Genomic DNA, 71,042 nt, shown 5'->3' on the forward strand with positions numbered 1-71,042 from the left:
ACAAAAATTCTCTGCGTCAGTGGAAGACCAGAACGAAACATTCATTGCAGCACAATTCCTTCAAACCCCATGAAAGTTGGGGTCTTCAAGACAGCATAGGCCATATTTCAGAGGAAGAATTGAACCATTCCCTTCCTCCCTGCTTGTTGCAGGATGTATACCTGGCTGGAGGTGAGCCTAGTGGCAAAAGAACTAGTGTTCCTGCAGTGCAGAGAGGGAAGCAGAGATACAGGGAGGGAAGCAGACATATACTGATCAGTATTGTGTGCAGGAATCAGAAGGAAGGGAGGACTTTCCAGCTCCTGATATAACAGGCAGGTAGCAGAGGGAAGAACCAGAACATGTACAGTGCCACAAAATCAACCTACCCTGCTGAGAGTGACCAGCTGTTGTACAGTCAGCTGTGACCGTGGATTTGAAAGTACCTGTTTCATCTGGTAGGCATTGCAACATCCACAAAAATTAATCAAAGGTGGCCTTGTCAGACACCCTTCCAGACCTTGAAGAGAATTGTTGCCCTAACAAAGTGTTGTGGCCTCTCATTGAGCACCAACTTGTTGGAAACATGGCAGCCCAATGTCCAGTCTACTTGCCCTGTACTTTGCAGTGTGCTGGTAGTCAGGTAGGGTCACATGCCCTTGTCAGTGAGGCATGAGGAAAAGCTCACATGATTATTAGAGAGACAGTGTGACTGACCTATGCTCTTGTCTTGGGTCACAGCAAACATGGAGGACCTGGGTGGAGATGCAGCATTCACAGATGGGAGCAGCCTGCCCTGCTAGAAAGGCGGACCCTACCACATGGCATTAGAAAATATGTGCGCAAACATACACTGTTCTCTGAGACTTGAAATGTCAGGGTTTGTTTACTGCATCAAATAGTAGCCACTTTGACTGATGCAGCTACCATTCCTCTCATTAGCTTTATAGATATAATTATGAATTATATTTTACTATGTGATATATACATATATTACACATATACTTATATTTTCTGCAATAAATTTAAATACTAGACACTTGAAACCTCTCCCATCATGAAATTCCTCCCAAATATATCTCCCTTTCAGTGGTCACCACAAGCAACATATCAGTTTCTATTCTTTGCAAGGTGATTCTAAGTCTTTTTCCCACACAGAGATTGTATAAAATGATTTTATTGTACAATGTAACCTGTCACAAGACTTGGTTTACTAATAAGGTGAATGTGAGATCTTCTTATGACACCACCTAAAGATCTACACATTTCTGCAAAAAACAAAACAAAACAAAACAAAACAAAAAAATACAATCCTCTTCCAGAAAGCACAGAGCCTAAGGATGTCTCAGCAGTGTCTCAACTGATAACTGCTTACGGGTATGAGGCTTCAAATTTGATCCTGGTACCATCCTACATGCAAATCCCATTCCAGTGTCACAACACAAATGTGTATCCAGCACACTGCCACCAACTGTGTGCAAGAACTGCAACTCAACTATATGAATCCTGTGAGCATTATAATTCTGCAGCCTCCTTGAGACCACTGCAAGCAAATATGCAAGCAACCACAACTGAAAGTGCATGAGCACCAGAATCAAGTGTGGTGATTCCCTTATCAATGCAACAGCAAAGGGAAAAGGAAAAACAAATGACAATGTACAAATACTTGCGGTAGTCATTTACTCAAAGAAGCTCCACACATAGTCAATGAATCCCTGAAAGGGAATTGTTCACTTTGGAAATCAAGTCCAGATGATAGTGGGATGTCACCCATTATCACCTGTATCACCCATGTGATGGATACTCTCAAACAAAAACAGAATCTGGAAGACAGTACATGGGCTAGAGCACATGCACGCAACTCCACTATGATCCTTGGCACTGCATGCTACCTGGGTCCCACTGAGTGTAGCCCTGGAGGATCCCAAGCACAGAGAAGGTGATCTCCAGTACTGTATCCCTGGGCCCTAGCATTCAATTGCCCAGACTGGTTAATAGACAATCACTGGGAATGATTCCCAGAATCACTGACCCTGCCCTCCTTGGGAACCCACTTCCAACAAAAATACACAATATCATGCTGCTGAGGATGGAGAAATAGGAGCTAATGGACCGTAGCGGGAATGTAAATAGTAAACCTGCTGGGGAAATCATCATGGCAGTTCCTTAGCATATGAAAAACAGAATTACTACATTATCCAGAAATCTCATTTTGGAGCATATATCAAAAAACATGGAAGCTGGTTCACAGGACTTTCACCCCAGATTATCCATATAAGTTCAGACATGAACGCAATCTCAAAATCTATCAATAGATAAGATGTAGTTTCAACCTAGAATGACCTGGAGTTCCACTTACAAAGGAAGGACATTCTAACATATGCCTCATCATGGTTGAAGCTTGAAGATGTTATTCCAAGTGAAACAAGCATGCTACAAAAAAGACAAATGTTCCACATTTTCATTTGCCTGAGGTGTTCAGACACAGTCAAACTCACAGAGCCAAAATGTATAATGCTAAATGATAGGGATGGGAGAAGAACAAAAAATTAGTATTTAATGGGAATATGGTTTCAATTTTGTACGAAGAGAGTTATGAAGAAGGGTGGTGGTGATGACAACATAGTGGTAAGAAATTTACTTACCACTGAACTGAACAATACAAGCAGCAAGGACGGTGACATTTTTGTTTGGTGAATTTCACCTCAATTAAACCTATAGTTAATTTTACTTTTGTTTTCTGGGACACAACTGGCAGTGGGGTTTAGGGTGTCAAATACAATGCAAGGACCAAACTTGTGTCTGCCATGTACAAAGGAAGCCCCCTAACTCTGTACTATTACTTCACCCCCTTATATTTTATTAAAATGGTCTGTAGAACATATGACTATCTTGGACAGGCTCATCAGTGGCCTGAAAACAGCCACAGAGAAAATGAGTGAGCTTGAAGAAATGCCAATAGAAAATTCCAAAGGGAACTGCAGAGACAACAGAGTGGGAAACTATGGAGGAAAGTATTCAGGAACTGTAGGATAAGAGATGTAATGTGGGCTGGAAAGATAGCAAAGGGGAAAGGGGCTTATTCTGTATGCAGTCAAGCCTGGGCTGAATCTTCAGCACCACATATAGTACTCTAAGCACTGACATAAGTGTTCACTGGACACTGCACCAAGAATAAGCCTGAAGCACTTCCAGGTATGGGTGTCACTCCCCCACTGCCCTGTCCCCAAAAAAGGGTTTAGTGTGTATGTGGGCCACAGAGAAAAAAGAGTGAAAGAAACAGAACAACTATTTAAAATGCTACTGGAAGGGCTTAGAATTTTCCAAAATGTTTCATAGTCCTGGTACTCAGCAAGCACCAAGTTGGATTAATTATCAAATAAAGCAACAAAATTTATGTCTAGGGATTTTATGCTCAAGCTACAGAAAATCAAAGTGAAAGAACAGTTCTTGGCAGAAGCAGGAGGGAAGAAAACTAAAGAATGCCTTTCTTTTCACTGCTTCTGCAACTTGGGCAGCAGTTAGACTCGCTAAGGGTACCATGGGTCAGTAAAGACCGTTATCCAGCTAAATGACAACAAGTGGGTCTCTTGGAGTTGGAAAAACAGGGAAGGAGTCAGAGATAAACAGTTTAGACCATCCCATAAGGAGGTGGTGCCTTTCCATAGCACCACTGACTCCCATGAGTTGCTTTCAGGAGCACAGATATCCTAAGAGTAAGCAGAGAAGAGAGGCTAGTGACATGGGGGCTAGAGAACACACATCACAAAACTACTGGCAAACCCTTTTATCTATGGTAAAGAAGACTCTTACTTAGGCTTGGTCCCTCACTGCACCCATCCCACACTCTCATCTATGTCAGTCTTCATGTTGCTTTGTCAAGGAGCCCAGCTAATCAAGGACAAATTTCCTTGGAAATTCTGGAAAACAGCCCTTTGAAAAACAAAGTCACGTGATGAAACTGCTGTGAAGCTAATGGCAGGACTCAGAGTGGAGGGGCTGGGTTTGGGGAAAGGTAAGTCGGGCTGATGGGGGTTAGTCAGTGAAATGCTCTCTTTCAGTACAACACAATTATACTTAACCCTCAAACCATCACTAAAAGGGGCAGTATAAAAGGAGATCACACTTAGAAGCAGGAAGTCTGAAGTTCGGAAGAGCAGGGTCCAAACCATCCTCATGAACAAAAAATATCTGCCTTGAGAGAAGACACAAGAGAGACTGAGCCCCTAGTTCTGGGGAGGTAACTGAAAAAGGCAAACAGGTACTGTCACGGTGAGAACATCCTGGGCACAGACAAGTTCAGGAGAATCCACAAAAACTATAGGCACTACCCTTGTGAGTGGAGAGGGAGGAGACATGGGGAAGCAGAGCACCAGAGGAGACTTCATAGCATGGAGGAGGATGTTCATGGTCCTTTGGGGAGCACCTCCACCAAGCTGAAGCACAATTCTGCTATGGGGACAACCTGAGAAAGAGCAAGAAAGCAGGACTGTATATGGGCCCATAGGAGCAGATCCAAGCAAGCAGCAGGAATGGTCTGGAGAGACCAGGGCAGGAGGGAAGGGGGCAAAAAAGAGAAGGAGTCACTGAGATTAGGCTAAGGGAATTGCCAGGGACCACCATCTTCCAGGTGGTATTGTCACCCAGAGGCGCATCAGATGCAAACAGTCCTGGTGGTAGCCAATAGGAGCAAGCACAGAAGAGAGGCCAGCAGCAAAGCTGCCCAGGCCTCTCCCATCTACAGACATGGGGGTGGAGGTAGAATCATGGTTGCTCAACCCACCCAGTATATGCCCCCAGGAAACAATGCACGTGTCAACTGGTTAAAAACACCTTCTGGAAAGTCAAACCACATTTTTAATGCTTTCTGCAAAGAAAATTGAGCCCCTCCACCCCCCTAAACTTACATACTTGGCCAGGACTCCCTCTCCAGGCTGGCAGTAAGCCCCCCTTATGACATCATGTGTAACAAATAAAGGGGCAGATTATTTCAGCCACTAGTTCAGGCCTCTTGGTTCAGGCCACAGGCATTTTTCACTGGACACTACAGTAAGTAGTCAGTGAGTATAAGATGTTTCTGATCTAGATTAGGCCAATGGAGAATCAGGATAATGATAATACATACCAAGATGAGCTAGACTCATCCTGGGATGAAGATACAGAAACAGTCTATGAGATCAGTTCATCCCAAGATCTAAATGAGGAACCAGAGATCTGGGATGTGGAAGAGATTCCAGTGGTGAGTACACAATGCTTTGACAATGACCAGCGAGTAACAGGGGATATTTTATTTTATTATTTTTTTAAATTTCAGTATCTGCCTTAATTTTAGTATCTGTAGAAGAGGGATATTGATAGAAACTACCACCTAGGGTTATTGTGAATGAAGATTAAATGAATTAGTACATGAAAGGGGCCTGTAGTATCTTTTATACATTAAGACAACATATTTTAGCTACTGAAAAATGGGAAAAGCAAGATTTCATGATCAGTCATGTTGCTTACTTCACTACCATCAATATTTTAGGAAATTATATCTGGGAAACTGCTTAGGATGTTATATTTTAGCCTTTGCTCCTGTTAAATGCCTCTTTATTTTATAGTACATAGAATTAGGTGATGATATGATGTTAACTAGTGTTTTTTTAGCACTTGATGTTCTAGGCTCATCTTAGTAATATATATAAAATCTTATTTTTCTTAAAACAAGAAGGAGGTTTCATATTTGCATTTAGAAAAAACTGCAACTGCAGGAAGTGGAGCTGGGTTCATACCTAGGTTCATCTGCACTATTAATCATTATCTGGAATAGCCTTTATTATAGTATACTGGTTCTTCTCCAAGACAGAAGCCTGAGGCCAGTGTCAGGGATATTCTTAGGACCTATTGCTTCAGAAGAGTTGGACCATGGACAAGAACCAAAAGCTCCCTTGAAATTTACAGTTATTTATTTATTTTATTAATTTACAGTTATTTATTTATTTATTTATTATTAATTAGTGAATCACCGTGAGGGTACTGTTACAGATTTACATATTTTCGTGCTTGTGTTTCAATCATACATTCCTCCAGAAACCACCCTCCACCAGTGCCCATCTCCACCACTGATGATCCCTCTATCCCTCCCACCCCCCAATCCTATCCCCCCACACCTCTGTGGCATGGCACTCCCTTTTGTTCTCTCTCTCCTTTTGGGTGTTGTGGTATGCAATAGAGGTATTGAGTGGCCATCGTATTCAACCTGTAGTCTACTTTCAGCACGCATCTCCCATCCCGTGGGGGTCCTCCCACCAAACTTTCCTTGGTGTTCCCCTCTCTATCTGAGCTGCCTTTTACCCCCTAGCATGTGAGGCCGGCTTCCAGCCATGGAGCAAACCTCCTGGTCCTTATTTCTACTATTCTTCGGTGTTAGTCTCCTATTCTGTTTTTTTTTATATTACACAGATGAGTGCAATCTTTCTATGTCTGTCTCTATCTGACTCATTTCACTTAGAATGATAGTTTGCATGTTGATCCACTTATATGCAAAGTTCATGACTTCATCTTTTCTAACAGCTACATACTATTCCATTATGTAGATGTAGCAAAGTTTTTTCAGTCATCTGTTCTTGGGCACTCAGGTTTTTTTCCAGATTTTGGCTATTATAAACAGTGCTTCGATGAATATATGAGTGCAGATGTCATTTCTACTATACTTTTTGCCTCTCTGGGATATATTCCCAGAAGTGGTATTGCTGGGTCAAATGGGAGCTCAATTTCTAATTTTTTGAGAAGCTTCTATATTGTTTTCCAAAAGGACTGAATCAGTCTGCATTCCCACCACCAGTGTAGAAGGGTCCCTTTCTCCCCACATCCACACCAACACCGGTTGCTTTTTTTCTTTTGGATGTGTGCCAGTCTCTGTGGTGTGAGGTAGTATCTCATAGTTGTTTTGATCTGAATCTCCCTGATCCTTAGTGATGAAGAGAATTTTTTCATGTGCCTTTTGGCTATTTGTATTTCTTCTTTTAGAAAGTTTCTGTTAATTTCTTCGCCCAATTTTCTGATGGGGTTGGATGTTTTCTTCTTGTAGAGTTCAACCAGTGCCTTATATACCCTTGATATCAACCCCTTATCAGATGGGTATAGGGTGAATATCCTTTCCCATTCTGTAGATTGTCTTTGTATTCTGGTCACTGTATCCTTTGCAGTGCAGAAGCTTCTGAGTTTAATATAGTTTCATTTGTTTATCTCTGTTTTCACTTGTTTGATGAGTTGCATGTCATCTTTGAAGATACCTTTAGCTTCAATATCGTGGAGGGGTTTGCCTTATGGATTCTGGTCTGATATTGAGGTCTAAGCCCATTCTTTTTTTATATTTTTTTCCTTTTTTTGAAATTTTTTTTGAAATTTTTTTATTGAATCACCATGTGGAAAGTTACAAAGCTTTCAGGCTTAAGTCTCAGATACACAATTCTCAAACACCCATCCCTTCACCAGTGCACATATTCCACCACCAAGAACAACAGTAAACCTCCCCCCTACCCCCCTCCTCCCCAGCCCCCAACCCCCTGTGTAGTTTATAAATTTCCCTTTACTTTCTCTTTACTTTGATTACATTCAATATTTCAACAAAAAAAACTCACTATTATTGTTTGGAGTTTCCCCCCCTCAAAGTGAGACCTGCTGGAAAGGAAGCATTTGATAACTTGTTTTCCATTGCTGAGAATGAAGAGATATGAGGTCGTGTGGCTACAATAGCAGCCACGAGGTTTTGGATTTCTGTATTTTAATATTTTAGTAACTAAGTTCAGAGAAATTTTTGCCAGAAGTTGCATAATTGCTTGAGCGTACCTCTCTGCTACATTATATTCCACATATGAGTGCAATCTTTCTATGTCTGTCTCTTTCTTTCTGACTCATTACACTCAACATGATACTTTCCATGTTGATCCACTTATATGCAAATTTCATAACTTCAAGTTTTCTAACAGCTGCATAGCATTCCATTGTGTAGATGTACCAAAGTTTCAAAACAATTAGTCATCTGTTTGGGGGCATTCCGGTTTTCTCCAGGTTGTGGCTATTGTAAACAATGCTGCAATGAACTTGGAAATGCAAATGTCATTTCTACTATACCTTTTTGCCTCTCCGGGATATATTCCCAGGAGTGGTATTGCTGGGTCAAATGGGAGCTCAATTTCTAATTTTTTGAGAATCGTCCATATTGTTTTCCAAAAGGGCTGAACAAGTGGGCATTCCCACCAGCAGTGAAGAAGAATCCCTTTCTCCCCACATCCTTGCCAACACAGGTTGCCTTTGGTTTTTTGGATGTGGGCCAGTCTCTGTGGTGTGAGATGGTATCTTATTATTGTTTTGATCTGCATCTCCCTGATGATTAGTGATGTCGAGCATTTTCTCATGTGCCTCGTAGCCATTCAGATTTCTTCTTTGGGGAAGTTTCTGTTCATTTCATCAACCCATTTTTTGATTGGTTCACCAGTTGTCTTCTTGTGGAGTTCAACCAGTGCCTTGATATCAACCCTTTATCTGATGGGTATTGGATAAATATACTTTCCCATTCTGTAGGCTGTCGTTGTACTTTGGTCACTGTATCTTTTAAGGTGCAGAGGCTTCTTAGTTTAAAGTAGTCCCATTTATTTATATCTGTTTTCACTTGCTTGGCCAGTGGTGTGTCAGCTTTGAAGATACCGTTGTCTACAATGTCCTGGAGGGTTTTGCCGACCTTGTCTTCAGTATACCTTATGGATTCTGGTCTGATGTTGAGGTCTTTAATCCACTTTGATCTGACTTTTGTACATGGTGATAGGTGGAGATCTGAGTACATTTTTTGCATTTAGCTGTCCAGTTTCGCCAGCACAATTTGTTAAACATGCTTTCCTTGCTCCACTTCACATTTCTTGCTCCATTATCAAAGATTAGATGATCATATATTTGGGGTGCTGTGTCAGAATATTGAATCCTGTTCCATTGGTCTGTGGCTCTGCCTTTGTTCCAGTACCATGCTGTTTTAATTACTACTGCCTTGTAGTAGTGTTTGAAGTTGGGGAGGTTGATTCCTCTAATTTTCTTTTTCCCAAGAATTGATTTAGCTATTCGGGGGGGCTTATTGCTCCATATGAATTTCAGGAGTGCTTGCTCCATTTCTTTGAAGAATGTCAAGGGTATCTTTATGGGATCACATTGAATTTTTACAATGCTTTGGGAATATTGCCATTTTGATAACAGTAATTCTTCCAATCCATGAGCAGGGGATATCTTTCCATTTCCTCGTGCCCTCTTTTATTTCCTGAAGTAGAGTTTTGTAGTTTTCATTATACAAGTTCTTTATCTCCTTAGTTAAGTTGATTACGAGGTATTTGATCGTTTGAGGCACAATTGTGAACGGGATTTCTTTTATTATGTCGCTCTCTTCTTTCTCAGTATTTGTGTATAGGAAAGCCATGGACTTTTGGGTGTTTATTTTATATCCTGCAACTTTACTATACAAGTCTATTGTTTATAAGAGTTTCTTGGTAGAGATTTTAGTGTTCTCTAAGTATAGTATAATATCGTCTGCAAAGAGTGAGAGTTTGATTTCTTCCTTTCCTACCTGAATGCCCTTAATACTTTTTTCTTGCCTAACTGCAATTGCAAGTACTTCCAGTGCTATACTGAACAGGAGAGGAGAGAGTGGGCATCCTTGTCTCATCCCTGATCTCAGAGGGAAGGCTCTTAGTTTTTCCCCATTGAGGATGATGCTTGCTGTAGTCTTGTAGTAGATGGCTTTGACTAAATTGAGGAAACCCCCTTCTATACCCATTTTGGAGAGAGCTTTCATCATAAATGGGTGCTGGATCTTGTCAAATGCTTTCTCTGCATCTGTTGATATGGTCATATGGTTCTTATCTTTTCTTTTGTTGATATGATGGATTATGTTGATTGATTTCCGAATGTTAAACCATCCTTGCATCCCCGGGATGAATCCCACTTGATCATTGTGTATGATCTTTTTGATGAGATGTTGAATTCTGTTTGCTAATATTTTGTTGAGAATATTTGCATCCGTGTTCATCAGATATATCAGCCTGTAATTTTTTTGTGGTGTCTTTGTTTGCTTTTGGTATTAGGGAGACATGAGCCTCATAGAAACTGTTTGGGAGGGTTTCTGGTTTTTCAATTACCTGGAAATGCTTGAGAAGAACTGGCAACAGGTCCTCCTTAAATGTTTGGAAGAATTTGCTAGTGAATCCATCTGGACCTGGGCTTTTGGTTTTGGGAAGAATTTTTATTACAGTTTCAATTTCCTTGATATTAATAGGACTGTTCAAGTATTTCTGGTCTTCTTGGTTCAGTCTTGGGAGTTTGTAGGAATCCAGGAATTTATCAATTTCTTCTAGGTTCTCTTGTTTCATGGCATACAGCTTTTCAAAGTTGTCTGATAATCTTTTGAATTTCTTCGGTTTCTGTTGTGATGTCCCCCTTTTCATTTCTGATTCTGTTTATAAGGGTTCTCTCTCTCTTTCTTGTGAGTCTTGCTAATGGTTTATCAATCTTGTTTACTTTCTCTAAGAACCAGCTCCTGGTTTCATTGATCTTTCGGATTGTCTTTTGCTTTTCCATGTCGTTGATTTATGCCCTAAGTTTTATTATCTCTTTTCTTCTGCCTCGTTTGGGCTCCTTTTGTTGGTCCTTTTCTAAGATCTTAAGCTGTGAAGTCAAGATATTTATGTGGGCCCTTTCTTTCTTTCTTCCTTAGGAATGCTTGCAGAGCTATAAATTTTCCCCTTAACATGGCTTTAGCTGTGTCCCACAGGTTCTGGTAGCTCGTGTCTTCATTCTCATTTGTTTCCAGGTACCTTTTGATTTCTTCCTCGATTTTCTTCCTGACCCACTCACTGTTCAACATCGAGTTTTTAATTTCCATGTGTTTGATTTGGTTTTCTGTGTCTGTGTGTGGTTAACTTCTATCTTCAGTGCATCATGGTCTGAAAAGATAGCTGATACAATGTCTATCTTCCAGATTCTTTTGAGGTATGTTGTGTGGCCCAGCACATGGTCTATTCTGGGAAATGTTCCATGTACACAGGAAAATAATTTTTATTCCTTTTTTTGGGATATATAGCCCTGTATAGATCTATCAGCCCTATCTCTTCCATTTCTTCCTTCAAAGCCAGTATTTCCTTGGTGGGTTTTAATCTTCTTGATCTATCCAGGGGTGATAGGGCAGTGTTGAAGTCTCCAATTACTATTGTGTTGCTCGAGATGTCCTTCTTAAGGTCTGTTAGCAGTTGTTGTATGAATTTGGCTAGTCCCTCATTGGGTGCGTACACGTTTAGGAGTGTGATTTCTTCCTGCTGTACATATCCCTTTATTAATAAAAAATGGGTTCCCTATCCTTTCTAATCTTTTTCAACCTGAAGTCTATGTTGTCCGATACTAGTAAGGCCAGCCCAGTTTTTTTGAGAGAGTTGTTTGCTTGCAGGATTGTTTTCCATACCTTGACTTTGAGTCTGTGTTTGTTCTGGTTATTCAGATGTGTTTCTTACAGATAGCAAAACGTTGGGTTCAGTCTCTGAATCCATTTTTCCACTCTGTGTCTCTTAATTGGTGAATTTAGACCATTGACATTAAGAGAGATTATTGTTATGGGATTTTGCGCCACCTTTCTGTAAGGGTTTGTTGTGCTTGTAGGGGTTCTTACAATATCCCCTTTATTCCTTCTTTTAGGTTTGGTTTAGAGTCTATGAAGTTCCTGAGCTGTTGTTTATCCCCCAAATAGTGTATCATTCCTTCAAGTTTGAATGAGAGTTTAGCCAGATAAAGTATTCTTGGTGAAGTGTTCATTTCATTGAGTTTTTTCACTATATCCCACCATTGCCTTTGGGCTTGGAGGGTTTCCTCTGATAGGTCTTCTGTGAATCTAAGGGGTGCTCCTTTGTATGTGATTTCCTTCTTCAACCTTGCTGCTTGCAGTATAGTGTCTCTATGACGTACAACATTGTAAGTATGATATATCTTAGGGTTTTTCTGTTAGGGTCTCCTTTAGTTGGCATACTTCAGGCGCCTTGAATCCGGATGCCTGCATTCTCCAGCTCTGGGAACTTTTCAGCAATGCTTTTTTTGACTGTGGCTTTTTCATTGGGGTTGGTTCCCTGTCCTTCTGGTACTCCGATAATTCTAATGTTGTTCCTCTTGAAATCATCCCCTAGGACTCTGAGTTTCTCTAGAGCTATTTTGAGGTCTCTTCCCATTGTTTGTTGTTGCCTGTAGGCTTGTTGCAGCTGATCTTCAGGCTCACTGATTCTGTCTTCCGCTGCAGTCATTCTATTGTTGAGGGCAGCCAGACAGGTTTTGATTTCATCTACCGAATCCTTAATTTCTTTCTGTAGGTTTTTTTATTTCTGCTCTCATTCCTTCCCGTATTTTCTTGGCTGTCTGTTGTATTGTTTCTGTCAGGTTCTCCTTTAAGTTGTCAATCTTTCCATGGAGTTCGTTGAATATCTTGAGGATTTCAACTCTGAATTCTTTGTCAGAGAGCTCAAGTTTGCAGGAAGTACCTATTGAGGTTTCTGGACTCCTTTCATGGTCCTCTCCTTGCGGTGAGGATTTGCGCTGTTTCTTCATGTTGTTGTGGTGGTATGGAAGAGGGACCTTCAAGATCCGTATCCTTTTTCCCTCTTGTTGTGGAAAAGGATTGTGGATGGGCTCGGTCAATGTTTAAGCCCATTATTTTGTATGTGGTTTTCCAGTTATGCCAGCACCATTTTTTAAAGAGGCTTTCCTTGCTCCACTTCACATTTCTTGCTCCCTTATCAAAGATTTGATGATCATACATTTGGGGTGGTGTGTAGGGATATTCCACCCTGTTCCATTGGTCTGTGGCTCTGCCTTTGTTCCAGCACTATGTTGTTTTAATGGTTACCGGTTTGTAGTAGAGTTTAAGGTTTGGGAGGGTGATGCCTCCCACTGTCTTTTCCCCAAGAATTGTTTTAGCTATCCGTGGCTATTTGTTGTTCCTTATGAATTTCAGGATTGCTTTGTCCATTTCTTCGAAGAATTTCATGGGAATTCTTATAAGGATCACGTTGAATCTATATAATACTTTGGGGAGTATTGCTATTTTGACAATGTTGATTCTCCCTATCCATGAGCAGGGTATATGTTTTCATTTCCTCATGTCCTCTTTAATTTCATGGAGTAACGTTCTATAGTATAAGTTTGTAGAGGTCCTTTGCTTCCTTGGTTAAGCTAATTCTGAGGACTTGATTTTCTGGGGCACAACTGTGAACGGGTTTGCTTTTTTCATATCCCTTTCCTTTTGTCTCATTGTTTGTGAATAGGAAGGCCATGGGCTTTTGGGTATTGATTTTATAGCCTGCGACTTTACTGTACAAGTCTATTGCTTCTAAGAATTTCTTGGTAGAGGCTTTAGGATTCTCTAGATACAGTATCATATCATCTGTGAATAGTGAGAGTTTGATTTTGGGTGTTGTGGTTTGCAATAGAGGTATTGAGTGGCCATAATGTTCGGTCTATAGTTTGTTTTCAGCTCGCACGTCCCAAGGAATATTTTAGGGATGTCTGGTGATCAAGTTTCAAGAGAAGCTGCAAACCCTGACAACCACGTGAGACCACAGAACATCATCAACATTGGGGGAAATATCCTCGAACTCCCTTTTCCAGTAAAGCTCTGGATGATCGTGGAAGATGATACCATCCAATCTGTGAACTGGAGTGAGAATGGAGATAGCATCATCATTGATGAAGAGCTATTTCAGGGAGAAGTTCTTCAACGGACAGATGCTGACAGAATCTTTGAAACAGACAGCTTAAAAACCTTCATTCAGCTACTCCACCTACATGGGTTCAACAAAATAGGCTTGAGTTCTTCAAGTGACATTCCAGGAAAAAAAAGAGTTAAGGTAAAGTAGAAAATCCCTCCCTTACCCCTCTTCCCTGTTCCTGAGACCATCCTGTTAGCCACAGATGAATAACAGTGCATAAGGGTTTAGTTTCTGGGATAATTTTTTTCACATGAAGGGTTACGATAAGATGCAGGTGCAAACCCCGACAGTGTAGCTGTTCACCTACACTACCACTCCCTTAGGGAATAAAATGCAGGTAGCATAAAGCATTGTAGGCCTACTGATTCTGAACAGATGCAAACACACCTTAACCTAAGCCTCTACACTTAGTGAGCCCAGGCTTTAGGGAATCATGAAACTTACCAGATCTTATCCTTGCTAAAAGTCAAACAGAACTTTAGGACTTGGAGGTGGGAAGGAATGGACATTTGCTCCCATTCTGACTACCATGGTTTTGATCCAGGTCTACCACAACCCTAATTTCCTGAAAGATCAGCCTGATCTCGTTGACAATATCCAAAGAAAAAGCAACCGAAGAAGAACTCCTCTCCCAGAGAGCACAATAGCAACTCTAAAGGGAAAGATGATGGTACCTTTAGGACATCTTCCTCAAGTCCACACCGGTAATTCTACCCAAGAAGTTGATCCAGATTTAGAGATGAAAGTTACTACTCAAGGCTCCGACAACCCTCAATCTTCAACATCAGTGAGCAATATATATCCATCTCTTGTGGAAACTTGCAATACTAGTGAGATATGTGAACAAAGAGAGGAGGGCATTCCCAGCAATAGCGTCTTTGAGTCTGTAACTAATGAGAAAGTACAGGACCCAGAAATGTCCAGCAGTCTCCCCATGTCTTCTACTGGTGATTCCATGACAGCTTCATGCAATAACTCAAAAGACGAGAATAGTGATGATGAGGACGAGCCAGAGGAGGGCCCCTCAGATTACTATTGTGAACTGTGAGCAGTTCAACGAATACATAGAACCCCATGACTGAGCCATCACTAATGAACCAAAACAAATTGTTTGCTTGTACCTCTGCATATACTTTCAGCCTGAAATAGACAAAATAACAGTCTGGGGAAGAAACAAATAAATAATTCAAAAATGCTAAATCTATCTTCTAACTTTCTACCTACTTTTGAGGGGGTGGGGCATACCATGTAGTGCTCAGGGCTCTTAAATTGCTCCCCCATAAGCCACTGGAGGAAGGAGGGAGCGCCTGAGCCTAAACAAACTTTGGTCCTGTGTCTTTTCACTTGAAGTAGCTGCATTTTCCCACTCAGCCAGAAATTTGGCAGGAGCACTGAGGCCTACTTCAAGCCTGGAGCCTCCCCCAGCTATCTCAGTGACATCCTGCCTGGAACCTGGGTGAGGTCACAGCCTAAAGGGCACAGAAAGGGTGAGGGTCTTAACTGGTGTCCCTGGAGGGCACTCGCATTCCAGGGCGGGGTGTACACTCAGGATGGCGGTTGTGGCAGGATAGAACATGTGGTGTTGCCACCCTGCGGGCTCCCAGCCTTGTAGCTCGCACATGCAGCGCAGAGGCACCGTCCAGAGGAGCCCCACAGGTGCTGGCAGCAGGACAGGCCTGATCCCTCTCTGCAGGGATGGGGTTCCACAGAGACTGCAAAGCACAGGCGCACTGGGCCACACCTGCTGAGGTGCGGGGTCGTGGGAGGTCCCCAGAGCCCCCACACTATTTTCCTGCATGGAGATAGGTCTACACAGAAGCCTAGCTAGTACAGAAGTGTTTGGTGGCTGGCTTCTTGGCGAGGCCACTGCAGCTCCAGAGCAGAGACAGACTGAGGACTTAGTGGGTCTGAGAAACTTCCGCATCCCAGGAGATCCAGCCACCCTTTCACAGCTTCACATGCATGTCTGTGCTCACGAAGCACGTCCCTGCACAGTGGCCCACCATCAGGTCCGCGTGCAATAGGCATGTGGCCCGGTCATTGGGAAATCAGGAGGTATGACCCTGAGGCCCTGGATGGCCCTCACCCTGGGTACCACTTGAGGCTGAGAACCGCAGAGAAGGGAAAGTAGGATGAAGGAAAGGGCTGTGTGTTGGGCAAGACAATAGAAAAGTTGAGGAGGGGCCAGAGGCAGGGTGTGAGGACCGACTGGGAGGGCTGAGGGATAAGGCTCTCAGAAGCTGAGGGAGTGCCTGGGGCAAGACTGGAACATTCCTGAGGAAGGAGCTATGGACCCATTGATTATTTGTGGGCAAGGGCTAAGGAGGAGGAGGTGGAGAGGAGGGGAGTCAGGCCTTAGGGATTCAGGGAGGAAGAGGGGTGTGGCTGGGAGGAGAATGGGAGGAACCGGAATCCCTGGAAAGGAGAAGGGTGATGGTCAGAAACAAAGCATGAACAGGGATTGGCTGAGGAGGTGGAGGTTGGAAGGTTGGGGAGAACAGGGATGGGGTGGGTCGGGCTGGGTTGGCAGGGGCGATCTTGGGGCCCTCGGACCTTGTGTGCTGGTGGTCAAGGCCTGCTCTGCGTCCTTCAGATTCCACAACCAAGGCCCCCAGTCCCAGCTGCACGCTTGGCTGTATTTCAGCACAAAGCATCTGGACTTCGTCCTCAGAAGGACTCCTGGGGTCAGGGCGGCTGGAGGAGCGCTGGGTTCTCATCCTACACCCTGTGACTGCCAGCCGGGCCTGGGCCTTTCTGGAAATGCTACCTTTTTTGCAGTTGAGAGGAAGTGCGTTCTGTGTGGGGATGCAGGTTTCCCCCACATTGCTGCTGGAGTGGGCCTGACTCGGGCGCAGAGGTCAGCGCGTCTCTGCAGGCCTGGCTCGGAGCTGGTCTGGGATCTGGGACATCTTCTGGCTTTCACTCTGCACTTCCCCTACCCACCACACTGCATGTCACCTCTGTCCTGTCATTTCCGGATGGCGGCTGGCCCTCTCCCTGCCCGGAAGCTGCTCCCCACCAGGAGGGTCCAGGCAGCATTGGGGAAGGGGGTGAGACGCTCACCGACTGAGCTGGGGCCCAGGGTGTCCATTTCCTATGTCCTCAGTGGGCGGCTGGTGGGGTGGTCCCAAGTCCCACCTCTCTTGGGATTATTGCACAGCCAGCTGTGCCAGGTTGGGGCCTCCTGAGCGCAACCCTGAGACCCACGGGCAGGGAGAGCACTAAGGGATCATGTCCCTCTAGCTGCCAGGCGCACAGCTGACCAGGAAAGCAGGGAGCTGGAGCTGCAGGGTATCTGGGGAGGTCCCAGCTCTGAACCACCCCCCCACACACACGCACTGTAATCCAGATGGTGTGAAGTTGGAGCCGGCACCCAGGGTGGGTGCCCTCAGGAGTGGGTGCATGGAAGGAGAACCGGGAGGCAGCTCCAGGCACTGACGCTGGCAGAACCGGACTCTGCCCTATGGCCAGCGCCCCTTAGGAGGCAAAGCGGGGCAAGAGGGCCCGTGGGAAAGAGCCCAGGAGGACTTCCACGGCCTCTGCTGCCAGGGCTACAGTAGCGACTTGCAGACTCAGCTGCCCTGGTGAGCAGCTTGTCAGGGGCCAGAAGGCATTGGCAGGACAGCCTGGGGGCAGGACAGCCTGGGGGCAGGACAGCCTGGGGGCAGGACAGGGGGCATAGTGAGTAGCCCGGAGCCCCAGGCCAGCCAATAATAGCCCCCCACACTGCCAGTTAGCCCAAGGGGCGCGATGCTATCACAGCCCAGGGCTGGCCCCAGCCAGGCTCGCCCTGGGAACCAGCAACTTAGAGAGTGCCCAGGAGTGAAACCAGAACGACACGCCACCCTTCCTCGGACTTCTGCTACGCCCCGCGTGCCAGCCTACTGGGAAAAAGCAGATTGAGACTGTGGGCAGTGTCCGCCCGGAGCCCTCGTGAGAGACCTGAACATAGGCTAAGGGTGGAGATCCTCGGGGCGCGGAAAGGGGCAAGGGAATGCAGAGAACAGCTAAGAGGGGAGCCGCTCTCTAGGGCCCTGAGGGACACTGAGTGCCACATCTTTGACTCTGACCATCTGGCCTCACAGCGCAAGGCCATGTTGTGGGCACTACTGGCCAGGACACACATGACGGGGCTCCTACAGGGACGGGGCCCTGGAGGCCAGACTCAGAGCCGGCAGCGGCCTGGTCTTCAGGGAGCCGAACGAGGGGCAGAGGCTGGCAGGTACCCCAACTCCAAGGGGGCAGAGGGAGGTGCTCAGGCTCAGCCTGCTCTGGCTCCCCGCAGACGCAGACAGGAGGCCGTTCCAGGAGGAGAGGCTTCCGGACCTGGGACTGGGCGCAGGTGGGGAGATGGTCCCTGCAGACGCCAGACGCGGAGCCTGAGCCAAGGAGGGGTTCCTGTACCCTTGCCCTTCCACACCCACTGGCAACTTGGTCCCTGGTCCCGGGGGCGAGGGGTGAGTCCACACACCCCATCCCCACCAGATGGCACATGCTGGGGCCCGAGATCACCATTGCAAACTGCCTTGTGAAACCAGGCCCTGGACCCAGGGAGCTTGGGCTGCAGTACTGGGTTCAGAACAAAGGCGAAAGCTCCGTTCCCCCCCTATCTGATGGGGGTGGGGGCGTTGCAGGCAGCAGAGGACAAAGCAGACATCCAATGCATGTTATTTTGCAAAGCAAGGTCTGGACCACCTTGAGGCCCTGAACACAGTTGGTATTATGTTCCCAGGTTTCCAAGGCTACAAAGTGACACTGATTATCTCAAGGACAGCCTGAAAGCACTCCACGCTTGTTTGTAATCTCTTCCAGTCTCAGCTCTGGCTCTCAGTGCTAGCCGGCTTGAAGAGAGCGTGTCAGAAATATGAGCGTGACCTCCTTTCCTCATCGTTAGAAAGCAAGCACCGAGTGGCTTTCCCAGGTCATCCCCTGGACACTGTCCCTGGAGTGGCTGGGTCAGAAGCCTTGGCAGTGGGCCTCTGACCCTCCTCCCGCTGGAGGCGGTGGGTAGATGGCACGGTCCAGACCATGATGGAGAGCAGCCCACTGCCTTGCATGGACACCCTGGGGTTTACCGGCGATGCCCGGAAACGCTTTCAGGCATGGCCCCGTTTCCTGTCAGAAGAGCTTTAGCCAGGCTTTGGTCATCAAAGGAGGCTGCCATCTGCTGGCCGCCCCGTTCAACTTAGCCTAGCAATTGCAGTTCCTAGGTGATGAGTAGCTTGGGCAGACATTAACATGGACTTAAATCCTAAAAACAAAGCGTGCACACCCATCTTTGTACTGGTTGATGAAAAGAAAATAGCACCGCAGCCTGGAGGAGGGGAACATGGCTCAGTTTCAGCTGAGGGCTGCCTGGGGGAAGAAGCCAGCACAGAGAGACTTGCAGTTGGCTGCTCCTCTCTGCTCTTGGCCAGGGCGGATTTCGCCTTCCACACAATTAGAGCAGGTGCTACCCCAAGCTTGTTGCTCAGAGGTCGCTCCTGGCAGTGCTCAGGGGTCCTGTGGCAGAGGATTGAACTAGGAGTCTTGAATGCAAAGCTGCTTCCCAGCCCTTGAGCAGTCACCCTGGCCCTAGAGAAATCATGTCACTGTCACCTTTAAAGTCAGAAAGCCTTTGTCCTGGAGAGGCACACGCGGTTCCTAACATCCTGCCTGAACAAGAAAATGCGTTCAGAGCTGGAGACGGCTCTCCAGGGGAGGAAGCTCTGGAGGGGCAAGTAACTCGCAGCCAGGACAGAAGCGTTTGGCTTGGGGGCCGCTGGGCCCTGGTCACCGCTACTGTGGTGTCCTGGTGTCTCCTGAAGTAACCGCAGGGCCCCAGTGATGTGTGGGCTCTGCAACCTTCCACCGCCCCGAACAGCAGGGTTCTTTTGAGGCAGACAGGGAGGTAGGAGAGGGCCCATGGCAAGGGATTTCTGAGAAGTAATAAATCCAATAACCCTGACGCTGCAAGAATAAAGGCCTAGGCCTGAAAAGACCTTCCTGGCACCAACGACAGACCCTGGGGAGGATGGACCCCACAGACACACAAACTTCACAAATAAGGACCCAGAGGAGATTTATGACACCTGAATGACCCCCAGCTCTGCCAGAAAAAGTCCAGACCAAGGCAACCTCCTTGGGTACCAGCCTACAACAAACTTACCTAGCTAGAAAGCCTTGGGGGGCAGGTTGGGGAAACCCTATAAAGGCCTCCTTGAATAAGAGAAGGGCTCATATGCTGCCCAAAGCCATGTGCTGCTTGCGCCCACATGGCAGAGCACATGTAGTACCCGAGCACATGTGTCACCCGCATCTCCCCACTTGAGATGTGTCCTGAGGCTCTCTTCACTTTTGGAGAAACCCACCTTCTCCTTTGAGCACGCTACTCTCTCACTTTCTCTCTGTCCTTCCCCTACCTAAAAATCCTCCAAATAAAATCTGTGTTTACTTCACTGCTTATCTACTCCTGAAATTCCATTCTGGGAGGAAGACAAGAGCCTATAAGCCCTGGGTAGGGCCTGGTTCGGACTCTCCTTCCCCGCACAGAGCAAAGCCCCGCTCCCTCCTGCATCCAAGTCTTCCCAGCCACCCTGAGGTGGCAGAGGCGGCTTGGGAGAGTGACCCTCTCTGTCCTCTCCGCCTCACACAGGCACACGGCCCTGAGCTCCATCCCCGGGGCATAGGGTCCCCTCAGCACCACCGGGCCCACGTTGGTGGCCCCCAAGCTCTGGTTGGGAGACTCCCCTCTCCCCACTCCCCACCAAAAATCCCCTCTTGAGATCACAGGCCTCTCTTAACCCAAAGGATTCCTCTTGGGATTAGCAGGGAGTGAGAACCAGAGGCCTTCACAGGCAGTTTCAAGAGTTTCTTTTCTAGGGGTATTGAGTGGCCATCATATTCAGTCTCTAGTCTACTTTCAGCACGCATCTCCCTTCCCGCGTGGGATCTCCAGTCACATTTTAGTTGGTGTTCCCTTCTCTATCTGGGATGCCTTTCCCCCAGCATGTGAGGCCAACTTCCAAGCCATGGAGCCAACCTCCTGGTATTATATACTATTACTCTTGGGTGTTAGTCTCCTACTCTGTTATTTTATATTCCACAGATGAGTGCAATCTTTCTATGTCTGTCCCTTTCCTTCTGGCTCATTTCACTTAGCATTATACTTTCCATGTTGATCCACTTATATGCAAAGTTCATGACTTCATCTTTTCTAACAGCTGCGTAGTATTCCATTGTATAGATGCACCCAAAAGGAGAGAGAGAGAACAAATTGGAATGCCCTGCCACAGAGGCGGGGTGGGGGGATGGAACTGGGGGTGGGAGGGATACTGGGTTTATTGGTGGTGGAGAATGGACACTGGTGGAGGGATGGGCTCTCGAACATTGCATGAGGGAAAAACAAGCACAAAAATGTGTGAATCTGTAACTGTATCCTCACTGTGACTCACTAATTAAAAAATAAATAAATTTTTAAAAAAGAGTTTCTTTTCTTTTTTAGATATATTTTGATTGAATCACTGTGAGATATATACAGTTACAACTTATTTATGATTGATTTCAGGGGTACAATATTCCAATCCCTTCACCAGTGTCTGCTTCCCTCCACCGATGTCGCGATTTTCCCTCCCACCCCCCAGCCTGCCTCTATGGCAGGTACTTTTTCCACCTCCTCTGCCCCTTTGGCCACGTGCTTTCCAATACTGTTACTGATTGGTCTCATGCATATCACTTTACCTCCTTTCTGCACCCTGTCACTGTCCTACTGTTCCCTTCCCTGATCTATCCCCCTCACCACAGTTGCAAGCTTACTCCTAAAGACCAGTTCTCATGCTGTTCATTTGCACTTGGGTTGTTTCCGTATTGAAGCTATGTGAAAGGTGCTGCAATGAACAAAGGAGTGCAGATGTATTTTCTATTTTTAATTTTCTCATCTTTTGATCGCCCAATCTGCCTGATGTCTGTCGTCTACAAGTTATTCACTCGAGTCATCCTGAATAGGATTGGCAGAACAATAGACAAAGAACAATCATTCAAGCAAGCTGGGTTCAGAAAAGGATTCAGCACAATCAACCATATCCACACGGTAACCAAGGTCATTAAGGTTTCGCGAGAGTTCAAGATGCTGCTCTGACTAACGTTAATTGATTTATTTTATTTTTATTTCATTTTACTGAATCACCATGAGATAGTTACAAGTTATCTTTTTGTTTGGGTTACAATCTCACAATGATCAAACAACCATCCTTCCACCAGTGCACATTCCCCACCACCAATATCCCTAGTATACACTCCCTTTCCCACCCTTCCCCTGCCTCCATGGCAGACAATGTTCCCCATACTCTCTCTCTACTTCTGGGCATTATGGCTCGCAACACAGACACTGAGAGGTCATCCTGTTTGTTCCATTATCTACTTTCGGCACACATCTACCATCCCAACTGGTTCCTCCAGCCATCATTTTCTTAGTGATCCTTTCTCTATTCCATCTGCCTTCTCCCCTCCGCTCATGAAGCAGTCTTTCAGCTATGGGGCAATCCCCCTGACCTTTGTATCTACTGTCCTTGGGTGTCAGCCTCATGTGATGTTATTCTATACTCCACAAATGAATGCAGTCCTTCTATGTCTGTCCCTCTCTTTTTGACTCCTTTCACTTTGCATGATACTCTTCATATCTATCCATTTATAAGCAAATTTCATGACTTCCTCTCTCCTAACAGCTGCATAGTATTCCATTGTGTAGATGTACCAAAGTTTCTTTACCCAGTCATCTGTTTTAGGGCACTCAGGTTGTTTCCAGATTTTAGCTATTGTGAACAGTGCTGCAATGAATATATAGGTAGAGATGTCATTTCTACTGTGCTTTTTTGCATCCTCGGGTTATATTCCCAGAAGTGGTATTTTGGGGTCATATGGGAGTTCAATTTCTAGTTTTTGAAGCACTGTTCATACTGTTTTCCAGAAAGGTTAGACCAGTTAGCATTCCCACCATCAGTGAAAGAGTGTCCCTTTTTCCCCACATCCACGCCAGCACTGTTTTTATTTTCGTTCATTTGAATGTTTGCCAGTCTCTGTGGTGTGAGATGGTATTTCATTATTGTTTTGATTTGCATCTCCCTGATGACTAGTGAGGTGGAGCATTTTTTTTTTTCTTTTTGGGTCACACCTGGCGATGCACAAGGGTCACTCCTGGCTCTGCACTCAGGAATTACCCCTGGCGGTGCTCAGGGGACCATATGGGATGCTGGGAATCGAACCCGGGTCGGCCGCGTGCAAGGCAAACGCCCTACCCGCTGTGCTATCACTCCAGCCCCGTGGAGCATTTTTTAAATGTACCTTTTGGCCATTTGTATTTCTTTTTTGAGTAAACATCTGTTCATTTTTTCTCCCCATTTTTTGATGGGGTTGAAGGTGTTTTTCTTATACAATTGTACTAGTGTTTTGTATATCCTTGATATTAATCCCTTATCAGATGGGTATTGGGTAAATATTCTTTCCCATTCTGTGGGCTCTTTCTGTATTTTGGTCACTGTTTCTTTTGAAGTGCAGAAGCTTTTTAGTTTGATGTAGTCCCATTTGTTTATGTTTGCTTCCACTTGCATGGTCAGTGCTGTTTCATCCTTAAAGATGCTTTTAGCTTCAATGTCATGGAGAGTTCTGCTTACATTTTCTTCTATGAACCTTATAGATTCATGTCTGATATTGAGGTCTTTAATCCACTTTGATCTGACTTTTGTGCCTGGCATTAGACAGAGGTGAGAGTTCATTTATTTTGCAGGTAGCTGTCCAGTTTTCCCAGCACCACTTGTTGAAGAGGCTTTCCTTGTTCCACTTCACATTTCTTGCTCCTTTGTCAAAGATTAAATGGCCATATATTTGGGGGTTTGTGACAGGATATTCAAATCTATTTGACTGGTCTGCAGGTATGTTTTTAGACCAATACTATGCTGTTTTAATTACTACTGCTTTGTAGTAGAGTTTCAAGTTGGGGAAGGTGATGCCACCCATCTTCCTTTTCCCAGTGATTTTTTTAGCTATTCATGGGGTTAATTTACATAGGAATTTCAAGAGAGTTTTGTCTATTTCTTTGAAAAATGTCATGGGTATCCTGAAAGGGACCACATTAAATTTGTATAGTGCTTTGTGCAGTATTGCCATTTTGGCAATGTTAATTCTCCCTATCCATGAGCAGATGTGTCTCCATTTCCTAGTGCCCTCTTTATTTCTTGAAGAAATACAAATGGCCAAAAGGCACATGAAAAAATGCTCCACATTGCTAGTCATCAGGGAGATGCAAATTAAAACAACAAGGAAATATTATCTCACACCACAGAGACTAGCACACATTCCAAAGAACAAAAGCAACCAGTGCTGGCATGGATGTGGGGGAAAAGGGACGATCCTTCACTATTGGTGGGAATGCCAGCTAGTCCAGCCTTTCTGGAAAACAATATGAACAGTGCTTCAAAAACTAGAAATTGAACTCCCATATGACCCCAAAATACCACTTCTGGGAATATAACCCGAGGATGCAAAAAAGCACAGTAGAAATGACATCTCTACCTATATATTCATTGCAGCACTGTTCACAATAGCTAAAATCTGGAAACAACCTGAGTGCCCTAAAACAGATGACTGGGTAAAGAAACTTTGGTACATCTACACAATGGAATACTATGCAGCTGTTAGGAGAGAGGAAGTCATGAAATTTGCTTATAAATGGATAGATATGAAGAGTATCATGCAAAGTGAAAGGAGTCAAAAAGAGAGGGACAGACATAGAAGGACTGCATTCATTTGTGGAGTATAGAATAACATCACATGAGGCTGACACCCAAGGACAGTAGATACAAAGGTCAGGGGGATTGCCCCATAGCTGAAAGACTGCTTCATGAGCGGAGGGGAGAAGGCAGATGGAATAGAGAAAGGATCACTAAGAAAATGATGGCTGGAGGAACCAGTTGGGATGGTAGATGTGTGCCGAAAGTAGATAATGGAACAAACAGGATGACCTCTCAGTGTCTGTGTTGCGAGCCATAATGCCCAGAAGTAGAGAGAGAGTATGGGGAACATTGTCTGCCATGGAGGCAGGAGAAGGGTGGGAAAGGGGGGTTATACCAGGGACATTGGCTGTGGGGAATGTTTGATAATTGTGTGATTGTAACCCAAACATGAAAGCTTGTAAGTATCTCACAGTGATTCAATAAAAGTTTTTAAAAAATTTAAAAATAAATGAAAAAAATAAATTGAAGTGTAATTGACATACAAGTTCATACTCAATTCAAGCACACCGATGGACTCTTGACAGGAGGCATAAAAATCAGCTTACTGGCCTTTCAGTTTTTAACTCCTTATTCATTCTTTTCTTTTTGTTTTGCCTTGTGATGGTTAGATAGCACTAGACTGGTTGTGGAGATTGCACACTTGGTCGCATTACTCATACACTTTATCTGTGCTCTTCTGACATAGCATACTCTAGTTGTGATGTTCTTACACATTTGGTTGCATTGTGTACTGGAGATCAGATGTGTGGTTGCGGCACTAGTAATCCCAGACAATAGAGCTCCTGGATCACACTTGGGCATGTGGGGTGGTGCTAGGATCAAAGTCATAACCACATGCTTTCAAGACAGGTGCTCTACCATTTAACCATGCCCTTCTTATTCTAACCAAATTCACAAATAGGGGATGGCAGCCCCCAACAAATCACAGTCCCTTCCTGGGCATGCCATAATAAACCCTGGACTGCAGAGGTCCAGAATCTACTAGGACCCTCATATACCCAGCCAGTATATGAGGGACAGTCATATACCCAGCCCTTCTTTCAGATAGGAACTCAAGGAACCATGGCCTACTTCTGAAGAAAAGTGCCTTCTGCACATCTTTTCACTTTGTAGGGAGAAAAGGAAGCCAAGTCAGGAAGTAACATTTTATATGAAGTGAGAAATGATGAATGCGGTGTCTCCCTAGTTCAGAGCCCTCTGCAAAAACAACACTGAGACCAGGAGAGCATCCCTGCTTCTGCGTATGAAATCTCCCATTCCCCAGGCTCTAATCCCCTCTAAGAGATTCCTGGCTCTCTCAGCCTTCTAACAGTACCCAATAGGGACCCCATCCCACTCAGTGCATGTGGCACAGGTCCCTCGACAGGTCTGTCACCACAGAAAGGTGAAGGCTTTCTGGAATAGGAGGCTATGGGATGCGGTTGATTGAGTCTGGGGACCATATGAAGTTTAACCCGCTAGTGTCCCATGTAGGAAGTGGATATACTCTAGTATTCAAGTGTCATTGGAAAGAATGAGGGACATGTGGCTGGGGAGCCAGTGGAAGTGCTCAGTGACCATTGAGTCAGAACCTTGGGTCATTTCATGCTTTTCTCTGCACTTACAGACAGGCTCCCACACAGCATAAAGGGCACAAGCCTTGGAACTCCTCCTCAACTCTTGACACCTGACTGCTGACAGAGAGGGATTTTGTCATTATACCACACCTTGAGGAAAGAAGGTGCCAGTTGGGAAGGGAGGAGAGAGAGGTGGTGAAAAGTTGCAGCACTTCTTCAGAAGCCTCTTGGATTTCATTCCCGGAGACAAGGAACCTTCAAACAGCCTCCCAAGGCCGGGCTTATTAGATCCTTTGATTTCATTGTCTTCACTTAAGTCTGGAAGAACTTTCTTCACTTACGCCAGACAACTAACTAGACAACTCATGGAGTTAACCACTACTGGAAAGAACAGCAAGGAGGTACAGTGGCCAGGAGAAATGGAGAGTCTTTAGGGCCAAGGCACTGAACACTGGGTTGAGAACTCTATGTGCCCCTTTTTAAAATTTACGTTTAATTAGCTTTATTTACATAGCAGAGATTTTTGTTCAGTCTTCCATGGTGCCTAGGTAACATCATCCGGCAAGCATGCCAGTTTAAAAGGAATCTATGCCCAATCTTCAAAATAACAGATGGTGGTTCGCCTCAGAAAGGGGCAAGCTTGACTCTATCCACAGCCTCTATGCCTTTCATTACTCAGAAGCAATTTTGTTGCAGTCTGTACATGCCAGGACTTTGAAGACAAAGACACTATTATGGCATTGTTATCAAAGCCCAGAGCACATAGGTTTTCTTTTCTTTCTCTTTTTTTTGTATATTCTGCACTAGAAACTGGTGCTTTAGCATACACATGCTCTCAGAGTCAAGCTGGCTGTTTGAACATTTCAGGGATTTGTTTGTATTGATTTGCTACCACTGCATCTTGAGGATCGTCTGCTTCTGCAGCCGCCAACAGTGCTTGCAGTGACAATAATACCAGTAATAATATCATCGCTGCTTCCCTTTGATCTTTCAAGATATTCAAACAAATAGCTTCCATAATGGAACTAATAATAGAAGCCATAATTTACTGATAAACCAGGCTTTGGCGGGGAGGGGGGTTAAATGAATGTGTTTCTGGAATTTTCATCTCCATTTTCATCTTCCTTTTTCATTTGATGTGTCTGCAGGTCCTGCTATTTTTCCTATTAATTCTGTAAGACTCTGACCTGCCAGATCTACTTTAATGAGCCTCTCAGAACATGCTGAATCCTGGTGGTTTTGAACAAATCAATTCTGGGAACAGGGGCTGGGGGAGGAGGCTGGGCAAAGTTCTGTGTTTGTAATTTTTTTTATCACATCACTGACAACAGACAAGCTGTCATTGAAGCTGACCTCTCCTTTCCCTTTTTTTGTCAAGTGAGCACAGTTTAGCCCACAGGCAGGGGTGTTTGGAACACACAGTCCTGCAGGCACCGAGGGTGTTTGGAACACACAGTCCTGCAGGCAATGGTGCCGGCATTTCTCTTCATCTCTTCTTCATAGCCATAGTTACAGTGTAAGAACGAACCCGAGCACTGACTGCAGGAACATGCTAGAGCCCTGGCAGGAGGCTGGATACAGCAGAGTGGCACTGTGGTTACTTGGCCAGGATTGAAGCTCAGCTCTGCTGACTGCCTTGGCTTGAGCCTGTGTACATCCTTCTCTGGGCCTCTAGGTGCACCCAGAGACACTCAGAGTGTGCAAAGGTGGTGGGGCGTGGAGGGGGGTGACGCAAGAAGATGGTATTGACTGTTTTATCTGACTTTTCTCTCTACATTTGGGGCTGACAATGACATAAAAGTGCTCATGACCCTTGCCCCTAGCCTGCAGTCACATCCTTCTGGCAACTGATTGATCACAAAGACAAGTGCCACTGGATCTGGAGAATCCAAAATGCTCTCCTCACCAGCTGCTGGGCGAAGGGCATCACCTAAGTGAATCCTGAGGTTTCTCCCTCACCACCTCCAGGGCCACAGATTAATTGCCAACACTTCCCTGGCCTAGCTGGCAGCTCCGGAAGCCAGAGCACTGGGCCCAGGAGAGGTAGCGAGGGCTGCATCCATGTCCCAATAGAGCTGGAGCTGGCAGAGCAGGTAGCCTGGGAGCTAAGTTTCATCAGAGAAACAGAAGCTGTTCCCCACTGTCCCTGTGTTAAGCGCCCACTGGTGGCTGTTACTGGGCTCCTCTGTGGCATTCACATTTGCCAGTGTGGCCTAGGGAAGTGAATCACGGCGTGCGGCTAGGATTGACACAGGGTCCCTGTGGTTTCAGGGTCCTAGTACTCTCCGCTGTCCTGAGGACATGTGACTATGCAGAGAGGTGGGTGCCAGGCAGTCATCAATCAGTATTCCTGATAGTGGCTAGTGGCTTCTGTCAGAGACATAAGGTGAAGGTTAGGACTAGAAGTTTCAAGGCTTTGATTCTGCCCAGGTTTCAAAGGCAACTTTTGGGTTCTTTGACTCAGCAGAGAAAAATTCCCACTTGGAGGACATTGGAAAGTTGCAATTTAGCTATGAATATGCCTACTTTTTGACCAGTCTCCGGCGTGCCTGCCGTATCTGGGTATTTGACTTGGTCCCTTAGAGATCAGAGAAGTTTCTGTATAGTTCATCTTTAACTACATTATGACTGGGTGGGTGGGCCCTTGGAGACTCTCTGAAGAGTTTCCAATATTGGTAGAGCCTTTCACAATCTTATGTCCATACATCTCACAGATTCCAAAAAGTCTACTTTTCATCCAAGATGTCAAGTTCCTTCAAGCAAATGCATATCAATGACAACATGCAGGACACGGGAAACTATCTTGGTCAAGATAGAATTGAGACTTTGGGAAAGCACGAATTTTAAGAATTAGTCTCATGATGGAGCTGGAGAGGTAGGACAGGGGTTAAGGCACTTGTCTTGCCTGCTGGCCCCCAGTGGAATCCCTGGCACCACATATGGTGTCCTGAGCACCACGAAGAGTGACCTCTGAGCACTGCTGAGTCTGGCTGCCCCTGGCACACACACACAAAATAATTAGCCTTAAATTATAGACTACAGGGGTGAACTTCCACAGTCAGCTAGCTTGCTCCCCTTTGCATCTAAACCAGTGTTTCTCAACCTTTTTCTCACTCTGATCCCCTTCTGACCTGTTTTCTCCCTTGTTCCCCAGCCCTACGTTTCATCTCCCTAGTCTCATGCAGTGTCCTCCATCTCCATGAGTTTTACACCCTTGGCTCCCCTGGGATACCCTAGGGGCTCACCTGGGGTCGCATGGCCCTGATTGAGCAACTGTGCTCTGCAAATTTCATGCACCTGTCTGACAGAACACATGGGAATTCAAGGCACTTCCAAAATCATTTCAAGCTTTTCCTGGAAATTGTCATATTTTGGGCTCTCTTTAGCTGCCGTTGCTATGATACGTTCACGCACATTTGGGTCTGTTTCCTAGCACATCTATTAGGAGGGCCCCAGATGAATGTCACCAAAAGCCTGCACTTTCCTGGCTTGTTTTCTGCCTCTGATTGCAGAAGCACTGGAGGGAAAGTCCGGTGTCCTGGACATCCATATGTGAGCCTTTGCAAGGAACATCTGCTTTTTAGAGCTTAGGTGTGCAGGGGGCAGGGTCTTGCTTGGCCTAGGGGATAGGTGAAGGGACAGGGGAGACAGGGACCAGAAGTTTTTTCCATACATAGGAAACCCTCCCACTCTCCTTCCTCTCCCCGATGGTCTTTGGAAAGAGTGTTCTTGGGAAAAAGGGAGAAATTATTCACAGGTATAACAGAACAAGGGAGAGCAGCTAGAAGATTGATAACCTCCTCACTCAGACCAATGATACACAAAAGGGAGAAAAAAATGTCATACTTAATTCAGTGAAAGCTATGCACACAAGAGTTCCTAACCAATCTACTTCCGTTCAAACTTGATTTGTTATACTGTTAATTTTTAAAAAGAGCAATCCTAGTGGACTCTTAAAAATATGTTATTCAAGGACCTGGTCCAAAGAACTAGTGACAGTTCAGTAAGGACTTATACTTTTTTGTACTTGCAAAGACAGGATTGGGTATTTCTCTTTTGATTTAAGTACATGCTTTGCAAAAAAATATCTCTGTGTATATGTGTGTACGGAAATGACTCACTTAAAAGACAGTACTTGCAAACAGTAGCACCTGGGCTAGCCTGGCGGAGGCGTATAAAATTCTCTACTTCCGTCTCTGACAGCATTGGGGCTGCTTGGTTCTTCCTGTGTGCCCACCTGGAGTCGAGCCAGTTGAATCAATAACTCAATAGCAGGATGGACAATACAAGAAAAGAGGAAATAAAAAGAGGGAAGAGAGGGCAGTCTGCACAAAATGACTCAAGATGAAAAGAGGCCAAGGAGCATGACTCATCTTTTCTTTTCTAAAGATGTGCTATTTTGTAAAGAGCTCTGCACAATCTGTGACTCAGAAGGAAATCAGCAAATGTCAAAGTTGTTATGCCCAGCGACTCTTCTGCCCACTCATGTTCTCCTCGGCATTGCTTCTGGGAAGCTGAATAGAAGGGAGATTGATGGTGATTCATTTTTCTTTCTGTCCTTAGGGAGCCCCAACCTGGGAGCCAGAAAGTGACTAATGCTTTGCAGACCCTATCACGGCCCAGCTCCATCCACAGAATCCTTTCCAGGCTTGGGAGAACCAAGTTCCACTACTATCTTGCATACCTTAAATAGCCACTTTGAAGAACAGGGCCATAGGTGTCTCTAGCACCTTTGGTGACAGTCGCAGCCCATATCAGGATCCTCTTCAAAGCACCAGTTCCCACAGCCATAAACTCCAGGGCCTTGCCTGACTCTCTGTCAGAGTGAAAGAGCCCTCTGTGACAGCAAGGTGAATGCTCATCTCGGTCATTTGGATTATGCTTCTAATCCCAGCAGTCCCTGGAAACCTGACAAGTAGTGCTTGCCATATGGGCACTGCCTGTCCTCAAGCATGACTCACCTCTTCCTTTCTAAAGATGTACCATTTTATAATCCAGTCCAGGTATCCAAATCTGCCATGAGAAACAAACATGGTGTCCTCCCCAATATCTTTACCTTTTAGTCCTTTTGATGGGTCATTTTCAAACATCAACCAATTGCAGTGAGAGACAAAGGTTGGAGTGCAGTAGACGTTTGAGGACAAAGAGACTTGCTCACCCTTACTGGACCATAAAATTCAGACATTAAAGTGAGCATGTTAAAGTGAACAGCTTAGTGGCATTCGGGGTAGCCTAAACCTAAACAATCCCTAGTTTCAAGGCATTTTCATCCCCACCCAAAGCAAATCTCTTGCTGTTGTTCTCCATCTCCTGTCCCTGGCTACCACCAATTTGCAGGTGGTCGTTATAGACATGCCCATTTTTGACTATTTTAAGAAATTGGAAACTCTTGCATGGGTTCTTTGAATTAGAATGATGTTTTCAAGGCCACCCCTGTGGCAGCATGGGTCAATCTTTCATTCCTTTCTCATGACTATATAATATTTCATTGTATAGGGAGAGCCCATAAATAGACCTTGTTTAAGCAAATACAAAGGGGATGAGTGATAGAACGGGACTTAAGACATTGGTATTGCATGAAGACAACACTGGTTTGATGGCCAGCACTGCATATGGTCCTCTGGGCATCGCCAAGAGTTATCTCTGAACACAGAGCTAAAAGTAAGCCCTGATCCCTGCTGGATGTGACACCAAAACAAAACAGTAAACAGTATCTCAATTGCATCTGATGCTAATACTGCCCCCTGCAGATCATTCCAGTGCTCTGCAGGGAGCCCATGTTGGATTCCACCATGCCCTTTGGGAAACACTGTTAGGCTGTATTATGGGTCTGCAGCTCTCTTTATTTACTCTGGCTCCCTTCCCACTCTTTCCACTGGCATTTCTTGCTGAGGACGCCCTAATAAACAGCCTGTTCCTCACAAATGTTTCAGAGTCTGCTTTCTGATGAGCTCAAACCACAGGAGAAGAAATGCATGTGTCTGGTCCATTAAGTTAAACTAGAGAACTGGAAACAGAATCAATCATTATTTCGCTAACATTCCAGAAATGAATTCCAAATTGCCTTTTATGTGTGTTATTTGGAGAAAGCAGGACTGTTTATTTTGTATGTGTCTATAAAATCTTCTGCAGGCACTGAGCTACAAAGTGGGGCCAATCTGGAGACATTAGGTTTGGGACTGGGAGACCAGATGTCACAATACCCTCGGTGAAAAAATATTTTAGCTTTCAGCAAAATAAGGTTACTCCCTCCCAAGCTGCTCAATGAGGTGCAGGCGCTGTGTGAAGGCAGCTGATAATTAGGAGTGGGTATAAACAAGCAAGCATTAGAGACTATCATATTCCTCACAAATGTCTTTTGAAAAGAAATATCTCTTTAAACCAATAATCATATTCTCCTAGGCTCTTGCCCTGTCTCCCAATCATAAGAGGTGTGCTCAAGCATTGTTTGCTATTAAACCTGGTCCCACTGTGGATTGAAGGCAGGGAGAACAAACGGCAGGCTTTCTTCAAACAGCTCTGAACTCTGCTCAGTATCTGGAATCTGAGAAGATGAATCCTGAAGATTATCAGACTCCTTGCTCCAAGGGACTGTTTCCCACAATTTTCGTCTGACTTACTTCCCCAATCAGCCACTCACCCCAGTCTGAGAGCAAGATGGCATTTGGGAAAAGGTCCACCACCTTCTGAAGTTGCTGGCACCTGAATAAAACTTGTTTTGCATCAACTCTTCTCTCCTTTGAGCGGTGAGCACCTGGACCTGGGCTCACTAGTGGGAGTTCCGGCCTGCTCAGCAGGGGCAGTTGCAAACATTTATTCACACACAGTCACATACCTTCAAGGGACTCAGAGCTGAGGGTTCGAAGTTTGGGACCACTCCCTGGGCTTGCAACCCCAAACACAGGGCTGACTCCCTCCTGATACATTTCACTTCCAAGGCAAATGGAATGTATGTCATATCCCTAATATTTCCATCTAGGCAAAGCAGATGTGCAGAAGCAAAGCAAGCGGTTAATTGGCTTAATCTACTCATTGCAAGTTCCAAATTCAGCATGTTTTCAACCCATGTCATGGGGCAGAGATTAGCCAATCATCTCTACGTCTTGGGACAGTTACCTCGTATCTGTGGTTTGGCATTGGAATCTGCACGTCACTGCCCTTTTTTTTCCTCACCTAATTTTTAGATTCACCACCTTTAGGCACAAAATGGAGTCTAGTTTCAAAATGAAGCTGCAGCGGCCCTGTTCTCTTTCAGCACCAGGTTTGAAGTATTAGTAGTAGGAATTGGTCTGGTGGTGGTGTCTCTGGAAAGGGCCCACCCCAGAGGCCCCTTCCTTCCCTTCCACCCTCTCATTTTTGGTCATTGTGGACAATGTGACTCTTCTGCCTTTCATCTGTCAAGCTTTTCTAGTTGACCTGCAAGTTCCATCTGAGTTGTCTGTGGATGTGGGGTGGGGTGGGGCTATATTGTGACACTGAGGACATCCCATTCTCTCTTGTTGGTTTGTTCTTCTTTGGGGATCACTTCTGGGAGCTTCTGGGAGTGGTTCTAGAGCTACTCCATGCACGGTGCTTCCGGGTCACTCCTGGTGGTGATTAGGGGGCCATGCATGTGGGGGCTAGAACTCAGGGTTCTCATATGCAAAGAAAGGCATACACTCCACCTCTTTGAATCATCTCCCTCACCTTTCCTTGGAGCCTTTCCTTCATTGTGCCGCCAGCTAGATTAAAGACGCTGATTTTGTTGGCTTTTCTGGGTGGCACTCCATACCTGGACAGAGCTGGTGGAGAGGGCATAATGGGCACGGCTCTGTAGAACAACTCAAATCTGACCTAACAGACTTCATCATCATAAGAGGTCACACTTACATCGGCTTGACTTTGGGGAAGTGGGTCACTCTAAGGTGAGATTTGACCTCGAGAGTCCAATGTCTTGAATGTGTGTGACTGCTGTATTCATTTTTGTTCATGTGTATTATGTCCCCATCACCTTAGCAGATCAAACCACAAATAGATGTATTGTGTTAGGTCATCATGCCCGTGAGGGTGGGGGCTCAGGCACAATTTGTCTGGGTCCTCTACTTAGGGTCTCCCAGGTTGCAATGGAGGGAACGGCTTGAGTGTTTTCTGAATCAAGACAGGTATAAGAGACACTTCCTAGCATGTGTTAGCAAGGCAGACTCCTATAAAGATCATCCTTTAGTCACAGGCTGTGACATCTGTCTCACTTGTACCATTTCCCAGCGAACACAGGTCCCACCCACCTTCACAAGGGAAGAATTATACCAAGACGTGACTCATTTGAAGGTCTCCTTAGGGCCTGTCCACCCACGGCCCTCCATAAACAATGCTTATTCTCCCGCATTAGAAACTAAACTCCCCCAGCAAGGGAAGATGCAGCTGTATGCATCTTCACCAAATCCTCAAGGGCCCCACATCTGGTCACACATCTGTCATGACAGGCCCATCTGTTTTTCTGAGCAGGTTTCCCAGCTGTAGTTCCTTGGTGTGTCCCAACTGTTAGAGGCTAGGTACCCACAAAATGCTCCACAAAGTCAGAATTTTGACTCAAATTAGGATCCTTTATTAGCTGGACAGTGACTGCTCTCTCAAGCTCAGCCTGGGTAAGAGAGGGTTTGGTAAAGGGACAAACCATTTTCTTGGAATTTCACTAAGAGAGCAAGACAATTTGTAGAAGCCAAACAAATTGGTTAGCTAAACAATCCATTGGTTAATATAGAAACTAAAAATAAAGCAAGCAATAGTTAAACAAGAACCAAAAGCAAAGTAGTCAAATAATCAATAAAGCAGTCAAGCAATCAGTAGTTAATGAATCAACAGAGTAGTCAATCAATTGATTGATGCAGGAACTAAAATTGGTTAGCTACACTCTACACTGATCCACTCCTGTCTCATTTAAAGGGCCAAGTTAACACACAGCCTGGATATCAAAGCCAAGAGTAAAGCAATCTGTTTCTTTCTCAAGAGAACGAGGTCATTCTTTCACACCAACATCTGAACAACACATCAAAAGATGTGTGGATGAATGGTGGAGTGGGTGAACTTGTCTTCACAACTCATTGTCTTCTCCATAGACACTCTGATTTTGAACAAAACGAAGGTACACCAGCAGTCCTCCTCCTTGTAAACTGTCTGGAGGTGGGGGCCAGGCACAGTAAACCTTTTAATTTCTGTGTGTTCAGTTCCCCTACCCTCCCTCTGGGACTGGACTGAAATCCCACAAGGAATCACAGGTATGTTAAGAAGCTGTGTGGGTCTTCTGTCTTGTTACTTTTTTGTTCAATGTGGATTGAGTGAATTATTTTCTCCCTCTCTCTCTTTCTCTTTGTTTTTGGGCCACACACAATCACACCCTACCTGCCATATTATCTCTTTTACCCAAATTATTATTTCTTCTTCTTTTTGCTTTTGGATCACACAAAGTTGTACAGGGGCTTACTCCTGGTTCTGACCTCGGGGATCACTCCTGATAGGGCTGGGAGAATCCTGATAGGGCCTGATAGTGAGGGATTAAACCTGGGTCTGCTGCATACAAAGGTAGTGCCCTCCCTACTGCACTGTCTCTCTAGTCCTTAAAATGTTTTTTCTGAGTGAGTTTTTGACAAGATCAAGATAAGATCCCTCATTGCCAAGTTTATAGGAGGACTCTATTAATATGAGAAGCTACTACTGATGCCAAGGAAAAAGGAGTAAGAGCAGTTTTCTAAACTTCAGCAGAGTCCTTGCTGACAGACTCAGTTTCCTGAAATGTCAAAGGCATAATTTGTAGCGAAAAAGACCAAGAGGAATACAAGGGCGTTGTCAGGACAGAGAGCCACAGCTGAGAGGCTGCCCAGAAGCTGGTAGCTTGGGTCTTAGGCTTGGGCTGACCCATGCTGACAACGGTGTACTCTGGCCTGGTGTGTGAAAGTACACACCCCTATCCAGGGGCTACAGAGGGAAGTCCATCAGGATGAAGTGTGAACAGGCCTGTGATCACCTCACTTTCCTCTGGCCACCTTGTGCACCAGCACCCCTCTGTCCACCTCTCCCCAGAGGCTTGTCTGTAGTCAAGTAAGCTATCTCTCTTACTTTTCATTTTATGATCTGGAAAAAGCAAATGATAATAGTGTCTAGTACACAGTGTGACTGTTAGGAGAATATTAACATGGTGCCAAGGGCAGAATGTAATGTCCTATGTAATAAGTGTAATGTTTCTGCTACAAGCAAACACCTATCTTCAATGTGCTGGGCAAGGGTAGGGAGGCAGCCTTCAAGGCCAGGTAGATGGTCAACGATTCTTGCCACCCAACTCAGATTGATGCCCGACCCTCTTCCCATCTCCTGCCCCCCACCTATGCCATGTGGCCTGTAGCACTTTCTTGTAGACATCCACATGGCTTGATTCAGCACTGTCAAGATTTGCTTCAACTGTCTCTTCTCTGGTGAGAGCTTTTTCTGGCCACACCCCAGAAATCATCAACCTTCCTGTCCCCGTCCCTGATTTTCCTCCTTATCTTTTATGCCCCGTTGCCATTCTATGTATTTTGTGGTTTATAGTCTGCAAATTCCACCAGGACAGGGTACGCCCCAATCACCCAAAGGCTTGCTGCACACATCTGGGGTATCCTTTCAGTAGGTTTTGGACAAGTGCAAACAAAGGCATCCTTGAGAGGGAGGAAGAGGACTTCTGAAAGGACCCCACTGAGAGAGGACGGCACTTGGACTCATCTGCCGGGACGCGGCTGACTTTCATCGACGAGGGAAAGGCAGGAGCAGGGCTTCGGGCGGAGAGAGAAGCAAAGGGGCCCAAGTGCGGCTTCCGTGGTGACTTCCCGGAGCCCCTAGCAGCTGTCCCCCCGCCCCCGACCCGCCCCGCCAGCTGTGCGGGTAGGTGGCCGGTGGGCGGGGCCCTCGACGGGCGGGTTCTGCCCCACTCGACCCCACCCACTGCGGCCCGGCTCGCCCTTTGGCGGACAGGCCCCGCCCCCAGGGGCGGGACGGGAGGCGCGCAGGCGCACGGGCGCTCGCCCCCGGGAGGGCCCGAGGGGTGCGCGGCGTTGCGCAGTCCCCGTCGTCGCGGTCCGGCCCGGCGGCGGCCACCCAGTCGTCCGGCCACGGCCGGTCCCCGTGGCCCCGCGGGGCCGCCATGCCGCCGCCGGGCCGGGTCCTGCTGTGGCTCGCTGTGCTTCTGGGCCCCGTCCGCGCCTCGCCGGAGTCCGCGACGCCGAGCAACTTGACTCCAGGTGACGGCCGTGCCCCGCGCAGGTGGCCGGCTCCCCGCCCCCGCCCCTCCTCGCGCGCCCACCCGGCCCCGGCCCTCTGCCTCCCCCGTCCCTCCTTCTAGGAACCGGCCCTGCTTCCTTCCTCCCCCCTGCGCCCGCGCCCCCTCCGCCCCCCCCCCCCGTCCGTCCCCACTCCTGCCCACCTCCCCCCTCTTTCTGAAGCAGAAAGAGTTTCTATTGAAAGAATTTCAGCCAAGTGTGTGCTGGGGGGCGCCGAGGGACAGGGAGACAGAGACAGAGAGACGAAGACAGAGAGACAGAGAGACAAAGACAGAGACAGAGACAAAGACAGAGAGAGACAGACAGAGGGACAAAGACAGAGACAGAGAGACACAGACAAAGATGCAGAGACACGGACAAAGAAACACAGGGACAAAGACAGAGAGACAAAGAGAGACAGAGACAAAAACAGGCAGAGACAAAGACAGAGACAAAGAGACAGAGACACAAGAGACAGACAAAGAGACAGGGGGACAGAGACAGATCCAAAGAGAGAGAGACAAAGGCAGAGACAAAGACAGATAAATAGAGAGACAAAGACAGAGACAGGAACAAAAACAGAGACAGAGAGACAGAGACAGAGAGAGACAAAGAGAGACAAAGACAGAGAGACAGAGACAAAGACAGAGGGCCAGAGACAAAGGCAGAGAGACAAAGACAGAGACAAAGAGAGACAGAGAGAGACAGAGAGGGCGAGGAGGGGGCTTCTGCAGGGGGGAAGCCCCTGGATTCCCTTGGCCAACTGCGTCCTGCTTCCTTTTCTCCTCCCCTGCACATAGCAGCCTTCCCAAGCTCCAGCCTTCCTCCGTCCCATCCAGGCTATGTCCCCACCATTCCCTCCCCTCCCGTTAATCTTCCAGTCCATCCTTTCTCCTTCCCTCCCTCCCACCCACCATCCTTTGTCCTTCCTTCCCTCCCTCCCACCATCCTCTCTCCTTCCCTCCCTTCTCTGCCCTCCCTTTCCCGCCCATCTTTTCTTTCTCTCCTTTTTCCACCATCCTTTCTTTCAGAGACTCCCGCATCCCTTCCCACCTCCTTTCCTTCCTAATTTTTCTCTTGCCTCCCTCCCTCCCTTGCTTCTCTCCCTCCCTTCCTCTCTTCCCCCTCACCCTGCGCTCCTCTCCTCCCTTCCCTCTTACTTTTCTTCCTCTGTTCCTCCCTCATCCTTAGCCCAGCACCGCCATCCCAATGGGGCTTCCTGGGTGCTCTTGCTTGCAGAAGGTTAGCCTTGCTCCCCGCTCCTGGCTTAGTTGGCTGGGCTTTCAGGGTGCAGGGGCTCCTAGCAAGGGTGGGGGCATGGGATCGGTGGGCCACCTCACTCAAGTCCCACCCTCTTGTGCAGAGGCACGGAATGTTCTCCTTATCATCGTGGATGACCTGCGTCCATCCCTTGGCTGTTACGGGGACAGGTTCATCCGGTCCCCAAACATTGACCAGCTGGCCTCCCGCAGCCTCCTCTTCCAGAATGCCTTTGCTCAGGTACATCGGGGGACCTCTGGGTGTGGATCTGTGCCACACGCGCTGAGGGGGACAGGGTCCCTTCGGGAACTCTTGCAGCGTTGTTTGCACTAGGCATCTCTGGGGAGGGAAACAGTGCCTGGAAAATGGCTTTTGAGGAAAGCTGGTTTTCCGCTGCCCAGGAAGCTGGTGCTGTCACAAGTGCCGTCTCTCGCCTGCCGCATCTTCTTTCCCTTGTGCGGAGCAGAGAGGGATGCTTTAGAATGCCAGCCTGGGCTGCCAGCGCGCCTTGGCCAAGTGCCAGCCGGCTGCCTCCTCACCGAGGCCCATTGTGTGGAACGCACTCATTTCCTGCAGGCTTGAGGGGCTAATGCCTTCCCCCCCTGCCCTTTCTTTTCCTGTGAATAGCGGGGACATCTATAACCTTGGTTGACTCTGGTCTGTGTGACTCAGCTGCCGGAGCTATTAACGAGGACCCATTGGTTGCCTGGTTACCATTTAGCTCTCAGAATCTGTTGTCCTCTGAGGACACTTACCTCTGATTTTCTCCACAGCAAGCAGTGTGTGCTCCAAGCCGCGTGTCCTTTCTCACCGGGAGGCGACCTGACACAACCCGCCTCTATGACTTCAGCTCCTACTGGAGAGCGCATGCTGGAAACTTCTCCACGCTCCCCCAGTACTTCAAGGAGAATGGCTATGTGACCATGTCCGTGGGCAAAGTCTTTCACCCCGGTACGACTCACTGTCCCCAAGCTGGGCTTTCCCTCACTCGCGCCCGGTACGGGGATCCTCTCAGCACAGTGCTTCTTAGCAGAGGGCTTGGGGCAGGGGGAACCCCTGCTTAGCCACTGCCCCCTTCCTGCAGGGCGTTATTCTTGACTTGCCCTCCCCTGCTTCCCGCATGGTAGAAGGGAGGAAGACGTTTTTCCCTTCCGTGGTGGGCCTTTGCATACCTCGCTTCAGAATGTGCAGAGCTTGCACCTTACCCTGCACTAACTACCTCCTGCCTTTCCTTCTCTCTCTTTTAAAAAATTTTTTATTAGTGAATCACAGTGAGGTCCAGTTACAGACTTACAAACTTTCGTGCTTGCGTTTCAGTCATACAATGGTCAAGTACGCATCCCTCCACCAGTGCCCATTTTCCACCACCAGTGGTCACAGTCCCTCCCACCACCCCTATCCCCCCACCCCCGCCACCCCACCCCGCTCTCTTTAGCGCCCCCAAGAGGATGCTGAATCTCACTTTTCCTTTTTGGCACTTGAGGCATTGCAGGATTATTTGAGAGCAAGTTGTAAAAAGAGGAAAGTTCTAAAGAAACTCTCGAAGTCCTGTGTCATTGTCCTCTCCCTTCTAGGAGAGCAGGGTTTGGATGTCCTCCCTCTGCTCTGGCGATTTTTTTTTAATTTGAGCTTGTCCTGTACATAGCACTGTCGTCTCATTGTTCATTGATTTGCTCAGCGGGCACCAGTAACATCTCCATTGTGAGACTTATTGTTACTGTTTTCGGCATAATGAATATGCCACAGGTAGCTTGCCAGGCTCTGCCGTGTGGGTGGGATACTCTCGGTAGCTTGCTGGGCTCTAGGAGAGGGGTGGCGGAATCAATCCTGGGTTGGCCGAGTGCAAGGCGAACGCCCTACCCGCTGTGTGTCCCGTACATAGAGTTTTCTATTCTCCAGGTAATACCAGGGTCACCTAGTCCCGTGGGCAGATAATGCCACCTGTGCGTCCAGATGGTTGTCACATCACGTGGCGGCAGGCAGAGGAAATGTGCTCAAGCTCCAGTTCTGGCTGTGCCACTGCCCCCACGCAGCCCTCCTCTCTGAGCGTCAGGCTGCTGCTTCAGGAAACTGGAGTGGTGACTGCCTGGATGTCCACCTGGGACACAGCCCTAAATTAGGGTGTCGAGGGGCTTCTGTGAATGTCAGTAGTGCCCAGCACCAGGGGCTGCCCCTTGAGCCTGGCACTTTGCTCACTGCTCTCACCGGCGGACTCCAGGGCTGCCCTCTGGAAGCCAGTGGCCAGTCGAGCAGGAGAGCCTAAGAAATCAGGGCAGCCTTGTGCTCCATGAGCCTCACCTCCTCTGCCCCCCTGCCTGAGCATGGGGATGGGGGGCCTAGGGGGGTGCGGGGAGAGAAGAGAAATGCAGCGGTTATGCTTTCAGAAGTGGAAGTCAAAGCAGGCCTGAGTGGGCGTATTTGATATCCCCGTGCTAATGATCAGACCCAGAGGTCAGCCACCCAATGCTTAGCCTATGGTCCTCCTGGAAACGTTATCTTTGTTTTGTCTGGCAGGGCAGGGGGAGGTGGCACACCCTGGGATATGTAGGGCTTATCCCTGGCTCTGTCATCAGGGATCAATCCCATTATTCAGGGGACCATATGGGGTGCAGGCGACTGAACCCAGGTTAGCCGCGTGCAAGGCCAGCGCCTTCTCCACTGTACTGTTACTCCGGCTCCTGATCTTTGTTCAAAGACCCCATTAAGGACTCCATTAAGGGTCTGTTAAGGACCCCAGTAAGGAAGGACTTACTCAGGGAGGCCAGCGGCTATTTCATTGGGTGTCATTTACTGGGCCAGCTGCTCCTTTAATCCTTTTAAGCAGAGAGCTTATCGTGGCACAGACATTTCAAGGCGGACGCATACGCTTTATGAGTCATTGCCTTGCCCGTGGCCACACGCTGACGAGGGGGGGCAGAGGCAGCATGTCAGCCTGTCTCCTGGCCTTCTGTATGGTAATCCATGGTGCTTACTCTGTTCATCCCCCTGCACCTGGCGCCCCATTTCTTCTGCTAGCGATCCCTAGGAGAACTTCATTTTATCACTGTGTCCTATCTCTCAGGCCTTTACCTTGGATGCCCTCCTCGCCATTTCTGGCAGCCAGCCCTGCCCTCACATCCTTTGCAAGCCTCATGGGCTTCTAGAAACCCCGGCCAGCCATCAGCTGCCCCATATCCACTCTGCTCAGAAACCCCCTGCAGAACCAACACTTCTGCTTTCTAGTCCAGAGTTTTCTTACATTTTTTTCCATGGTTTATTTTAGCTGGGGAGAATTTTTTTCTTTATGGGCCACACCCAGCAGTGCTCAGGGCTACTCCTGTCTCTGCCCAGGGGTCGTGCCTGGTTCTGCTCTGGGGACCCTGTGTGGTGCCGAAGACAGAAGCAGAATCGGTTGCAGACAAGGCAGGCGCCGTGCCCCCTGTATTCTTTTTCTGGTTCGATTTCCTTTTTCTTTCTCTCCTTTTGGCTTTTGTACCATACTTAGGAGTGTTCAGGGCTTATTCCTGTGTCTGTGCTCAGGAGTCACTCCTGACTGTACTCGGGGGACCCTATGTGGTTCTGGGGATTGAACTGTGGTCAGCCACATGCAAGGTAAAGTGCCTCAAATTCTGTACTATCTCTCCTGTTCTCTAAGAATGTTTTTGTTAGTGTTGGGGCCATACCTGGCTGTGCTCAGGGCTTTGTCATGGCTCTGCATCTAGGGATTGTTTTTGACTGTGCTCGGGGGACCATATGCAGTGCTGGGAATCAAATCCAGGTCTGCCTCGTGCAGGGCTAGTGCCCTATGTCTGTGCTATCTCTCCGGCCCTTTCCCTGAGAAACTTTTATGTGGTTATCCTGGGCATATAATATTGGGATATAATGGGGCTGGAGTGATAGCACAACATGTAGGGCATTTGCCTTGCACACGGCTGACCCGGGTTCAATTTCCGCATCCCATATGGTCCCCTGAACACCGCCAGGAGTAATTCCTGAGTGCAGAGCCAGGAGTAACCCCTGTGCATCACCGAGTGTGACCCAAAAAGCAAAAACAAATTGGAATATAAATGGAATATTGACCTGATAATGATGTAGTTATTTATTGTTTGTTCTTTAGTGGCCATACTTGATTCTTTCTAGAGATTCTATAAACAGTCCCTTCCATTTCTGCTTTAGAGTTAGCCCAGACTCGGTGTTCACAGGCATGAGAGCTCGAGACTGTCCGGTCTCAATTGTGTAATCCATGGTGGACATCAGACTAGGCACTGCCCTTCCGTACGCTGCTGGCTGTCTCCCGAGGGCTCTGTGGAACTAACCTTTTAATCCCTTGTTCAGCGCCTAGCCAAAGTTGCCAAGTCAGGGACCTGGTGGTGCCGGCCTGGACCCGGGGTCAGCAGCACACGCAGCATGTGCATTGACCCTGGGACTCTCTGTCCATCCACTGGTATTGGCTTGTAGCCGAAGCTCCTGACTTTAGAGATACAAACACTGAGGCCCCAAGAGGGAAGATGGCGCGTCTCCTGTTATTTAAAAAACGTGAATTCTGGCCAACTGGCGAGAACCTCAGCTCTAACTCATGAAAACTATGCTAAGGGAACATCGAACGCAAGAATAGAGGGCCTTTTCGTGGTTGGACAGTACTGGAGCTTCAGTGCAGGGGACTGATGAGGCCACACACTCAGGGACATGCCGGGGCCCTGAATTTCCAGTAGTAACAAATCGTTGCATATGTTTAGAGGGATTGGGGCAGGGAGGGCATCACGGGCCCCTTCCTGTTTCATTGGGCAAGTTTCTCTTTTTTGCCCCCTCCAGGAATATCTTCAAACCATAGTGATGACTCTCCGTATAGCTGGTCGATCCCACCATATCACCCCTCCTCGGAAAAGTACGAGAACACCAAGGTGAGGCTGAGCAGGGGAGCCTGTTCTAAAGGGGAGCTGCTTCTTAGCTGCCTAGGAAATCAACCTTCACACAGCGAGCACTGCCCATGCCTTCCGGCGGCTTAGGCAGTGAGGGTTTGGGGGCCACATCTGGTGGTGCTCAGGGGTTACTCCTGACTCTGCACACAGGGATCAGTCCTGGTGGGCTCAGGGGACCACAAAGGAGCCCGGAATCAGACCTCACTTGGCTACTTGCAAGGCAGACGCCTTACTCACTGTACTGTTGTTCTGACCCCCTTACATGCGAGGTTGCTGATGTTATCACAAATCTGATGGTTGGCCTTAAAGGGAAGGGAACAGGTGAATTCGTTGTTGTTTTGAGCCATACCCAGTTGTGCTCAGTCCTTCCTCCTGGCTCTATGCTCAGGGATCACTTCTGACAGTAATGTTATGTAAGTTCTATTCCTATTTTGGAACAACCATGAGAAGTAGCTATTATACTCCGATCCTTTCTTATGTTTGGAAGCTATTGATTAACCTTGATCAAACAATTAAATGGCAGGTAGAGAATTCAAATTCTCTTCCTTCTGACTTGCTTTCCATTTTCATGAAGACTCCTGTTAATTAATCATGTGTTTGCATGTTGATTGGCAGTATGCCTCTATCTTCTTTTTTAACAAGGGACTTAATTGTTTGCAATTTTTTATCAAAATTTGCTGTGATTTGTGCTGTGATTCACAGTTCCATTCAGGTGGCCTTTCCTGCTTGCAGTGTGCCAGAGTCCACCCACCAACAGACTGGACTGTCTTCAGTAATAGACCTTTGCCCATCTTTGGTTCATATATTTTTTTGGTTTTTGGTGGTTTTTGTTGTTGTTTTGGGGCCACACCCGGTGCGTTGTGGTTCTGTGCTCAGGGATCACTCCTTGTGGCCTCAGGGAACCATTTGGGATACCAGGTATGGAACCCAAGTCAGCTTTGTGCAAGGATAATGCCCCACCCACTGTATTATTGCTCCAGCCCCCCCCCCCCCGTTGATTGTTTTTGATTGTGGGATCAGAGGCAGATTTCTTTCAGTCATTACTTTCCTTGAATTAGTTAACAGTCTGGAGACAGAATAAGCAGGAGACCCAGAGCAAAGAGATTGCTGTCCCGTGCCTCAAAAGGGGAAACTCTTCTGTTTATTCCCACTCCCTCCCTTTGTGGCATGCCCACCCCAATGACAGTGAGGGGAGATGAAGCCTCTGTAAGTCGCTCTTCCCGACTGCCATTACTGTGTCCAAAATGCTGACTGTAGATGTTTTGTTTGGAAAGACATGCAGGGGACCCGACGGAGGACTCCATGCCAACCTGCTTTGCCCTGTGGATGTGGCCGATGTGCCCGAGGGAACCTTGCCTGACAAACAGAGCACCGAGCAAGCCATCCACTTGCTGCAGAAGATGAAGACGTCGGCCAGTCCTTTCTTCCTGGCTGTTGGGTACCATAAGCCGCACATCCCCTTCAGATACCCCAAGGTAAAGGGCTGCTGGAGGGTCCAATCCCTCACACTCATGGCCTCTGTGTCCTTGGGGCTAGGGGAGGCTCGTGGGAGGAGGGTGGTCGCCTCCTGCCTCTCCGGCTGGCATTAGTGCACTCAGTGCGTGAAGACGGGAAACAGATCAGGGCCAAGTGGTGGGCTTGGGACATGTCAGGGTCTCATGGGAGAGGCCTGGCTTTAGGCCTGCACATGCCAGGGGTTTTTGTCCTTGAACTCAATGGGAAACGCTTGGATCTGCTGGTAAGATCCTCATGGATGAGTGGAGACAGCTACCCAAGCCTGCAATAAGGTAAACTCCCTGGGGGGGCGCGCTTCCGGAGAAAGCCTGAAGGCCTCGGGCCCCTTACCCCTTTACCCTTAAACACAGGCCACTAGATTGCATTTTGGAGCCCCAAATTTCACATAAATTCTGAGTCCCTAAATGTATTTCCACTGGAGCACACGGTTTTCTGTTTTTTGGTTTTTTCATTTTATTCTCTGAAGAGGTAGTTTGGGCCACAAGAGCAGCTGTGCCCGGGCGGGGAGTGGGGGATAACGGGGTGTTGTTCAGGACATATGCAGTGGCGAGGCTTGAACCCAGGTCAGCCTTGTGCAAGGAGAGGGCCTTCCTCTCCTCTCTCTCCAGCTACAGGCAGGCTCTTCCTTTGAAGCTGCTGGCATTTTCCCCTATTCTCCTTTCCCTAGACAAACACTGCTTCTCATTCCTCATGTGCAGAGGCTCCAGGTACGCGCCCCTCAGTTCTCTGCCCACTGGGAGGCTGGGAGTGTGCAAGGTCCCGGTGTAAGGTCTCTGCAAACTGGCCCCGGGAAGAACCCTGGAAGCTGACACTTGATGAGTGCCCCCAGCCAGCTGCATTTCATGCTTTGACAGGACTCCTGGGTGCTTGCCCCAGGGGTTGTTGGAAGCATGGTGGTCCCCGAATTTTGACCCCAACCATTTTCCTTTGCTGGGGTTACTTGCTGACCTTCCACTAGCCAGAGTCAGATCTAGCTGGAGTCTTAGAGTCGGGGCTGGTCGTGAGGGTGCTCCCCCTGAGTTGTGGAACCGGGAGGTGGTTTGGGAATGCACGCTACTGCCCTTTGGGCGCCCTCCTGGCGATGCTCTGAGGATCGTATGGGGTACCGGGGATCGAACCCTGGCTCAATCAAACCAGACAGATGCCTTGCCTGCTGTAGTATTGCTCCAGCCCCTGCTGCCGTGTCTTGGGTAGAGGGCAAGTGGGGAGAGGAAAGCAGGAGCGCATGGCTGTCCGGCTAGGAGAAGAGCTGTCCCCGCCGCTACATTGGAGGAACACACAGGTGGCACGATTCCCCCCCCCACCCCCCGTCAGGCCACCGAGTGCTTCAGGCTGACATTGGCGGGCGTGTCTAAGTTCAGAGGTGTGGACTACCAGGGAGCCCAGTGTGCTGCCATGGAAACACAGCCATGGCTTAGGAACCAGGCATTTCCTCTGTGAGCAAAATCCCAGGCTTCTGCATTTGCTGAGCGGTAACATCCTGGTGGCTTTGTGTGCTCTTTCCCGCCCCTCCCAGGAATTTCAGAAGCTGTACCCCCTGGACAGCATCACCTTGGCTCCCGATCCTCAGGTCCCGGCCGGCCTCCCGCCTGTGGCCTACAACCCCTGGATGGACATCAGGGAGCGAGAGGATGTGCAGGCCTTGAATCTCAGTGTGCCCTATGGCCCGATTCCCGTGCACTTTCAGGTACCAAAGACACCCCCTGGGGCCGAGCCGGCCACCTGCCTTAATGTCATTGGCGACTCCACTTCCTATCACCTTGTCTGTGCTGCTGGGCTTGGGGGGCGCACTGCAGGAAATGACGACATAACACTACTGGGAGGCGTGTCCTGTGGGTCTGCACTTCCACAGCCCAGGCATCTGGAGACTGGCCCAAAGACTGCTAGTTGGGACTGCAGGGGCCAGCCCACTCACCGTGGCAGCTCAGGCTGGGCCTGAGACCATGCATTCCCAGGAACCTTGTTAGTGCCGGTCCCATGTGCTTAGCTTCACATGTGGCATCTCCCGTGGTTCCCAGTGAGATGTGGGAGGGAGCTGTTGTCCAGGTGAGAACCGTAACGGCAGGGAAGAGCAGTGATGGGCGCAGAGCACACGGGGGCAGGTACCCTGGGTGTGCGCGACAGGCAGGGCTCATGATCTCCACCTCTGGACCAGATTCCTGTTCTCCACAACCTCTGCCTGGCTGTATTACAGCATCTTACTTCTCTGGCCTGTTTCCCTCTTGTAAAATGAACCCAGACTGAGCAGGATGCCTCCCCCCCCCCAGGTCAAACCTGTTTGGTGTGGGGACTGGTGAGAATATAGAAAACATCTGGGTGTCAGGTGTCCCTGCCAAGTGAGGACACCCCTCCCGGTTTGCACCTTTCTACCCCTCTTTCTTCACTACCCAGTTGGGCCTGCAGAACTGGTCACATGACCCAGAGGATCTCCTGGGTATGCACCAAGCTGGTCCCTGCTAAAGTTCACCTTGAACGTGGGCCCCTCATCTTGCAGCTTGGGGCCAATGCCCAGGCTACATTGCATTTCACACTTGCACCCCCAGTTATTTGTCCTCTGACTCTGTGTCACAGGAGCTACCCACCTCAGAGGCCATACTTGGACTTTGTCACCTCCCAGGTCTGTTTTGCCTTGGTCACCATTTGACACAGTGTCCCTTGAGCCTTTCTTCCTTCCTGCGCATGTTTTCTGCCCACTTCCCAGGGCTCACAGGGTACAGACTTCTCCATTTCCTCTGCCATGGTGCCCTGGAGTCCTCGCTCCTTCCCCAAACCACTGTACTCACGGCAGGTCACTTAACTGTTCTCTCCGGCCCTTTAGCATATTTGAATATCCTTGCCTTCATTTGATCCCCTGAGCCTGGGTGCTCCTGCCAGCCCATCTGCCCGCCAGCTCAGTTGTTTTGGTTTTTGTTTTGGTGGGCCACACCCGGTAGTAATTCGGGGGGACTCCTGGCTTTGTGCTCAGGGATCACTCCTGGCGGGCTCAGGCTACCATATGGCATGGTGGGTCTTAAACCCAGGTTGGCTGCGTGCAAGCCTTCCCTGCTGTGCTCTCTGGCTCCTCCTGCCGAGTTCTGCGCTCTAAGAGAGGAACCCCTGCACCCAACCTCCAGCCCCAGCTGCTCATTAACTCACGCTCTGCCCCCTCACCCTTTTTGCCTCCTCCCTCTGCCTGTCTCTCAGGGGATGGCCACATTTTCTGCTTCAGATATGGAGGCTGGTGCCAGGCCAAGGGAGGGGAAAACATAGGCTAGACCTGGGCACTCGTCTGGGGAGAGACCGTTGCTGGCTGTGTGCCTCTAGACAAATCATCTAACCTCTCTGAACCCTGGGTTCCTTGCACGAGAGGGGAACACAGATAGTTAGGGTAAGTGGTAGTTTGGTGACTCAGCTGACGCCCAGCTAAGTGCTTGGTGAATGGGTTCTCAGCTTGCGACCCCATGGGGCACTGGGTGTGTTGCACCTAGAATGAGTTGAGATGGGGTGTGACAGGGTTGTTCCCTGATCCAGCGTGTCTGAGGCCTGCATCAGAAGAGGAGGTTCAGGAAGAAGGCACGGGAAATGGAGGCCGCTGAGATGACAGGGAGAGACCCTCCCGTTCCCCTCACACAGCCTCGGGACCTACCAGAAAGTTCACAGCTGATTTTTGTCTTTTGTTGTGCTGCTCTGGGGAGGGAAGACCCGGGCGTGCTCTCTCAACTCCTGGACCCACAGGAGCATGAGAACAGGACCCAATGGAGCAAGAAGTGGCAGCCCAGTCTGCTCTGAGATCTGTACCCCAACGTGAAAGCAGCCTCATACACCTAAAACACATTTTCCTTTTGAGGTGATGCATATACATAGATGATTTTTTGTGTTTGTTTGGGGGCTGCTCAGGGCTTAATCCTTATTCTGGCGAAGCTCAGCAAAGCGCTCCTGTAGGGTGCCAGGATTGAACTTGCATCTGTGGTGGGCAAGGCAGCCAGCCTGCCCTGTGAACTGCCACTCCAACCTGCATATGAATATGTTGCTATGACTCCAGGAGAAGGGGAAACCAGAGTCAGGTATCAGTGCAGGACCGCGTGCTACACCGAGCGAGGCGCAGACTAACAAGGCATTGGCTGTTGAAATTCCACTCACTCTGCTTTTGTGTCTAAATCTGCAGAAGAAAATTCGCCAGAGCTACTTTGCGTCTGTTTCCTATTTGGACACCCAGGTTGGTCAGCTTCTGAGCACATTGGATCATCTTCAGCTGACCAACCGCACAATCATCGTGTTTACCTCCGATCACGGTAAGCATTTCCTAGCATGCCCTGGAGAGTCTCAAACGTCTACTGTTACATGAAATGGGCTTTTGCCTTCACAGACAGGTGGGATTTGGGGACTCAGCAGTGCCCTGAGGCTGCACTCATGGGATGGTTTTCGGATCATGTTGTCAGTCTTGGGATTTCTCTGGAGCTTGTGTGAGGACTTTTACCACCTGCTGTCCTTTTTTTTAAAATTCTTTTTAAATTTTATTTAATTATTTTTTATTAGTGAATCTCTGTGAGGGTACAGTTACAGATTTACATATTTTTGTGCTTGTATTTCCGTCATACAGTGTTTGAGAACCCAAGAAAATATAAAAGTCACTGCCCCTCAGAGTCCTACCTCCTGCTCCCCAATTATCCCCTGAGGTCAGTCTTGCTGGTCTCCTATTCCACTATACCCCTAAAAATGCAAACCCCACAACTTTGTTGTCAAGTAAATCATAGTGTTCAGTTTTCTAAATAGGACTGAAAGCATTTGGCTCTTTTGAAGTCTGGCCATCCTCCTGTAATACCTGCGAGCAGGAAGACAGCTCTTTAGTGCCATCAGCTATGATGGGGAACAGTTTCAATTGTACAGCAGTGACTGAGTGTCAGAAGAGAAGAGCGATCAGGGGCCGTAACTTGGGGCTGGAGCGTGCTATCATGTAACTGGTTGAGGACTGCCTCCATGCCAGTGAGTGCTCTCTCTCCCTCCCTCTCTACCTCCCTCTGTGCCTCCCTGCTTCCCTCCCTCCCTGCCTCCCTCCCTCCCTACCTCCTTCTTTCTCCCTCCCTCTCTCCCTCCTTTCCCCTTCTTTCTCTCCCTCCCTCCCTACCTACCTACTTCTTTCTCCCTCTCTCCCTCCTTTCCCCTTCTTTCTTTCCCAGCCTCCCTCCCTCCCTCCTTCCCTCTCTCTCTCTCTTACATGTACTCTCTCTAGTTCATGTGCACACATTCTCTCATGCACTCTCTAATGCGTGCTCTCTCTCTCTTATGTGCATTCTCTCCCTCTCTCTCTCCCTCTCTTTAAGGTAGGCTGATTGTGCTGAGGGTGTCCTTTGGCTCCTGGCTTCTTTCCATTTAAGAATGTCATCAACAATCCCCAGTGTCATTTTTCACAGGCTTAACTTTGACCTGCTAAAGGCCTATTGTCTTTCTCTCTGCCTGGAGCTATTGTAATTGTTCGTTGTTCCCCTGAGGATCTGACATAAACTCTTGACCATTTTTTGGTTCCCAGTTTTCCCTTCCAGTGCCAACAACCTACCATATCCGATGGAGGCAGGGCCCTTACGGACTCCCCCCTGGCTTGGAGGCAGCCATGGTTGATTACAAATGGCCCTTCTCAAAGGGTTTCCCAGAACCCAAACCTCTCAATAAGTCCATAGACTTATCCATGGCAGGATTTTATGGCTTGAGGTGTTTTGTAACATGAACTACTCTGCATACAATTTGTGTTTAATGGATGTTTTTATACCAGAAAGTGTGCTAAAACTTGAAAAAGAAATTGCCAACATAAGGTGTTTCTGCTCGGATTTTCATGCCAGTTTCGGATCACACCTAGCAGTGCTCAGGGCTTACTCCTTGCCCTGCACTAGGGGATCTCTCCTGTGGACTCAGGGGACAATATATGGTGCTGAAGATAGAACCCCAGTTGGCCGCTGGCAGGGCAAGTGCCTTGTACCTTGTACTATCACTTCAGCCCTCATAAGGGATGTCTTAAATCAGTTAAGAGTTGTTTTCCATCAGGTCATATTTATTGGCTGTGATATGTCCTTAACAATTGGATATGGTAGCCTTATCTTCTCAAAATCAGAGTGGTTAAGTAATTTAGCGTTACAGTTCATTTCATGGTGAGACACACCCTAGCAGGTAGGGCAGTTGCCTTGTACACAGCTGACCGGGGTTCCATCCTCTGCAGGCTGCATGGTCCCCTGAGCCTGTTAGGAGTGATTCCTGAGTGCAGAGCCAGAAGTAAGCCCTGAGCACCACTGGATGTGGCCCCCAAACCAAACCAAACTGAAAAAAAAGGTTAACTGTGAGTCATAGGACTTAAGTTGGAGGAGATCGATTGACTACTACTACTGGGGTCCCCTCACAGTCCCGAGTGAGTCCATCTTAGCAGGGGGTGGGGGGATTATGTGTGGAGCCCTACCTGACTATGTTTTTGTTAGTTGCTCATTATAAGAATTTTACTTTAGTTTGTGGTTGTATTTTTTTTAATTTTAAAGGTTTCCTCATTCAGGATGAATGTCTAACTTCAAATAAAGCAATATTTGGGTAAACTAACCCTTTGTGGTGATATTTGGGAGTGAAGACACGGACCCAGTGGTGCTCAGGGCTTGGTCCTGGCTCTGTATTCAGGGATCACTCCAGCAGGGTTTGGGGGACCATATAAGATGTGGGGTATTGAAACTGAGTGGGCTGCAGATAAGGCACAAGCCTTACCCACTGTACTATCTCTCTGGCCCACTTTTAGAGGAATTTCACCCTTCTAGGTGATGAGTTTCTTCTGCCTCTGATTTCTTTGACAGAAATAAAATGGTATCTAAACTGCAAAGCTGCCAGGTGCTGATTGTTATTGTGCTGTTCTGTGCTTTCTGTATGCCAGGGTGGGCTCTCGGTGAGCACGGCGAATGGGCCAAATACAGCAATTTTGACGTGACTACTCGAGTTCCTCTGATGTTCTACGTGCCCGGAAGGACAGCTCCACTTCCAGAGTCAGACCAGAAGCTTTTCCCTTATATTGACCCTTTTGATTCTGCACCAGAATCGATGGAGACAGGTATAAAATCTGCTGGAGTGACATTGGTTGGCAGTAATAGTTTTTTAAAATTTTTATCTGGCAAGTACATGGTGAGATCACAGCCCTAGCTTACCCAGTCCATCTTCCTGCCCGGTACTAGCCTACCATCCCACTGTTTCACCTCTCTGTCTAGGAAATAATGGCTTTCTGATCTTGGACATCTAGGAACTAATAGAATTGAGCCATATGGAACAAAATTTTAAAGATCTAAAGTAGCAAGGATGATAGTCACAACAAGGGAACTTTGAACAGGATCACTATGAAGTGTAGGACATATATGCTTAGAGATGGCCCTGCCACAGCGACATGCCATCTCACACATTAGAGTAGTGTACCTACTGTGGAAAATGGCATGGGCTTCCTTTAAAAGCTAGATGTCAAGTTACCACATGACACAACAATCCCATACCTTTCCCCGACATTTAAAAACATATTCAAAGAAAAACTATTTTTTGCTTTTTGGGTCACATCCAGCGATGCACAGGGGTTACTCCTGGCTCATTCACTCAGGAATTACTCCTGGTGGTGCTCGGGGGACCATATGGTATGCTGGGAATCGAACCCGGGTTGACCGTGTGCAAGGCAAAAGCCCTACCCGCTGTGCTATCACTCCAGCCCCTCAAACAAAAACTTTTGAGTTAATTTTAATAAGTAGCTTTATTCATTATTGTGTAATGGTAGAACATCCCAAGCAGCCCTCAAGAGGTGGGTGGGTGGAGAGATAAAATGTGGTGTGGCATACCTGAGAATACTATTCACCTTTCAAATGGAAGGAAGTTCTCAGGAGCCTGAAGATAGTACAGCAGGTAGGGCATTTGCCTTGCATGTGGTCAACCCAGTTTGATACTCTGGCACCCCGTATGGTCACCTGGGACCCACCAGGAGTGACCCCAGAGCCCAAAGCCAGGAGTTAGCCTTGAGCATAGCCAGGAATGGACCAAAAAAACCAATAGTAAGAGAATTCTGACATAGGCTATCAACATAATGCACCTTGAGGACATTATACTGTGGAAAATAAGCCAGACACAAAAGAATAAAAGCTGTTGGTCCACTTATATGAGGTACTTAGGCTTGTCAATTTCATAAAGACAGAAAGTAGAATGGTGGGGGCTTGGGCCAGAAGGAGGCAGAGAAGGGAGTTTAGTGCCCAGTGGGAACGGAGACTCAGTTTTGCAAGAGGAAAATAGTTCTAGGGATGGATGGTGAGAGGAAGTTTGTACAACACCTTTAATCATACTACTTCATACTTCATACTACTACTTCATACTATTGATCTTCGACTAAACATGGTGTAGGTGGTAAATTTATCTTTTCTCTTTTTTTAATTGAAGAACCGTGGTTTACAAAGTTACTATAGTTGAGTTTTAAACAGACAGTAATTCAGCACCAGTCCCACCACCAGTGTCAACTTCCCTCCACCAGTGTTCCCCTCCCCAACCCTCCACCCCATCCCTTCCTGTCAACTTGATGGGCATATTACAGAGTTTCAGTGGTTACAGCTTAGATCTCATGATTTCAATGTGGTTGCATCTGTGTTTTGGATATATGACTATACCACTCGCCCACAGCTAGGTAAATTTAACGTTGGTTGTACTTTCCCACAATAGAAAAGAGATAGCTAAAACACAGAGACCCACCAAGGAATAAGCTCAGGGTTCTCACTGAGACTACAGATATCCTGGGCCTCAACAGAGTTTTGCCTAGTACTGTGGGCCTCTGTGGGTGATTCTGGCCTGAGTAGCTAGACACTTGGGCTTCCAAAATTCAAATCATTTCCCAAATTGCCAAGAAGTTGTGGGCACCTTCACTCTGCATTTTGGTGCTGGATGGGGTGCTGAGTTGGTAGTGTTCCTAGAATTGGATTCTTTTGCACCTTAAACTTTATTATTATTTTTCAAAGTTTTTTTATTGAATCACCGTGGGGTACTGTTACATACTTACAGATGTTAGTGTTTGTATTTCAGTCATACAGTGATCGAGTAGCCATCCCTCCACCAGTGCCCATTCTCCACCACCAGTGGTCCCAGTATCTCTCCCACCAACCCCCCTATCCTCCCTGCCTGTTCCTAGAATTCTTGTGCTAAAACTCAATGTGAAGATGACCTCTTTAGGCCAGATGGGCTGGCTGTGACAGGTTCTACATTATAACCCTTTCTTCTGCTCACTTCCTCTTTCAGGCCGGCAAACTGAAGACCTGGTGGAACTTGTCTCTCTCTTCCCCACGCTTGCGGGTCTTGCAGGACTGCAGGTTCCTCCTCGCTGCCCCATTCCCTCATTTCATGTCACGCTGTGCAGAGAAGGCCAGACTCTGCTAGATCATTTTCGGTTCCGTGACTTGGAAGAGGATCCCTCCCTGCGTGGGAATCCTCGGGAGTCCATCGCCTATAGCCAGTACCCCCGGCCTGCAGATTTTCCTCAGTGGAATTCTGACAAGCCAAATTTAAAAGATATCAAAGTCATGGGCTATTCTATACGCACAGTAGATTATCGTTATACTGTGTGGGTTAGCTTTGATCCCCATGACTTTCTGGCCAATTTCTCTGATGTCCATGCAGGGGAACTCTACTTTGTAGACTCTGACCCTCTGCAGGATCATAACATGTATAATGCTTCTCAAGGTATAAGACTACCTGTCTTGTACACCTTAAACTCTGCAAACCCGAAGGGCATCCCTAATCCCCCATCCCGGCTGTGAGAATGAGTTATGGCTGATGATTTTATGATTATATAATACTGAAACCAGTTTGGGGTGTAGGCAGACATGAATGCATCAACCATCTGTCCTAAAAGTATGTATAGCCAGCCTCTGGTTTAGACTCTGTCAGTTTCTAGATGGTCATTGGACTGAATCATTCCCCCCTTCTTTCTATATTTATTGCACAAAATAAAAACACACACTCAAATGATCATGGCTTAATAAAGCACAAAATATAGTCAGCAAATGCTTCATTTGTGGAATTTAGTGTATTTCAAAAAGTAGCCAGGTATCTTAAGTTTTTGTGGCGAGTTCTGGTTTTTGTCTTTGTAATTTTAGTGCTTTATGAACTCCATATAGTCAACAGGTTATATCAACATATAATCCAGTTTTTTTCCTTTAAAGTGAAATTAATAATTCTTGATGCCATGGCTTTAAAGTCTTAGCTTTAATTTTTATTTTTATAGTTCTACATTTTTAAAGTTGAAAGATGTACCAAGTGATAATGTGGAATTTTTACATCAAATAGTAAGTGATGCTCAGTGAACTGGAGACAAAAGATGTGTGGTAAATGCAGTTAAAAATTTCCAGAGACTTTCTGTACCATATAATTGATTTGACAAGTAATAGCATCTTTAAAGGTAAAGGCACCAGTATTCTCAGTGGAAAGTATCTAAAGGTACAACTGTACCCTGAATGTAGTTACTCATAACTATATCACTGTTCTCCTTCTCTAAGGGTTTGGTTGCAGACCAACATCCATTTATCCAGAAGGCAAAATGTATTCAGCTTTTCATTACTACTAAAGGCATTAAGTTTTTAAAATTCTAAGTTTAAAGGTATGGAAACTTATCAGTCCTAAAGTGTAGTTCTGAATATCCTGTCATCTTACTTTAAAGGGATGGACAAAATCATAACTCACAATATGTTGAAACTGATAGATGATCAATAGACATCAGATGAGGCAGCTTTTTTTTGGTAGATACCTAATGTAGTATTGTATCAGTAGGTGGTTTATTCTCTTAAGTGCAGCTTAAGTGTTTAAAAGTGTTTGTGAAACAGAATATGGCAAATCATATTCAGTGTATTAGGTTGTAACCCCAAAAGGCAAGATATTATGTTGAAAGATCATTTCAAATTGGCAAAATCTCTGTCTAACACATATTTATTTTTTTACTGAGCAGCCAAAAATGGAGGTGGGTATGGTAGCACAAGAATCATAAGCAGTAAAGGGACTGTGTTTTCTCAATAAGGAGTTCTGTTCCTCTTTCCCATTCATGAAACTCTTCACTCTTCTGCAAGTCTCGGCTATTTCACTGTTTCCCGGAGCATTTTCTGTGCCCTTCCTGCACTTTGTTGCTGCTCTGCATGCTGTACAACACTGTGAATGTCTCGTGGCAGACTGTCAGTATGCTTCATTTTCTCTTCACCAGTTATAATACAGGCTTTTATTTGTTGAACCGCTGTGTTGGGTGCAATGTGTATATGTCACTATTTGGGGCACGGTGTTTTAAAGTATGTCTGGAGACTCAGTTTAGCTTGACACACTCTCCTGCTTCTGCACTTGTAGAGGTGTGCTTTCCATGGTGCTGAGAAACTTGCGTGTGCAAGTGACTGAAGCCACATCTGTCTGGGCCATGTGTACCTTGTCTTGACAAAAGGCGCTGCTTGCTTCTCTTTGCTCAGTGAGGGTAGAGCCTCAGAAAGCTGTAGCTCTCCTTGGCTTGTCCTTTTCCTTGCCTTTCAGCAGCATGGGCCACATTGCACGCTGAGTGGCATGTACTCTTCTAAGTCCTCTCGCATGTTCTGGTGGTGCTCTGTGTTCTGACAGGCACCCCAGTGCCGTGCTGCTTTTGTTCATCTCTGACATGCATTGGAATGAGCAGCTTCTCTCTATCTTTCACAGAGCCAAGCTGACCCTGTCTCTCCTCTGCACAAGCCGGGCCTTCTCTGCCGCCTCACAGAAACTATTGTGCTGCATGTGTTTCATTACTGACTCTCCGCTTTCTTTCTGGAAAGGCCCAATTCACCAAGCAGGGATTCTTTGATACGTGTAGTTGAAACCAGATGCAGTAACCCCAGATGCTTGTAGTAGCGTTCCCTGATGGAGCAGGAGAACCACTGGACAGGGTCTTGTTCAAAGCTAACACCTGTGCCAGGTCATGCCCACTAAGGTTCAGCAAAAGTTCAGGTTTAGTGGGTTTGAGAAGGCAGTCCTGAGATTTCGCATTTCTTTTTTTTTTTAACGTTTTCTTATTATTCATCGAATCACAGTGAGATATGCAGTTACAGAATTGTTCATGATTGGGTTTCACTTACACAGTGTTCAGATTTTGCATTTCTTACCACACTGAGAAAAGGTGCCCTTGAGTCCGTGCTGTGTGGCAGTATTGAATTAAGGTCAGGGCTGGAGCTCTGGAGGAGGGCATACCCCCCACACCCGAGGATCTGGATTTGACCCGTGGCACCACAAAGCAGTAACCATAAGTTAGTATGAAACAAGCGTTGCAAAAGCAGAGTCTCAGCTGCACTTGCCAGGTTTCAAATGTTCACTCTCTTCGGTAGCCGTGGCCACCCTTTTGGACAGAGCACATCGAGAACCTTGCCTTGGCAGGAAGCTTGATTGAGCAGAGCTACCCTGGATGAGCTGAGTGGGGGTTGTTCCATCTGGCTGTTGGTCCGTTTGTCTCATGGACTGCTTCTGTCTGTTGCTGTGGGAAGTGAGTCGCAGACAGGGAAGCGCTCTCGCCTCTTCCTTTCCACTCATCACCATGGTCCTTTCTCCCCTCTCCCTGGTAGATAACCGTCCTACCTTTTTCCTCCCCCGTTTCCTAAGAATCCATGTGTCTTCCTGAAAATCCACTTGAATCCCGCCCTTTAATAACACCGATAGTGCCTACTACTAGGTCTACACAGACCTTGCTGAGCAGTCAGAGTCTTCCCTGACTCCACAAAACCCTTTCCCTCGGCTGACCAGTTAACTCTGGTCCCTCCCTTCCCTGGCCAATCCGCCCTCCCTCCCCCCCATAGGTTGTCCCTTCCCCACTCTTATCATCATTCATGGTCATTTTTCACACCCACAACCCAAGGGTGAGAGGCTGAGGGCCGGAGACTCCCTAGACTGTATACTGAGATGAAATGAAGAGCGCTTGTAGTCACCTTACGTTAGTAAAGATAATTTTGTTTTGGGGTGGCTGGAGAGAGAGTACAGTGGGAAGGGCGCTTGCTTTGCATGTGACAGATCAAGGTTTGATCCTTGAGACCCCGTGTGGTCCCCTGAGCACCTCCAGGAGTGGTCTCTGAGTGCAGAACCAGGAGTAAGCTTGAGCTCTGCCAGGTGTGACTCCCCCCACAGTCCCACACACACAAACAGGAGTTAAAAATGTAATGAAAGTGAGAAAAACCTGATCCATATTTTACTCTAATTGCTTAATATCTTGTCTTTTGGGGGATGTGAATGTTTTACATTACTATGATCTTGCTGTATGCTTAGTCATGTGATTTTAGGTTCTTTTTATATATTTCTGGAGTGTTACATGTGGTCATACTGACTTTTTGCAATACTTTACTGCTGGTAATGTTTCATGTGTTACTTTTAATTTCAGCTTCTTTTAGTCATTGGAAATTTGAGTTATCTATAAAAGTATTGTAAATAATGCTGTGATAGACAACATTGTGAATGTAATGTTTTCTATATTTCATACTGTTCCATTAAGGTAATATTTCAATGCTACATTCTCAAATTGTCTTTCTGCTCTCTGCTCTCCCCACTCTGGTGATGCCTTAGGGTAGTAAAAGTGAAATGAAAACAGTCATACAAGTAAAAATGATACAATACCAAAAGGAAAACAGAAACAATATACCACTTACAATAATAGGTTGGAAGTTGTATTCTATTTGAGCCTCTAGTTCTTTATTAGTAAAATCTTGATTGGTGTTCTCTCTGTATGATTCTTGGGCATTTCTATTTCTAGTTGTGTGAATTTGCCTTTACATTTGATGAGTTTCATTTATTAAAGTGACTGATTTCCTCTTTTCCTATGTGATATTCCCCTCTTTTCCTGTTAAACATGGAGCTCCTTTCCCAATCTTGAGATTAAATAAATTTTCATTTTTCCCTTGCTTTTCTGTGGTGTGGTTTTATTCTTACTCTTTTTTTTCCCACCCAGTTGTCAGGCTGTTTTGGGAAATGATGAGAAAAGGAACACTGCAGCTCCAGGACATAGCCACTATTGGCATGTGTGTATCTTTCTGCTCTTCTGCCTCCCTCCTCATAACACAGATAAAGATATTTTTATCTTCATGCAGCCAAAATCTACCACGTACATCTTGTGTCTTGATAGAAAATAATGTGCACGTGGTTTTATGTGCAATGGCAGTTTTTGATTAGCACTTATGGTGTCTATACTCTCCTTCCTACATTCATTGTTTTTTCCTACTGTTTTTAAAAATTATCTAGGCCACACCGAGCGGTGTTCAGAGGCCATCAGAACTATGTTGGAAATCACACCCTTGATAAATATCCCAAGGTCAGGAGAGTCCACTGGATAAAATAAGTTTAGCGTAGTTCAGACAATGAGGATTGCAAATCTGCACCTAAGCTAGAAACATCCTGCTAGCATAGAATAGGAGAGAGAGAGAGAGAGAGAGCATTTCCATTAGAAAACCAGGCTTCTCCAGAGGCAGAGAGAGCCCCTGTACACATTACACATCTCAAGACGGGAGATGCGGGTGATACATGTGCTTGGGTGCCACATGTGCTTGACCATGACATACAGACACAAGCAGCACATGGTCTTGGGCAGCCTATGTGCTCGCTTCCTTTGTTCAAGTTGGCTTTTACAGGGTTTTCCCCACCTGTGCCACGTGGGGCTTCTACCTAGGTAAGAGACCATTGCTAGGGAGGTTGCCAAGGTGGTATAGTTGATGTTCTTCAAAATTCCCTTGGCCTTTGTTTCTGCTGGAGCTTTTCTCATAGGGGGTCCAGCCTTGTCTGGGTCTGTTGGCACCAGGTAAAGATCTTTTCATGCCTTAGTTCCTGTGTTTACAAGGTGGGTCCTGACAGCTTCGGGGCTATTTGCTTTTATTACTTCCCAGGAATTCCATTCCATTCCAGAACTTCCCTCTCTACCTGCCTACCTGCCTCATTTTTTTTTTGTTTGGGGGGTCACGCCTGGTGGTGCTCAGGGCTTCTGGCTCTGCACTCAGGGATTATTCCTGCTGGGTTCGGGGGACCATACAGAGTGCTGGGATCGAACCTATGTCGGCTATATGTAAGGCAAGTGCCTTCCCACTGAACTCTCGTTCCAGCCCCATGTATGGTCCATTGTGGTTGAACCTTGCTGTCAGTCTCATCTCCATCCTCATGCACTTGGTGCCCCCTTGGCTCTCTATTGCATATGAGAATTTGAAAGCAATAGGGTGGTTATTAATCAGTGTCATCAGATGGTCCAGACTGTGGCTCTTAGGGGGTAGAGCCCTCACTGCACTCAGGACTGGCCTTCCATGGTGTCCTTGTCCATGTACCTACTTGGTAGATACTTGTTGCTTCTCAATTGTCTACTGAAATACAGGAAATTGTATGTGGGCAGCCTACCCGTGAGGGGCTCATAGTCAGGTGTGTGTGTGTGTGTGTGTGTGTGTGTGTGCATGCACATGCGCAGATTTATAGTGGCAAACCTATGTCCTGCTTAAATTGATGTCAGCAGTCAATAGGGTTTGGGATAACTAGATGAAAGTTTCTAGGAGACCTGCTATGGGGGTCCATGCAGGACAGCAGGGGGCAGGAGAGTCCCCCTGTCAGCAGGACACAAGGCTTAGATCTAGTACAGTGGTCTTCAGCCTCTGGTCACAGGTATAGGAAGGTTGAGCGCTGCTGCCCTTCTGCTATTCTGTATGGACGACAGGTGCTGGCCTGCAGGTGTAAAGGGGCTGATGGACACTGCTCTGGCATATTTGGCACCTTCTAGGAAGCAAGAGTTAGGATGTAGACAGAAGAGTAAGGGCCCAGGTTAACTGTTTTGCTTTTCATGTCTGCAGAAGTCAGAGGCTGTGATTCATGCAGGTAAGACCGTTTGGAGCAGGGCCGAGGCTGACATTTACAAACTCTAGCCTGAATTTATTGTTGTTTTTGCTCTTTTTTGGAAAGAACCTTTTGCAGGTGATTTATATTCAAAACTCATTATTTACTTAACAGGTTTTATGAATCCATCTCTTCCACACTATTGAGAAAGGGAGTCTTGTGTTTGGGTTAAGTTCAGCATGAGCTACTGTATGAATAAATCATATGACACTTGCCATTATTGTATATGCAATTCTTGCTGCTACTTCAGGGTGGCTCGATGCTGCCTTAAAATAAATGAAGCCATTTAATAGACCTGGATCCTCTGGTCATGGTTTACCTCTATAAAGGGCCCAGCCTGTTCCCACTCTTGTGAGGAGTGAGCCAGTGTTGGCTGGAATCTTCGAAGGAGTTGTGTTCTTGACGCCAGGTCTGCGTTGCACTTGAGCACAGAAGCTCCTCTCTGGACAGGGCTAGTTCTGTTTCCCTTGCAGTTGGGGAGTTCTCAAGGAATCAAGTGTGCTTCTGTTGAAGGAAGTGAGATACCCAAGATCAGCCACTTCCAGGAGAACTGACTCACCTCAGAGAATAATGGATGGGGTCATGCGGTCCCAGTGGGAAAGGTGCCTTGACTTTCAAATGCCTTGATAAGCCTTGATAAGCCCTGCCTTACTTTTCCCACCTTTCATTAATTATCTATGACTTGGAATGCAGATTTGGGAACTTGTTAGCAGGTTCTGGCAGGGGAGCCCTCCACCAAAGACTTATCTGTCTCTAATCAGGGAAGTTTGTCCTCTTCTACCGAGGGCTGTATCGATAGCATAGCAGAAAGGGCATTTGCTTTGCATGTGGCTGACCCGGGTTTGATTCCTCCATCCCTTTCTGAGGGCCCGGCAAGCTACCAAGAGTATTCCATCCGCAAGGCAGAGCCTGGCAAGCTACCTGTGGTGTGTTCGATATGCAAAAAAACAGTAACAACAAATCCCACAATGGAGACGTTGGTACCCGCTTGAGCAAATCGATAAACAATGGGACAACAGTGCTATGACAGTGCTACAGTGCTACCGAGCATGCAGCTTCAGGAGGATGATGGAAGGACACACTTGGAGTGGTAAGGGAGAAAAGGTCATCTGTTTTCCCAGCCTCATTAGCTGAATCAAGACAAGTGATCCAATGGGATGACAGATGTCACAGCCTGATCACGCTCACATACTGAATGTGATTTTGAAGGCCTGGTTTTCATGTTTGGGGATGAAAGCAAGGACAGTGGAAGACAGCAGAGCTTTCCAAATGGATCTGGACAGACTGGCAGAAGCCTGCGGCTTGAAGCAGGAGAGGTAGGTCTGATACACTTCATTGCTCATTTGCTCTTCATGATTAGAGGGGATGACCTGTGGTACATACTTTATAAGGCCTTCTACCCAGCTGTGTCAGGTTCAACCCCGTCTACTGCATATGGTCTCTGGGTCACCTCTGGTTGTAGCATCCAGACCAAACCCAAAAAAGGCAAAAATGTACCGTGACATCATTTTCTCTCCAGTCACGGCCACCTCACTGTCATCAAAGGCAAGTGTGGTCACCAATTTCTTATGAATGGATGATGTTGGAGAAAGATGAATGTAGGTCTAGGTGTGCCCCAGAACCAAGGCACTGGAGGGAGAGGGGATCCAAGGGAGCAGAGTCACGCATGTAAGTCTAGGCGGCAGTGGCTCAGTCTGACACTCAGTGGGTCCCACCTGTAAGGCAATAATAAAAGGCCATCCAGGAGGAGGCAGCTAGCAGCCCTGCATATGCGTTCCATCAGTCAGGACTTGGGTCTGGAGCCATCTTGGAAGGGTGGATACACAGGTGGCCCAATGTGTCCTGAGAGGATTAGTTAAAGGAGGAACACCGGGTTGGGAAAGAAAGACACAGGAGCAGGTAGAGGTGGGGGAAGGGATGGACGCTGCCTTGAAATCCCCTATCAGGGACGAGAGAGATTGGACAAGCTCTCCCAGGGCGCCAAGGCAAGACTCAGCCCTGGACATGGCAGGGAGCAAGATGACAGATCAGGAAGGTTGAACTTCCTAAAAGTAACTTTGGGAAGGACTGCAAGGGCTTGCTCCAAGGTGTGACAACTCTGTCACCCAAGGTGCATAGCATTGCCTAGGCCAGTGGCCCTCACAGGGCTGATTCTTCCTTTGGGACATTTGGTCTGGACATGGAAGGGGGTTGCTACCACCCAGACTGATAGGAGTACACAACCTCAAAACAGAGAGATAGGATCCCAAGTGGAGATTGTAGCCTGCACAAAGCCCTTTTGCTTGTGACTTGAAACATAAAATTGGTACACGCAGGGATTACTCCTGGCGGTGTTCAGGAGATTGTACGGGATGCCAGTGATGGAACCTGGGTCTACCATGTGCAAGACAAACACCCTTCCTGCTGTGCTCTCGCTATGGCCCCTTTTATGATTTGAGAAGCACATATCCAAGGGTGAAACTGCTGTGCCATATAAGGTGAGTGGGGTTTTGCCTATACTGTCGACAATATCTTAATTTTGTTCCCATCCTTCCCTTTTGTGATTGTTGCTACGTCCAAGGATCTCACACGTGGTTGTGCCATGATGCATGTCACACTCATTGCAGTTCTGGGGATCACAACAGAAATGCTGGTGATTGCACATGCCATGCTGGGAAGAGAGGGAGTGAACTCTTGGCCTTGCACAGGCAAGGCATGTGCTCTACACTGAGCCACATTCTTAGATCCCCTTGAAAAGAGTGTTCAAGTGTCTGGAAAGACAGGACGGGGAGAAGGTGCTTGTTTTGCATGCAGCATACCCTGGTTCAGTTTCAATCCCTGGTTCAGTTTTAATCTCTGGCACTGTGATGATCTCCCGAGCACTGTTAGGAGTAATCCCTGAACACAGCCAGGAATAGTGTCTGAGCATCAACAAGTATGGCCTAACCTCACCTCCCACATTCCAAATACCTTTCAAGAAGGCAAGGGTCTTTCAGGTGAAGATGAAAATTTTGAAAATAAGAGAGCACGTTTCTATGGTGGTAGTTTATTGATTGTCTCCTCTCTTCTCATTAGGAGAAACTCCATGAAAGAGAAGTTATATAGGATATTTCTCTAAATAAATTATGTTGGACTCCTGCCCTATTTCAATGGACTTAGATATTCATCACAGAAATATGAAAAACTAACACACAGCAAAGACCACAGTTAACTCGGCCCAGTCTATCCTGTGTAACAGGGAGATAGTTGAATCCTATTCCACATCAATTTGTTTTTTACAACCTATGGTATAACCTGCATTTCTCATGGCTTCCCTAGTTTCAGTTTTCTGAGACATGCCAATCTGAACCATTTCCAAGTAAGCGTGTGTCACTGTCGACCAAAGGACACAAATAGAAGCTGCCAAGTTTCCCTCTCCCGAGAGGGCCACTAAATGATGTGAGTAAGGCGAATGCAAGACCATTGCTTAACTAGGGCCAAGGTAATGTGTGCCTCTGGAAATCCAAAGGGGCCCAGAAATAGCTCAGCAGTAGAGAATCTGCCTAGTGGAGCAGGGAGCAAGGCTGAGAGCAGCCTTGGAGCTCCCCGGCACTGCTCATCCTGTGTCATCCTGGTGGCACTGCTGTTGGGTTCTCTAGATCATAAGTGCAAACTCTGGTACTCCACCACCATATTTGGGTGCCCTGAAACCGGCATGCGACCTCTGGTAAGCACATGAGTGGGCACACAGCCAAGAATACGACCCCTGGTCATTATCATGACAGCCACAAAGGGAAAGGAGGGAAAACAAAAACTAGAGAAAGAAAGTGCTGTCAAACAGGTCTCCAAAGGACACACCAGAAATGTATGCAAATGTTGGCAGGAGACCCAGCATCCAGATTTCTACCTCTGTCTTTGTACTGAGGTTGCATTGCAAGGATCTGTTTGTAAGGAAGGGGAAGAAATTCCTTATTCGCTTCTCTATGTTAAAAGAAACCCTGTGCCCATTTGAGGCACTTAAGTGCTTGTAAAGTGAATAAAAGTGTGTGTGTGTGTCTGTGTGTGTGTGTGTGTGTGTGTGTGTGTGTGTGTGTGTGTAAAGAGAGAGGTGGCAGGAGGATCAAGCGCTGCTTTCCTCTCTGGGGCTATGTTTTTCACTCCCCTTTATTCTTTGTATTGTTTTCAAATCAAAGGGAAACCGCACCACAGAACCTTATGCCTGGAGCTACCTATATGAAAATGAACAAGCTTATGGGAATCACATGTTTTCAATAATGGGTGGATGGTTGTGGCCCTTTCTAGGAAATGAAGTCAGATTAACGCCAGGTTGGAGGTGAGAGGCAATGGGTGAGCATGTGGGTACCAATTACAGTGGTTTGACATTTCCCACCCCCCCCCCAGCTATCCACAGAAGCATAAGAAATTGGGAGAAAAATCAACGGTGTTGAACGCTTATTCTGCTGAAAAGTTTTTGAGTTTTGGAAATGCCCATTACTATAGTGTAATAAAAGTGTGATATAGTGTGATATTCACTACGCCAAATCTGTTTTGAAAAGAAACTCCGTAAAATTGGGTCAGCAGACATGTTACATGTTCACAGGGCAAACGGATTACAACCCGGGCCGCACACCTCTAGGGCCAAACCCTACTTCCGGGATATGCTTGCTTTTGGGCCTTGAGCCTTGCCTGCAGCTCCGGATTATGGACAGCAGGGGACGCCAAGCCCCTCTCCAGGGTCACTGGCCGCCGCACGTCTTTCCTCAAGTGGTCACTGGAGGTCGCTGTGGCATCAAGAATGGGCAGAGTCTTCCCAGCCAGACTCAGGGGCTGTTCTCCAGATCTATTCCAGGCTTTTACAGTTTGTAATGAACCAGGGTAAAAGACTAGGAAGAAAGGGCGCGGGTCTCAGAGACCCCAGATTGCTTTTGAACCGCTTGCTAATTCCTGTCCCCCCTCTAGATGGGCTGTCATTTGCTCCCTAGGAGCTACTAACATTCTTACGACACAAACATGCTGTAAAAATGCCCTAAGAGAATAAAGAGCAGGTCTGCAACCTTTATCCCCAAATCCCTCCTCCCACCCTGGATTTGCAATACCAGGGATTAAATCCATGTCTCCTGTATGCAAAGCGCCTAGCTTTACCACTGAGCCATATTCCTATCACTCCCCCACACACCCTCAGTACCTCGACCAAACACTGTTTTTTCCATCCACAAATACTGATGGCAATAGGTGCTGGAAACGGTTAGGTAGTGAGAATATGGTTACTGGTAAAAGTTGTAGCACCTGGTAGCACCGTAGCACTGTCACTGTCATCCCATTGTTCGTCGATTTGCTCGAGCGGGCACCAGTAACGTCTCCATTGTGAGACTTGTTACTGTTTTTGGCATATCGAATATGCCATGGGGAGCTTGCCAGGCTCTGCCGTGCAGGCGGAATAATCTTGGTAGCTTGCTGGGCTCTCCGAAAGGGACGGAGGAATCGAACCCGGGTTGGCCGCCTGCAAGGCAAACGCCCCACCCGCTGTGTTATCGCTCCAGTCCCTGGTCCAGTATGAATTTCAGATGAAAAGATGGACAATCTCTGACTCTCCTCTGTAGTTCTTGGTCCCTACTTAGCAACTTCTTATCAGTTATTGGAATTTAGGATCGAAACGGGCCTCCTGGATTTTTATTTGCCCCATCTGATCACCCTAACCAGGAGGTGTGACTCAGGCTTGTGGGGTGGCAGCCAGCTGCTTCGAGAAAACTCAGATTTGCAGAGGTCAAGGTTCAAGCCAGAATCAGTGTCTAATCCCAGGGGGGCAGCATTAAGTCCCACAAGATGAGGCAGAGAATAAAAGAGCTCCAGACTTGCGTGCTGGTGAGAGGGCCTGCACCAGGTTGTTTTCCTATCATACTGGATGTCTCCAGGGTCACTGACTACATGCCATCAAGGGTTTCTATTTTCTTTTATTCAGCTACTTGGGTCACTTCCGGTAATGCTCAGGGGTTACTCCTGGCTCTGCACTCAGGAGTTCCTACTGGCGGTGCTTGGGGAACCATATGGGATGCTGGGAATCAACTGGGTTGGCCACATGCAAGGCAAATGCCCTACCAGCTGTGCTATCACTCCAGCCCCAGGGGCTTCTATTTTCTGGAACCATAACCCATGACAGGTCCACTCTGCTATCTCTAATTCACGCTTTAGGGTCTGCTTGGCCCTTCAGGATGTCCAAAAAAAGTTCTGCAAGAGCTCACTCAGACCTGGCTTGATCTCATTCTGCCTGATGGCAGGGTGACCGGTTCCAAGGTCTTGCCCTCTCTACCTGTGTACTTTGAGAAGGGAGAAGGGGGGGTGAGTTGGGGCTCAGGGAACTGGAGCTGAGAATATTGCATGTCTGCCCTCTGAGGTAGCATAATGCTGTGACCCCAAGAGCACCTCTGCTCCTCCTCCCAAGTGCATGAGGTTGGTGAGAAGATAGGACCCTCCAGGGTAAATCTGCATGCGTCAGTCCCCCCCACCCTGCATGGAACTGCTTAAGAAGTAACAGTTCTCTGCTTACCAGGAAACTTTAGAGCAAAACCCAGCTAGTTTGTAGAACTATTACCTGGCAAGCCTCAAAGGCCCTGGAGATAAAACACTTTCTTGTTGGTCATGGCTGTTGAGTATCTGGAGATGATGGAGCCCTTGCTGCTGTCAGCGTATTGAGATTCAGAGCCTGATCCTGACAAATGCCCTTCTTGGGTCTTCCCAGCTGTCCTGCTTGGGAGACTTGCCAAGGTCAGCTCTTCTTCGCCCAGAACGGCGTTCACTGCGAGTAGCAACCGCGTCTTGCTGATAGATTTTCCTTCTTTCTTCATTAACTAGACTCAGATGAGATTAACCCCAAAGCCATCCCCCACATACACATTTTTTTATTGCTCCTTGGACTGGGAGGGTACTGCGTCAATCACGTCCAGGGTGGTGGAGGGCAGCCCCGGGGTAAGATTGACTGGCTGAAAGGCGGTCCCAGGGGCTATCTGCTGGCCTCCAGAGGCCAGACCTGAAGCTGGACCCATTCTCTTGCCCTGGGACCCACCCAGGCACAGGCCAGGAAATTTTGACTTCCTCAAGGGGTCTTGGGGTAGAGAAATTGGCATCTCTAAGTGTGGCCTACCTACCCAATCTTCAGACCTTCCACCTGTCCCTCCTCACCCCTTGCTGTGGGGTCCCCATCTTCTCATCTGGAGTTGCGTTCTCAAGGACAGGAGCATGTGCATTTTCTCCAGGAGGACAGAAACTCCAGATAGTAGGGGGCTGGCCACATGGCTCCCCACATGTTTGCAGTCTTTCACCACTTCCTGATCACTGCTTGAGAACTGGTTGTCATAGTCATGGGATGAGAAGGGACCCTCATTTTGGAGTTTGAAATTGAACCCCCACAGCAGTCACAATTAGAGCCTTTCCAGGCCATAATTCCCCTAGTCACACTGTAAACAAGGATGACTGACCCTGGGTGACGAGTGGTCACTCACTCTCTAGGGTTGGATCAGAAACCCCTGTCCTGAGGTTTGTCCTGCTACTGCAGTGTCACCCTCGCATGGAAACCCTTGACTTTGGAGATGCCATCTTGGGGGTTCATAGTGATCTGGGGGACTCTTGTCTCCTAATCCTTGGTCCAGGAGACTTTTGGCTCATGCTTTTGGCCTCATCCATTGGCCCATTCCACCATTTCCCCTTTGGTTGCCAAGAGTTTGGGGTTTGCTACTTCCCGGAATACTCACTGCCTCAGCAGGTCAAAGGTGGGTGTGAGGGCACAGCAGCTGAGGGTGTCGTAAAGCGTATCCTCCATGGAGGCCTCTGGCTGTCTCCTTTCTTTCTGCTGTTTCACCTGATGTGCTGCAGACCTCAGTCAGTCTGGGGGAGTGCCCAGCTATCTCCAGGACCCATTAGAAGCAGCGAATACTTTGTGTCTGCAGAGTCTAAAAATGCTTCCTGCACCAGTTCCTGTGCTGCTGCTACAAACCCACTGAGTTTGCTCTGTCTGCTGATTTGCTCTTTCAAATGTGAGGCCTTAGGCTCCAGAACAAGAGAACTGGCAGCATCTGTCAACACTTTGGCAAATATTTGACTGAGAGCTAGACGCACTAGACTTGTGTGGGGATGGGAGAATAACAGCAGCAGCTTGGTGACTCCTTTTCCTGCTTTCCCACCGACAACTCCCCTGAAGGTCTCTGGAATGAGACAATGAAACAGCTCACTAGGCCTAGAGATTCTTTCAGTCAGCTGTGCCTTTCTGAGGTCCCTCCAGAGTGCCACCTTCTCTGAGCCAGGCCCTAGCTGAGCTCAGCACCTAGACATCACTGGAGCCTGGAGCAGCGTGGGACAGCTGCAGAGATGCTGTCTGAGCTGGCTTCAGAACAAGACATGCGGATGTGTGAGTTCCAGTCTGTTGGGTGTGGGTATTGTGGAGGGAAAGCTGCTCTGTACAGCCTATGTGGGCAACCTGGGTAGGTTGTCATCAGCGCCTGGGGAGTGGGCTTGGCACTGAGATGGAAGGGTGAGGTGAACTGGGTGGGGCAATGGGCCATTGCTTCAAGAAGCTGGTCAATGGACAATACGGTCAGCATGGTGACACATTTTGGAAGGGATCGGCCTATAGCATTGAACAGGGATGCCAACGAGTCTCTTCTTACCTGCCAGTCTCTACTGACTGCAAGGGTGTGCCAGAGCAAGTGTTGGCAAATCATTCCAGGGGGAAACAGAACCAGTGAGAGTGGATTTAGAACTGAGCCCTGGATCTAAGTACATTTATCCTTTCAGCAAGTCATGTAGTTATGCACACACACGTCTGTATATACATGAATGCAGTCACATGTTGCTTATGAACAAGAGTATGTTCTGAGGGATGCATTGTTAGGTGACCAGCAGAGAGTAGTTATACAAACCCTGATGATGCACCTTACTGCACACCCAGGCGACATGATTCAGCTTATTGGGACTATTATATATGCAGTCCGTCCATCATAGGCTGAATTGTCACTGTACTTAAGCAATACATGGCTGGATATGTATGTATATGTGAGCATATGTATGTGTATCTGCAAATAGAGAAACATTGTGATTTACTTTAAGGATTGGGGGCAGAAATATCTGAAAGCTATAGAGCAGGCCAGCAGAGTGGAGACTTGGGAAGGGTTAATGTAGCTGAAATCTGAAGGCTGTCTGTAGCAGAATTTCTTCTTTGGGGGATCCTCTTCTTTGTCTGAATCGACTGGATGTGGCCCAGCTACATAGGGAAAGAAATATGTTTTATTCAGAGCCTACTTATTTCAATATTAATTACATTTGAAACTCACTTTTACAGATCCTCTTGACTGGTGTTTCACCAAACAACTGAGTGTCATAGACAAAGCTAATTGACATTTGATAGCACAGCGGGTTGGGCGCTTGCCTTGCAAGTGGCTGACCCAGGTTTGATTTCTCCATCCCTCTGAGAGAGCCTGGCAAGCTACCCATGGCGTATTCGATATGCCAAAAACAGTCACAACAAGTCTCACAATGGAGATGTTACTGGTGCCCGCTCGAGCAAATCGATGAGCAATGGGATGACAGTGGTACAGTGATTGACCTTCACAAAGAAATGCTCAGAAAACACCTGTAGACAAATGAACACAATCAATAAAGCAAGTTCCCACTGCGGATTGAAGGAATTTACCTTTTAGAGTCTCTAAGAACCAGATGCTTCAGAGTTTTCCTGCCCAAGACGTTAAGGTTCTTGGTCAAGGGTATCCTACCACCCGTCTATCACTGGTTCAGAGAATCTTACAGACTCGGGATTAACCCGCATCCTCTAGGGTTTTTCCCTGTACACAGTTGAGCAGATACTAATGAGCAGAGACAGCAGTCAAGCACACACTCACATACCAGCAATTAGAAGTTGAGTCAAATGGGAAGAGCATGGGAAATGTTGACAGAAATAGATCAGTGAGTTCTCAATTTCTTTCACCTAGAATTTGTAACACTCAGGTGAGAAAATATGAAAAGAAAAGCACTAGGAGTTCATTTCTTATTATTGAAGTATACCTTATTTATTCTAAAAGATATATTTTGGGGCGCAGAGTGATAGCACAACAGATAGGGCACTTGCCTTTCAGGCCAACCAAGGTTTGATCCCTGGCATTCAGATAGTCCCCCAAGCCCTATCAGGAGTGATGCCTGGGCATAGAGCCAGGAGTAAGCCCTGAGTACTGCCAAGTGTAGTCCAAAA

General features: G+C 47.3%; 2 protein-coding genes and 1 pseudogene across 2 annotated transcripts; 2 read left to right on the forward strand and 1 right to left on the reverse strand.

Annotated features, from left to right (window-relative positions):
* The first annotated feature begins 5,074 nt into the window (after window positions 1–5,074).
* HSFX3 (heat shock transcription factor family, X-linked member 3) lies at window positions 5,075–14,793 on the forward strand. Its single transcript, XM_055121099.1, has 3 exons — window positions 5,075–5,218; window positions 13,500–13,883; window positions 14,290–14,793. Exons 1-3 carry the CDS (start codon window positions 5,075–5,077, stop codon window positions 14,791–14,793), a joined length of 1,032 nt encoding a protein of 343 aa, XP_054977074.1.
* Window positions 14,794–26,713: 11,920 nt separating this feature from the next.
* On the reverse strand, window positions 26,714–37,218 carry LOC101538249 (ubiquitin-conjugating enzyme E2 K-like; annotated as a pseudogene).
* Window positions 37,095–58,894, forward strand: IDS (iduronate 2-sulfatase). The gene is made up of 9 exons (XM_055120643.1): window positions 37,095–37,313; window positions 38,695–38,831; window positions 39,365–39,542; window positions 43,383–43,471; window positions 44,764–44,964; window positions 46,521–46,691; window positions 49,149–49,275; window positions 51,882–52,055; window positions 54,254–58,894. The coding sequence occupies exons 1-9, from the start codon at window positions 37,217–37,219 to the stop codon at window positions 54,769–54,771; spliced, it is 1,692 nt and encodes a 563-aa protein (XP_054976618.1). The 5' UTR covers window positions 37,095–37,216; the 3' UTR covers window positions 54,772–58,894.
* The last annotated feature ends 12,148 nt before the right edge of the window (window positions 58,895–71,042 follow it).

Source organism: Sorex araneus, chromosome X (assembly GCF_027595985.1).
Source record: "Sorex araneus isolate mSorAra2 chromosome X, mSorAra2.pri, whole genome shotgun sequence".
Lineage (NCBI taxonomy): Eukaryota > Metazoa > Chordata > Mammalia > Eulipotyphla > Soricidae > Sorex > Sorex araneus.

Bases quoted from the DNA above. Each gene is read 5' to 3' on its own strand.
- HSFX3 (XM_055121099.1), top strand. From the start codon at position 5,075: ATGGAGAATCAGGATAATGATAATACATACCAAGATGAGCTAGACTCA. The intron at 5,219-13,499 runs GTGAGTACACAA...TTCGGTCTATAG, and splicing joins ATGTGGAAGAGATTCCAGTG to TTTGTTTTCAGCTCGCACGT. The intron at 13,884-14,289 runs GTAAAGTAGAAA...GTTTTGATCCAG, and splicing joins CAGGAAAAAAAAGAGTTAAG to GTCTACCACAACCCTAATTT.
- IDS (XM_055120643.1), top strand. From the start codon at position 37,217: ATGCCGCCGCCGGGCCGGGTCCTGCTGTGGCTCGCTGTGCTTCTGGGC. The intron at 39,543-43,382 runs GTACGACTCACT...TGCCCCCTCCAG, and splicing joins GGGCAAAGTCTTTCACCCCG to GAATATCTTCAAACCATAGT. The intron at 44,965-46,520 runs GTAAAGGGCTGC...CGCCCCTCCCAG, and splicing joins TCCCCTTCAGATACCCCAAG to GAATTTCAGAAGCTGTACCC.